Source organism: Arvicanthis niloticus, chromosome 1, assembly GCF_011762505.2.
Source record: "Arvicanthis niloticus isolate mArvNil1 chromosome 1, mArvNil1.pat.X, whole genome shotgun sequence".
Taxonomy (NCBI): Eukaryota; Metazoa; Chordata; class Mammalia; order Rodentia; family Muridae; genus Arvicanthis; species Arvicanthis niloticus.
In genome coordinates this window covers 57,010,717-57,082,805 of record NC_047658.1, presented here as the reverse complement: position 1 = coordinate 57,082,805, position 72,089 = coordinate 57,010,717, and the positions used below count along the sequence as shown (strand labels likewise).

Below are 72,089 nucleotides of genomic sequence, written 5' to 3'. Positions count from 1 at the left end.
ACAGCTGCTTATGCCTTTAAGGATCAAGTAATCTCTTTTGATACATCATCTGTATCAGCTCAATTGGTTGAATTACATGCTGTTTTTGCGGTGTTTCAAGCATTTCCAAATCAAACTATTAATATTTATACAGATATCTCATATATAGCTCAGTCTATCCCTCTGCCAGAAACTGCTGCGCAAATAAAGCATTCCTCAGAAGCAGCTGATTTGTTTTTACAGTGCCAACAATTAATTTTGAAAAGAAAGTGTAAATTCTTTATAGGACACCTGAGAGCCCACACTGGGCTACCAGGTCCTCAACTCTGAAGGAAATACCAAGGCAGACCTAGCTACTCGAATAGCTGCAGTTACTTTATCAGATTCACAATCTAACTTGGATAAGGCCATAAAGGCTCATTAGTTACATCACCTTAATTCTAAAACTTTAAAAGGTATGTTTAAAATTACCAGAGAACAAGATAGACAAATTGTCAAACAATGTCAATCATGTGTTAAACTTTTACCAGTTCCTCATTTGGGTGTAAATCCAAAGGGACTGATACTAAACAGTATCTGGCAAATGGATGTTACTCGTTATAATGAATTTGGCAAGCAAAAATATATACATGTATGTGTAGACACATACAGTGGTTTCATTTATGCAACATTACAACCTGGAGAAGCAAGCAAGCATGTGATCGCTCATATGCTTGCTACAATCGCTGTATTGGGTGTGCCTAAACAGATAAAAACTGACAATGGCCCAGGTTATACAAGCTCCAGTTTCCACCAGTTTTGTGAAAGATTGGGAATACTACATAAAACGGGTATTCCATATAATCCACAGGGCCAAGGTATAGTAGAAAGGGCACATCAAACCATTAAATGTCAATTTGAAAAAATTAAAAAGTGGGAATGGTACCCTACCAAGGGATCCCCCAGAAATATCCTTCATCATGCACTCTTCATTTTAAATTTTTAAAATTTGGATTCTGAAGGAAAATCTGCTACAGATAGATTCTGGCATCCTGATACCAAAAAGAATTTTGCAACAGTCCTCTGGAAAGACGCATTAACTGGAACCTAGAATGGGCCAGATCCAGTGCTTATCTGGGGAAGAGGTTCTGTTTGCATATATTCCCAAACTGCAGATGCTGCACGTTGGCTGCCAGAGAGACTGATTAAACAAATAGACAACAATAACAAATCCAGGGAGGAGAAACCCCCTGAGAAGTGTATTTTTTCTTCACAGGAAACATGAAGATGCTTCACAATTGCCTTCAAACTGGAACAGATCAACGAGTAAACCTGACTTGGGAAGTTATCAGTGCTGAAGGAGACATCACCACCCATATCTCCAGGGTGGCTCTATTGGACTCTTGATTCCCTGACTTATGATTTAGTGGGGAACTAGATTGTTTTAGATTTAGTAAGAATTTAGATTGTTTAGACCCAAGAGAAAACCCACTACCACAGTTACTATAGTTGTTTTTTAGGTTTGAGATTGACTAGAGCAGGAACAGAGATTTCCTTAGTTTTCTTTAGATCAAAGCTATGATCAGTTTTGTATTTATATAGATTTAGATTCTGATATAAGACATTTATAAACAGAATAGAAGAGGCTTACACTTTTTACTCCTCTGATAGAGGGAGTTATATGTTGCCCTTTAAAAAGAGTGTTGCTGTCATACTAACTATTCAGGTGTGGTTAAGTCTCTTGTATTTTGGGTCCATGTGGTTCAACAAACTGATGGCCTTTGTATGAGATGCTATTCAAATGAAACCCACACAGGTCCATTATTACAGGCTGGAAGTAAGGGATTGTAAAACCTCTGTCATCAAGATTAATGAGGTATATCCCTTAACTTATGCGCTAAGCCGGGTAGTCAGTGACAGGTAAGAGAGCATACCTAGACCCTTGCCCCTAAAAGAAGGGAGGCCTCACCATCCTAAGACAGGAGCTCAACCAATGGCTGTTGAGTATCCAAGGACAGGAAAGGGAGGCTGGGGTCCTTTGCTCCAACCTAGGACAGGCACAGTTTCCATAAATTTTCCCAGCCTTCCCTTTAAAAAAAAAATTAAAAAGGGGGACCTGTTGGGGGCCAACTTTTAGCAGAAAGCAGCTAATCAGCTTTGCAGCCATCTTGAGCCATATACCCTGACATGAGACTTGGATTACAATAGCCTACAACAGCTGAGCACACTTCGATAATCTTGGTTTAGATACCTTGAGATTAAAGGTGTGTGAGATTAAAGGTGTGTGAGATTAAAGGTGTGTAACTTAAGAGTACAACTTAGAAGTATAGAGATCAGAGTTAGAGACAAGACTTAAGGGCATGATTAAAGGTGTAACTTAGAGGCGTGGCTTAGAAGTGAGACATATAAAAGGCAGAGACAGAACAGATCAGAATTCAGACTATAGAGAGAGAATCAGACACATCAGACATTAGGTAGAAGACACTTGGCTCCAGACAGAATCAGCAGACAGAGGAGACAGAGAAGGAGACACTTAGAGGAAGAGAGACTGAAGAATAAGCGGGATTGAATCACACCCTGTCTGATCTCCATTGTTCAAGTCTGCCCTCACCCTCGCTCTTGCTGAACCCTGACCTGTGGACCAGAGCAGCACCTTGGGCCGGGATACAGTGGCTGCCCAAACGTGGGTCTGTCCGGGCCTCAACATTTTGCCTGGTCTGTGACGTTTTTTGGCTGCCCCAACGTGGGGCTAGTGTGGACCCCAACATTATTTTGGCTGCCCCAACATGGGGCTAGTGTGGACCCCCCAAAAATGGCAGACTAGGCTACAATTCCTGATGTGTTTATAAAAAGAAAAAGAGATAAAGAGTATGTTTTGTGGGTGTGTGGTAAGGTATGGGAGAAGTGGATGTATCAGTGGGCCCATGCCTAGGCATCTCTCCCCCTGAGGGACCAGACACACACCAATATAGTATAGAATAGAGTTTATTCAGGGCATGGGAAGGGGAGCCAGGAGGATAGTAGAGTCAGAGAAAGAGAGAGAGAGAGAGAGAGAGAGAGAGAGAGAGAGAGAGAGAGAGAGAGAGAGAGGAGAGGAGAAGAGAAGAGAAGAGAAGAGAAGCAGAATGGTAGAGGGCGCCATGAGCACATGGAGAGAGGGGGAAGGGAAGGGGGAATAGGTGAGGGGACAGGGAGAAGACAGAGGCAAGAGAGGAGCAAGACAGCAAGAGATAAAGAGAGTGGAGGTGGCAAGCAACCCCTTTTACAGTGGGCCAGGCCTACCTGTCTATTGCCAAGAAACCGTGGGAAGAAATATACCTGGCTGTTGTCAGGTACCTGTGTGGGTGGAGTTTAGACAAAATGCTAACAATACCCAGCAAATCTTTCAATCACCATAGATGGAGAAACCAAGATGTTCCAAGACAAAACCAAATTTATACAATATCTTTCCACAAATTCAGCCCTACAGAGGATAATAGATGGAAAACTCCAACACAAGGAGGGAAACTACACCCAAGAGAAAGCAAGAAAGTAATGTTTCAATAAACTCAAAAAAATATAGCCATACAAACATAAAAATAACAAGCAAATTGGAGACAGCAATAATCACTACTCCTTAATATCTCTTAATATCACTTGACTCAGTTCTCCAATAAAAAGACTTAGTCTAACACACTAGATACATAAAAAGGAACCAGCATTTTGCTTCATACAGGAAAATAACTTCAGTGTCAAAGACAGACACTACCCCAGAGTAAAGGGGTGTAAAAACAATTTTACAAGCAAATGCTCCTAAGAAACAAGCTGGAGTAGCCATTCTAATGTTTAATAAAATCAACTTTCAACCAAAAGTTATCAAGAAGGATAATCATACTCATCAAAGAAAAATTCTACCAAGAAGAACTCTCAAATCTGAAAAGCTATGCTCCAAATACCAGGGCACATACATTCATAAAAGAACTTTACTAAAGCTGAAAGCACAACTTCAAAGACGACCTAATACCAATATTCTACAAAGTGTTCCATGAAATAGAAACAGAAGGAACACTACACAATTCATTCAAGGCTTAGTTTTATTAAAGGGATCAAAGCTTTCTGATTACAAATGTGGGTTTCATTCATTTAGCATTTAAAGTGTAGAAGCTTTTCCTTTCTATATGCAATAAAGATTGGAGACCATTTCTCATAGAAAAATGGAGAGTTTTTTTTTCTGCACACTTGCTTGGTCTTTTGCTATAAATGCGTGTGTAAATATGGATGTTTGTGCAAGTATGTTATTGTGAGAATATATGGAAAGTAGACCAGACTTGTTTGAATGGAAAAGTGTAAATGTTGTATGTGTGAATATGTATATGAATGTATGTGAATTCTTACATATTTGCTTATGTAAATTTTTTTCTTTCTGCCAAGGTTATTTTCTTCTCCTTGCTCAATAGAAGTTTATTGATACAAACTTCTTCCTAGCCTGACACACAAGAGCCATCTGGACAAAGAAAATAGGCTACAGCAATTAAGCCTTTACTTAGTCTCTTGTTTCAGGATGAGGTGATAAATGCCAGAGCCTGCTATAAGTCCTCAGAGGAATCTAGGAGGCAGTTCAGCCACAGTAGCAAAATTACTTAGATTTAAACACCAAGAAATAAACCCTGAACCCACCTGAGCTCTATCCCAGCAAACCATATGCTTAAAGGCCCTGCAATTACATACGTTGACTGTAAAACATGAGGAAATTAAGCTGTGACTAGACTGAAAACAAGTATACTGGCTTACTTTGATATTAGGTATGGGAGGAACATGAATGCTGCTGGTGAACTGTCTCGAGCATTCTTGATTGCTTAGCCTACATGATAAACTGCAGATATAATAGACAGGTTATACCTGCTTGTGCAATAATAGTTGGCTAATTATCATGGATAAAATAAACACTATTCCCATAAAAATCAAAGCCCATTCACAAAACAGGATTTTAAAACCTTTTGCTCTAAGCCAGAGCAAAGGCCTGTGGCCATGGAAGCCATTTCTGCTGTTTTTCTAGGTTGATGTAATATGGCTGTGAAACTGATTGCACGTACACTTAAGTGTTAATGATTTTCAGCCTTAGTTCATATCCATTGGTGAAAAACCTGAAATCAAGGTTACTGGGTCATGGTAGCCTATTTTTTAACTATTCGTGGACATCTAAAAGTACCCTTTCTATGGCTCAGAGATTATTGAAGAAGTGGTGGAATAAAAAGTGTGAGAAGCTGAAGAAGAGGTAGAGTACTTACTGTATAACAGTTTAATTTGAGATTTCTAACTTCCCACTCAGACCAAAAGTAAAATGAAATACAATACAATACAATACAATACAATACAATACAATACAATACAATAAAATATCTTAGATGCAAGAAACGTCTTAGTGATGAAGATTTGCAATGAATACTCTGAAACTATGCCACCTTCCTGTGAGAAAGAGAAACATGAAAAGATTCCTAGAAGATCTTTACATCAGAGAGGTTTTAGAATGGGCACTTTGTCTCCAGCCTTTTCAACATCCTGAGGTTTGTGCAGTATACTCCAGGTTCCCAGCTTTCTAGTGTTTCACCCATGATGGGCTGGGCTTTAGTGAGTTATATCTGCTCCTGTAAATAACCTCTCAACAATATTCTGGTAAGTGATCACAGTATACTAATTGTTTCACCAAACTGCACTTAGATGATACCTGTACTTATTTTTTGTGAGTTCCATACCTCTGGATAATATATATATTATTTCTTTAAAGGGACTGGCTCTTTTAAATCATGAATATGAATATATGTATGTATATATATTCAATTTATATAAATATAGAATTGTTTATATATACTTATATATATTATTTATATATTATTTATATATACATATATATATACATATATATATATATATATATATATATATATATATATTTTAACTAAGAATGTATTGTAATACAATAAAACTCAAGTGTAAATGGAAGCATTTTGAAAGGCCAAATCTGTATTCTTCAATTTTTTTAAAGTACAGGAACTACTTTAATTTATGCAAATTAGAGGAACTAAACTTTTAAGACTTTCTTAGAATGTCTAATGTATTCATACATTTACCAACAAGTTCTCTTAAAGTCTTATTATCTCCAAATGGATATCACCATGTCTGTGATTTCACTAATAGTTATTTATGTCACAACTTTCTTTAAGGAACCAATGAGTTTCTTTAAACGGATTGGCGGTTATAAATCATGAATTAAGAAAAGATTCACCAGCTCTTCATAAACTGTAGATTATCAACTACTAAATCCATGGAACAATCATGATCAGTACATATCTTGTCCAGAAGAATGTCACAATAAGTTTATAGAATATATTTGTTCATGATACTACAGTTCTAGTCCACATTACAGTTTTTAACCTCATGATTGCTTTTAAAACATAACCTAAAGTACTACAGAGTTCAAAAACTGGTCTTTAATCATCATCCCTTTTGTTCCTTTTAACACTATTCTCAACTTCTATAAACAATCAAGTAACAGGATCTTTCCTTTCCCATATAGTTACTGATCATCTAGAATATCTGACCTTAGGAATGCCTATAAAACCCCACAATTTTAGCACAAAATGTCAAAAAAAAATCACACTACACCTTAAATTTATACGGAAAATAAACATGTTTGAAATACTGATGTCAGATGAATAATAGACTAGAAAATATTTTAAACTTTTTTCTTTTTGATTATTTCAAACATTATAAATATAAAACTATCAAATAATGTATTCCTAGTTTCCCCTTAAAACTTTTGCCATATACCAAACTTATAAAGCCTTTGATTAACATTTAAAAAAATTATGTAAAAGCAAAAAGGAACAGGAGGCATGGGATAGGGGTTTTCTAGGGAGGGGAAATGGGGAAAGGAGATGGCATCTGAAATGTAAATAAAATATAAAATAAAAATTAAAAAAAATACTTTTGCCACATTTCAACTCACACTTTTCCAAACTTATTGGCTTCCTTTCTGGAAACTCACTATGTTCAATTAGTTATGACAAACTTTGAATAGGTTTAAGGCTATTTACTAAAGAGGAAGATCTTACCATAAAAAAAATACTCAAAAAAGAATGAGTTGTTAGTGATTCTGACTTGTGTGAGTTGGACTCTCATTGTTGTTTTGATATGTATTTCCCTGATGACTAAGGCTGATGAGCATTTCTTTAGGTGCTTCTCAGCCATTTGGCATTCCTCAATGGAGAATTCTTTGTTTAGATCTGTACCTCATTTTTCATAGGATTATTTGGTTCTCTGGATTATAACTTCTTGAGTTTTTGTACATATTTGATATTAACCCTCATCAGATGCAGGAGTAGGAAAGATATTTTCCCAATCTGTTGATTGCCATTTTGTGCTATTGACAGTGTCCTTTGCCTTACAGAAGTTTTGCAATTTTATGATGTCTTATTTGCCTATTATTGATCTTAGAGCATAAACCATTGGTGTTCTGTTCAGGAAATTTTCTTCTGTGCCCTTGTGTTCTCTACTTTCTCTTCTATTGGTTTCAATGTATCCAGTTTTATGTAGCGGTCCTTTATCAACTTGGACTTGAGCTTTGTACAAGGAGACAAGAATGAATTGATATGCATTCTTCTACATGCTGATCTGTAGTTGAACCAGCTCTGTTGGTTGAAAATGCTGTCTTTTTTTCCAATGGATGGTTTTAACTCCTTTTTCAAGGATCAAATGACAATAGGTGTGTGGGTTAATCTCTGGGTCTTCAATTCTATTCCATTGATCTACCTGCCTGTCATGGTACCAATACCGTGAATTTTTTTTTTTTATCTCTATTACTCTGTAATACAGCTTGTGGTCAGGGATGGCAATTCTCTCAGAAGTTCTTTTGTTGAGAATAGTTTTTGCTATTCTGGTCTGTTGATTATACATAAATTTGCAATTTGCTCTTTCTAACTCTATGAAGTATTGAGTTGGAATTTTGATGTGGATGTCATATTCAATGTGGATTTCAGATTCACTGTAGGTTGCTTTTGGCCAGATGATCATTTTTACTGTATTAATAATGCCAATTCATGAGCATTTGAGATCATTTCATCTTCTGAGATCTTCTTTGGTTACTTTCTTCAGAGTCTTGAAGTTCTTGTCATACAGATTTTTCACTTGCTTACTTAAAGACAAACAAAGGTACATTATATTATTCATTACTGTTATAAAGGATGTCAACAGATACTGGGGAGAATGTGGAGAAAGAGGAACACTCTTTCATTGTTTTGGCATTGAAAGCTGGTACAAGCACTCTGGAAATCAATCTGGTGCTTCCTCAGAAAATTGTACATAGTGATACCTGAAGACCCAGCTATATTATTCCTAGGCATACACCCAAAAGATGCTCCAACATATAACAAGGTTATATGCTCCACTAGGCTCATAGCAGCCTTATTTATAATAGCCAGAAGCTAAAAAGAACCCAGATGTCCTTCAATAGAGAAATGGATACAGAAAATGTGATACATTTACATAATGGAGTACTACTTAGCTATTAAAAACAAAGACCTCATGAAGTTCTTAAATGGATTGAAGTACAAAATATCATCCTGAGTGAGGTAACCCAGGCAGAAAAGAGCACTCATGGTTTAGACTAGGGATAAGTGATTATTAGCCCCAAAGCTCAGAATACCCAAGGTAAAATACACAGACCACATGAAGCTCAAGTAGAAGAAAGACCAAAGTGTGGATGCTTCAATCATCCTTTAACGAGGAACAAAATACTTGCAGGAAGAAATATGGAGATAAAGTCTGAAGCAGAGACTAAAGGAAAGGCCATCTGGAGACTATTCCAAATGAGGATCCATCTCATATACATACACCAAACCCAGGCACTATCGGGGATGCCAAGAAATGATTGCTGAAAGGAGCCTGATATAGCTCTCTCCTGAAAGGCTCTACCAGAGCCTGACAAATACATGTGCAAGTACTGACAGCCATCTAGTGAACTTTACACAGTGTCCCCAATGGAGAAGTTAAAGAAGGACTTAAAGATCTGAAGGGATTTGCAACCCCATAGGAAGAACAACAATAAGAAGCAATCACACACCCTAGAGATTCTAGGGAATAAACCACCAACCAAAGAGTATATATATTGAGACCTATGACATGTGCTCTATATGTAGCAAAGAACGGCCCTGTCAGATATCAGTGGGAGAAGAGGCCCATGGTCCTGTGAAGGGTCAATGTCCCATTGTAGGGGAATGCCAGAGCAAGAATTCCAAAGTGGTTAGGTAGGTGAGGGAGCACCTTCATAGAAGCAGCAGGAAAGGGGAGTTCCAGAAGGCAAACCAGGAAAAGGGATAACATTTGTAATGTAAATCAATAAAATATACAATAAAAAAATAAATAAAAGAAGTAGCATATATTAAGACATTAAATACAACATCTGTATGTCAAAAGACCTCAAATCTTTTTTTGCTTTATATTAACATGATGTATTAAGGAATTAATTTATCATAAATTAGTTTACATTTTAGAGTGTAATACTGAATGAAGTGGTCTTTTTACTTAAGTACATACATATCAATATAAGGGAATGAATTAAAGCTTGATATTTATTTCTCACCAAAATTAAATTATTAAAAAGTTAGTATCCTAAATAATTGTTATTTTTAAAATAAGAAAAACTGAATGAGTTTTTCTCCCATAGGCATTCTTTACTGTGCATACCTTAAAGAGTGCTTGAGAATCCCAAGGACTATCTCCAGAGTATATGCTAAGATTTTCACTCTTTAGTCTTTTATAAATTTTGGTTAGTATTCAGAACATCAAGGGCAAAATCATATTATAAAAGTAGCATTTCACAGCTCTGCTTAGTCACTGGCTCTTTATTTCTTAGCCTTCTATTTGAATAATTTACCTAAATCTTGACGGTGTGTGGATTTTATTAGCTCTTCTATTTAAGTTGGATCACCTAGTCTGTTACTCTCAGTACAATAAACTATTTTTAATTTCTCAGTTGACTTCTGTTTATCACATTAAATGAGTTTGTGTGATCAAGTTTGATAGAAACCTGAGTCTCAGATACCAACGTAATTATGTCGAAAGACATATCGTACTAAGACCACATAGCAAATAGCAAAACACTGTTATAAGACCATTTGCATCCTCAGTCATGATGTTTTTAACAGCATAACAATATGAGTCATATAGTCACTTCAAGTTAGGAATTCTTCATATTAATAAAGGTTATAGTAATTATGACACAACAGCATTATTCTGTTTTCAAGAACTTTTAATTAAGAGATTTATTAGATTATTATTATATAAGAAGATTTTAAATAACATAAGGACACAAAGTTATGATATCTGTTTTTAAGTCCAGAAATATTCTTTATTGGGTTTTGCTTCTTTGCTTGAATTTTAATTTTCATAATGCTTTCTTCCTGGGAATAAAAGTTTACATAAATCATTCATTTTTCCATTAATATATTCATTGTATTTAAATCCTCCTTAGCCTCTGATAAATCACTTAATATGGCTCCTCACAATTTTGTCCCCTCCTCTCCATTCCTGATAATGGGAGAACTCCCCCTGCCCAACTCTTTGGGTAACAGCTCACAGTGAGACATCAAGTCACTGCAGGACTATGCACATGTTCTCTTACTGAGGCAAGATATAAGAATATTCAATGATAAAAGTCTGATTACATGGTATGATCCAATAGACTGATGTTCAGGTCATATTTCAGATTGTTATTACTGAGCTTGTTTTCTACATTTTCTAAAAGGAGAACCTCACATAATGACATAATACAAAGAAAGCAGTGTAGTCATCATGTGGATATGTTTGGTATACTATGTAAGGAGTTAAATTCAATTGATATTTTTAGATTTAGCTTGCATTTTCCTAAACTCATAAAAAGAATTGATTTGTGGTCTCAACAAAATAATGTAGCATTTTGGGACAAAAATGCAAAGAAGCATCCCTGCACTGGAGGCCAAGATACAGAAGACCTCCACAGCAACCGTATCCTTGCCCTTAGTGCTGTGGTAGACAGGGAGGAAGGTGATCCAGACACTGCAGAACACCAGCATGCTGAATGTCAGGAGCTTGGCCTCATTGAATGTGTCAGGCAGATTCCTGGCCAGGAAAGCTACAGTGAAACTGGCTAGAGCCAGAGAGCCCATGTATCCCAGGACACAATAGAAAGTAATCACAAAACCTTTGTTGCAAACAATGATGATGTGTCCATGTATCATGTGAGGATAAACATCAACAAATGGTGGAGAAGTTCCCAGCCAGATTCCACAGAGAATCATTTGGATCATGGTGCATATGGGGATGATGTAATTAGGTGCCTTTGAAAGCAGCAGCCACCTCAGTCTTCTTCCTGGAACAGTGATCTTAAATGCCAGCACTACAGTAATTGTCTTGGCTAAGACACTAGAGGCAGCCACAGTGAACACAATGGCAAACGTAGTCTGCTGAAGCATACAGCTAGCTGTACTCGGATGACCAATATAGAGCAATGAACAGAGAAAACAAAATATGAGGGAGATGAGTAGGACATAGCTGAGAGTTTCATTATTGGCCTTCACTATGGGAGTTTCTCGGTGTTTCAAGAAGACACAGAGTACAATAGCTGTAAGAGCAGAAAAGCTTAGAGCCAAGCCAGCCAGAGCCATTCCCAAGGGTTCTTTATAATCCAGAAAGGTCACAATTTTCTTGAGGCAGTTAGTTTGATCTGTGTTGGCATACTCATCCTCTGGACACATCACACATTGATCCGTGTCTAGTAAAGGAAGGGAAGTATTACCAGATTTAATTTTTCTAGAATAATCACAAGGTAACAAAACTTCATTAAGCTTACACCATGTGTTTGATGAAAACTTAAATATGGGATCTTTATATGATGTTATCATAATTTCCAATGTTTCTATTCTTTATCCAAGCGTTGCTCACATTATATATTTAAAAAATAAAACTGTATTGTTGCATAATTTTTGTTTCAACAGTAACATGCCTTAGGTTGACCACTTATAGAATCATACAATTTTACCCTATAATTGTGTTTACTTTGCAAAAGAAGAACATAGAAGGATATATGTCAGCAAAATGAGTGATCATACTTTTTGTCTCAAGCAGTTATTTGGACATATATACTCTACCATTCCATGTCTCCAAAAAGCATTTACAGCCAACATTTGATTAAACCATTATAATCCCAAACTCTCTTCTATACATATGTTCTTACAGGTACAGATAGTTAGAGTCTTTATTATTCACTATGTAAACTTATTTTTGAAAAAGACATTGTTTTGTTTTGTTTTTTTAATTGGATATTTTATTTACATTTCAGATGCCATCCACCTTTTCCATTTCCCCTCCCTAAAAACCCCTATCCCATGCCCCCTTTTCCTTTTTGCTTTTATACATTTTTTTAAATGTTAATCAAAGGCTTTATCAGTTTGGTAATGCTCAATCAGAAAATCATAGACAATAAAAATTTAGAGTTTTAGAGTTCAGTCCAACAGATACATCATAGACCCATATGCCGAAAATACTTGATGTTTGACAAAGAAGCCAGAAAATAGAGTAGAAAAAAGAAATCATCTTCAAGAAGTGGTGCTCGTTTAATTTAACTGTTGTTCTTTATACAGGAGAATGAAAATAGATCCATATGTATGAACTGGAACAAAGTTCAATCCAAATGAATCAAGGACCTCAACCTAACACCAGATACACTGAATTTAATAGAATAGAAAGTGGGAAATAGCTTTAAACTCACTGCCATAGAGGAAAATTTCCTGAACAATACACCAGTGGCTCAGACACTAAGATCATGAGTTGATAAATGGACCCTCATGAAACTTAAAAGCTTCTGTAAGGTGAAAGACACCATCAATAGGAATAACTGACAACCTACTGATTGGAAAAAAATCTCTAACCCTACTTCATACATAGAACTAATGTCCAAAATATATAAAGAACTCAAGAAGCTAACCTCCAAAAAACCAAATAACTCAATTAGAAAATGAGGTAGAGAGCTGAACAAAGATCTCATAACAGAGGAATCTTGAATGGCCTAGAAGCACTTAAAGACCTGTTCAAAGTCCTTAGTCATCAGGGCAATGGAAATCAAAATGACCCTGAGATTTGACATCACAACAATCAGAATGGCTAACATAAAAACTCAAATGACAGCAATTTCTGGTGAGTATGAGGAGAAAGAGGAACACTCTTCCAATGCTGGTTGGGATTGCAAACTGGTACAACCACTCTGGAACTCAGTCTTGTGGTTCCTCAGAAAATTGGGAATAATTCTACTTGAAGACCCAGCTAAGCCACTCTTGAGCATATACCCAAAATATGCCACACCCATACCTCAGGAACATGTGTTCCACAATATTCATAGCTGCCTTATTTTTTAATATCCATAAGTTGGAAACAACCAGATGTCTTCAAATGAAGAATGGATACATAAAATGTGGTTCATTTACATAATGGCATACTATTCATCTATTAAAAATGAAGGCATCATTAGATTTTGCTGACAAATGATGGCAAGTACAAAATATCCTCCCTAGTATGGTAATTCAGACACAAAAGGAAGAACATGGTATGTACTCACTGATAAGTGGATATTACCCAAAAAGTAAATAATACCTTGAAAACAGCCTAAGAACATTAGAAGTGCAACAAGCAAAAAGGACCAAATAAGGATGTTTCAATTTCACTTAGAAGAGGGAAGGAAATAATCACAGTTGACAGAGGGAAAGGGGAGTATGTGAAAGTGTGGGGGAGGAAAAAACTGGAACAGGATCAGATATGAGGTGGGAGAAAAGAAGCCCACAGTGCCAATAGAATTAACAGAAATAAGCAGCCTCTGAGGTTGAAAGGTGGAGAACCATCTAGAAAGTACCAGAGACCTGAAAGGTTACCTACTTCCAGTACTCACTGATGGTAACCTTAGCAAAAATGCCCAACATTGGAGAGAGGGAACTCAGTGAGCCCACCTTCAGTAGACAGTCAGGTCCTCTAGTGGAGCGACATGGTTACTAACCCACAATTAGAATTACTGACCCAGAATTGTTCCTGTCTCAAAGAACTCAAAGAAAAAATTGAGAAAAGACTGAAGGAAAGATAGTCCAATGACCAGCCCAACTGACGATCCATCTCATTGGAGAGAGGGGCACTACTGTCTGACACTATTACTGATGCTATGATGTACTTATAGACTGGAGTCTGACATGGCTGTCCTCTGAGAGGAACTTTCAGAAGCTGATGGAGACAAAGGCAGACACTTTCACCCAACCCGTGGACTGAAGTCAGTGACTCTTATGTTTGAATTATGGGAAGGACTTAGGAAGCTAAAAGGGAGAGTGACCCCATAGGAAGACCAACAGTTTAAACTATCCCATATTCCAAGGAGTTGTCAGAGACTGAGCCACCAACCAGCAGCATACATAGGGCAGTCTGAGACCCTGGTGAAAGGGAGCATCATTTAGGAGGCAAGGGAGAGGACTAATGGATTGATGATTGATCAGTGGCAGGGTGACTGAGATGGGAGAGGCAGTAACAACAAAAACAAAATAACCAAGTATTATAAAAATGTTATACTTTCAAGAATGTATAGGATTCTTGGATAAAACACACGCATAAGCTTTCTCCAGTTTATAAGACTTAATTATCACAAGATCTGGGCAGCTGCCTAGATCATAATGATAGAATTAATTTTCCTTTCTAAAACCCTGATTTATTACCTACCACTATGTTTCATCTGGGATGCTCAATGTATATTGAGGCATTACAAAGAATCCTTAAGACTTACTTCAAAACCTGAACTACACAAAATTGGAAAATATATATGAAATTGATGATTTTTTGACATAGATAAACTTTGCTAAAGTTAAATGAAGACCAGCAAAGAATTTAAATATTCCTATAATACCTAAGGAAATACAAGTGGTCATTAAATGTTTCCCAATAAAGTTAAGCCAAGGGACAGATGGTTTCAGCACAAAAATCTAGTAGACTTTCAATGTAAAGTAAATACCAATGCTTATCAATGTATTTCACAAACTTAAAACAAAAGAAACACTGCCAAACTATTTTTATGAGGTCTTACTAATATGGATATCTATACGACATAAAAAGTCAACAAGCAAAGGGAATTGCAGGCCAATTTCCTTTATGATCACTGATGACAAAATTCTTAACTCAAAATAGTTGTGAGTTTTGGTTTTGAAAATCAAAATAACACATTAAAACCATCATCCAATATGATTACGTGGGCTTCAGGTCAGAAAGGAAAAGATGTTTCATATTAAAAAATATTCATCAATATAATACACCATATAAAAAACTGAAAAAAGATTTACAGGATTAACTCATTATATACTGAAGATTTTTTGGCAAAATTCAACACAACTTCATGATAAAAGTCTTGGAGAGATGAGGAACAAGTTGTAAACACAAACATAATAAAAATCAAAATACACCAAGCCAAAGTCATCACCATATTATGTAGATAGAAACTTAAAGCAATTCCACTAAATCCGTGATGAGAAAAGTCTTCTAAATCGCTTCCTGTCTCCTCAACTTAGTAAGTGAAATTTTAGCTAGAACAATATAACAACATGAGGAGATGAAGATGATACAAATTGGAACACAATAAGTATTTGGAAAAAGTATGTCTATTCACACATGAGATGATAGTATACATAAGTGACCACCATAGAAGTGCTGCAGGTGAAAATAACCTTCAGCAAAGTAGAGGATACAAAAATACCTCAAAAAAGATGGTAGTCCAATGTTAAATAAACCATAAATTGGACGAGAAAAAATTTATGGCAACAATACAATTTATGATATCCACAAAAAATGTAAAATAAAACACTAACCAAGCAAAATAAAGACGTATCTGACAAGAAATTAAAGTCTCAAAAGAAAGAAACTGAATAAAATATCAGAAAATGTGAAACTCTTCCATGCTCATGGATTGGTAGGATTGATAGTAAAATAGGCCATGTGGACAAAACCAATGTATAGACTCAATGCAATTATGCACTTCTCATCAAAATATTAACATAATTCTTTACAGAGACCTTAAAAACAATTCTTAATCTCACACAGAAAAGATAAACAAAGAAAACATAAACGAACAAGATAGTTAAAAAAATTTGAACATGAAAGAATTTCTGGAAGAAAAAGCATCCCTCAAGCTGTTTTAAAGAGTAATAGTGACTTAAAAATGCATGATTATGGTATAGAAAAAGACAGATTATTCAAATCGTTTAGTCCAGATAAAAAAACCAAAGCCCTATGGACACTGGATTTTTGACAAAGAATCCAAAACCATGTACTGGAAACATGAAGGTGTCTTTAACAAATGGTGCTAGTCTAATGATATCTATATTTATCACCCTGAAAAAACACAAGGCCAAATGGATCAAGCACCTCAACAAAAAAACTGTATATACTAAAGCTAATGGAAGAGAAGGTGGGAAATATACTGAACTCATTGGAACAAATAACAAAAATTTTCTAAACTGAACATAAATGTCCCAGGTACAAAGATTAGCAATTGGTAAATAGGACCACGTGAAACTGAAAGGCTCTGTAAGGCAGAGGACATGGTCAATAGGACAGCGTACAGATTGTAAAAGTGTCTTCCCCAACCCTGCATATGACAGCGGAATGAACTCAGGAATGTAGACATCAACAAACCAAGCATGTCAATTAGAAAATCGGGTACAGAGCTAAATAGAGAATTTTCAACAGAGGAATCTAGAATAGTGACAAAGATTTAAAACAAAATTTCAACATCCTTAGTCATCAAGGAAATACAAATGAAAATGACCCTGAGATTGCATCTTATACACATCAAAATGGCTAATATCAAAAAATTCATATGACAGCACATTCTGCTGAGGATGTGAACAAAGGGTATCAGTCCTGCATTGCTCCCTCTGCAAGCATTTAGAAACTGAACCATAAATTAAAGAGCATACATGAGGTGAGCCAAGGCCCACTTTAAATCTATAGCAGACATGCAGCTCAAACTCCATGACTGTCTTATCAGATCTCAGTGGGAGCAGATGAGTCTAGCCTTGCAGAACTTATGCCAGAGTAGAGGGCTACACACAGGGACTACACCACTCAAAGCTGAAGTAGTAGGGTAGATGTAGTGATTCTTTAACATGGGGACCAAGTAGGGTGAAGCATTAGGATTAAACAAATAAATAAGTTAATTAATTAAAATCAGGATGAAGTCAGATCCACTATTTTCTTATCTGTTTATTACAGCACTTGTTGTTTTAGCTAGAGAAAAAAAGATAATACAATATAGAGAAAATGAAGTCAAAGAATCATTTATAGATGATTTGATTTTAAACACATGTAACTCTAAATATTTAAATAGAGAATTCCTACAGCTGATATAAATTATCAACAGAATGTCTGGATACAACATTAACATGTGCACACACACACAAACTCACAGACACACACCCCCAAACACACACACACACACACACACACACACACACACAAGTTCCATATATACAAATGACAAATTGACTGAAGATGACTTTAGAGAAACAATACCTTTCATAATAAACTGAAACAATGTAAATTATTTTATGGAAACTATAAATAACAAATGAAAGTTGTATGAAAAACTTAAACCTCAAATCTTTGACAAGAGAGAAAGATCTACAATGTCTTGAATCAATTGAGTAACACAGTAAAATATTAATTCTTTCAACTTCAACATATTGAACCACCCAATCCCATCAAAAAAACCAACATCAGTTTTTACATACCTTGAAAGAACATTTCCTAATGTCATGTGAAATGCAAGATATCCTTGAATAGTAACAGATCTTCTGGATGAATCACCATTTCTGATTTCAAGTTATACTACATAACTATAGTAATAAAACTTCCATTATACTGGAATAAAACTTGCCTCATTGATCATTTAATGGAATTGAAGATGAAAACTAAAATCACACATATATGGACCCTTAATATTGCATAAAAATCCAGAAAAAAATACTGGGGAGAAAAGGCTATTTTAAGAAATGCTGTGGCTTAAGCTAGATGTCTGAATGTAAAATATTAATAGATCCATATTTATCCCATACACAGATCTCCAGTTTCATTGAATTAAAGACCTCAATATAAAACTAGACCTTTTGTACCTGAGTGCAAGAGAATCAACAAAATAATTCATTGACACAAGATATGACTGTCTAAACAAACCACTGATAGGTCAGGCAAAACCACAAGCAATTCATAAGAGAGCTTTATATAACTGAACATCTTCTTTAAAGTAAAAGATATCAAAAAGTAGGCAACACAACAGCCTAAGGATTGGTAAATCTTTTTAACATTTTCACATTCAAAGAAGGGTTAATATCCAAAATATGGAAAGACCTCAAGGAATTAGGTAACAAAAGAAAAATCCAATTTAAAAGAGAGGAGTTTCACATGGCTGTGAAACATTTAAAGTGAGTTTCATCATCCTTAGCTATTAGGGAATTAGAAATCAAAATCATTTTAGGATTCAATCATTACCTGTCAAAATGTCTAAGTTCAATAACACAGGTAAGTAAGAATGTGGAACATGGGGATGATATCTCCATTGCTGATAGGAATACAAACTTATAGAACAACTATGAAAACCAATATGGCAATTTCTCAGAAAACAGGGAATAGATCTATTGTCAAACACAGCTACACCTGTCTTGCGCATTTGCCTAGTACTCTCTTATACCACAAGGACACTTGCTCAACTACGATTTTGTGGCTATAATCAAAAGAGTTGGAAACTGCAAACAAGGATATGTAATCCAACTGAAGAGCCCATAAAGAAATTAGCATACATTTATATAATATCATATTACTCAATTGTTTAAATAAATGACACCAGGAATTCTTTTGACAAATGGATGAATCTAGAAAAAGTCATCTTGAGTCAGATAACCCATACCTAGAAAACAGATGGAGTATTATTCATCCAGCAGTTGATATTTACTGTTAAGTAAATGAAAAATACAAACAATGCACTGAACCAGGAAGGCTAGATAATGAAGAAGTCTTGGGCAGAGGAACATGAGTCTTCCTGGGATGAGGAAAGAGAATAGGTCTTTTCGATGTTGAGGGCAGAAGAAGACAGAAGAGCAACTGGTCTGTTGTGGGTTATGGAAGGAGAGTGGGGAGTGAACAGCTAGAATTTGAAGGTTTTTGGTTGACTATGTGAAAACATAATACAGTAGAAACATTTTGTAATCTATGAGGATGGTGGTAGTGAAGACTTCTAATAACAGAGAATACAGAGGCTAAACTTGTGATCTTTGGCAACAGGGAAAGTGCTTGGATAAGTTAAAATTGGTTGAGCTATTGGTTGAACAGGTGACAAGAAAATCTGTAAACAACCCGTGTTGATGCTTGGTCAGAAGATAACCATATGAAACCTGAAAGTGTCACTACATTTCTGATGGCAACTTTGACTCTGGTTATGAACATGGAAATGTGTAGCTGGTATGGGCAAGAAGCCTTATTCTAAAACCTATGCAAACATAAATATAGACATTACAGCATCCACTAAACACTTCATCTAAAATCTGTCCAGGTTGCAAGATGTGTTGGGGCAATAGTAGCTCATAACTTGTTGAAATGACCATGAAATGACTGAATTAAGTTGATACCCATTTAACAAGAATGAGTACATGCCCAACCCTACTTGGATGGTCAGGGAGAATGAATATTCTAAGTACCTGAAAATCACAAATAGTACTTAACTTTTCTTTTAAAAAGTTAAGGAATGATTATTAATTGATATTATGTTATATATATATATATATATATATATATATATATATATATATATATATATATATAATCAGTTAGGAACAGGTATATAGACTAATAGCCAGACATGCAGTTAGAAACTAAATTAGACATCTTCAGCATGTCTCTTCCTTCAGAAGAATAGGCTGAGAAAAAGTGAAAAATAAAGTGGGAATGCAGAACATCACACACGAAAATTACTCATATTCAATGATTTAACATAGGCAGGACTCTCACATGAGAGTCAGAAAAAATAAAGAATCTAACAAGAAGCATTTTTATGTCTCTGCATATATGGTATGACAGATTGAGTTTCAGTGGGACTCCTAACAGTGGGAGCAGGTATATCTCTGACTGTGTGCAGACCCTTGAAACCCATTTCCGCCTATTGGGTTACCTTGTCCATCCTTCATATGATTACTCTTGGCTTGTCTTATTCTATCTTATTTTGTACTGTATCTTCTTTTGGAGGCCCACACTTTTCTGGAAATAAAATGTAGGGGGAATGGTGCTTGGAGAGAGGGATTGTGGACAGTAGCCAATACTAGAAGGATTGGAACCATGGCTGGAATACTGTATGAGAAAAGTCTCTACTTACCACAAAAAAAGAAAAACACATAGGAGCAAGGCAAATTTAATGATACATATTTTAGTGTCCTGTATTCAACTAATGCAAAAGTCAATAAATTTAATTATTGATTTGATTTTGAAACATTTCTACAATTTCATTTTAATCAATAAATTTTATTATTTTCTTTCTTATGTATTACTCTACCGAAGTGGTTTCACTTCTTACTGTAGTTTCTGGGTTGTATCATGAAATTTGGATAATATTTTTGTGTAATTTTTCAAAATGTACTTCATGTTCATAATCCTCACATGTAAACTGTATGCAACCATGTATATACTGGCCTGGTTCTTAAACTCTCAGTTATTGCTAGGCTATTTCTAACCACTGCAATTTATTCTACTCTTCATCTTCCTACTGCAACACTACTTTGAAAAATGTTTTCCAAAGTTTTTATTAACCTCAATGTAGATACTAGTACTACCTATTTAATTATGACATCTCTGTTCATACTATATATAAATAATAGAATAAAAGCTGTTATTCAGATTTCCATTTGTTGGACTCCAATCTTGACTGTGAATGAGATGACAATAGAAAAAATGCAAACTTCTAATTATATTATTAATCTACCATAGAAAAACTCAAAAATGCATACTTCTAAAACATGATATAAAAATCAAGTAACATCTAGTGATGTTAAAAACTCAGTGGATTCTGGAATGCAAGGATTCATAGCATCTATGTCTTTAATAAATTTAAAGTATAAAACTGTAAAAATACATTAACATCTTATATTCTGAAGAAATATTGTTTCATTGGTTCTAGAATGATGAGATAAATACATAGTCCATTAGAGAAAGTTATTATTTCAGATCACAGAGTTACTGATTTTTTTTACTGTTATTTATCATTTCTTTTCCACAAAGGACATTTGAAAACTATGTGCATATGGGAGATATAAGCAATTTCATTACTCTGAGAAAAAAATATGCTCACCTGTCCTGTTGGAAACTTCATTTTCTGGGCAAGGGTAACAATCAAAACAACAGGGAGCCTTTCCTTCCTTAAAGTATTTTCTGAGTCCTGGTCTGCAAGGCACACTACATATGGAAGGTAGCATCTGAGGAAAGATCAGATATATTATAGAAATAAATAGTTTGACATATGTGGTAAAAGCTGTGATGATACACAAAAGAAATTCATTGAAACACCTCCTTTTACACACATGTATCCTATTCTAAAGCAAAATTACATTGCTTTGTTTTTGGTAGATAAAACTTATATAAACACATTGTGATTTGTATATTGTGAAACATTTATGAGAGTGTGAGACAGAGAAAGGAACTAAGAGAGATATAAGAGAGAAAGAGACAGAGAGACAGATAGAAAGGCAGACAGACAGACAGAGGGGGAGACAGAAAGATTAGGACAATGTAATTCAATAAATAAAAAAAAATTAAAATTTTTATACCATGACAAAACGAAAGTAGACAAGATTGTATGTAATTTTGCTTCACATAAACAATAATTATTAAAACTAAATTACCTTCTTGATATCTGTAGCCGAATCTATCATTTTACCAGACATAAAAAGTTGTTGTCCAATTGGAAAATGACCAGAAAACCTTCCTATTTTCATTTTAAGTCCATATTGTTTTAGAATATCAACGATATAGAAAATGTCATACTCTGTATCCAGTTTTTTATTCTGGTTCATGTTTACTTGGTGTCCAGAAGGATTTGAAAATTGTATAGTCTTCAGAAAAGAGAACATCTAAAACACATTTGTCATTTTAATTTCAGCACTTCAGACATATTAGTACAGAAATTATAAAGCTTGTAATATCACTAATATCCATATATACTCCTAAAATCCACCTTTTTCAGAAGTAGTCACTACTGAAAAAATAAAGTACATTTCACCCACATGCAAAGTTCCCCTATGGGATACAAATATCATTTTCTCAAAGGCTTTTATACCATAATACACATCCACATGAATTTTACGATTTGAGATCAGTAAAAAATTATCTGTTTTTTTCTGACAACAGTATTATTTGCTCATAAGATAAACTAAATACTCAATATTTCAAAATATGGCAAAAGAACTTGAAGTTATTTCAGATTTATTCATTACATTAATAAAAAATTGGTCAAATAAAAGACAATTTATTTTTATAATTTTATTTATTAATTTATAAGAAAAAATTTCAAATGATAAAGGGATGAGATGTGTTATGATTGAAATATTGGTCAAAAATGTCATGACTAAAATTATGAAATGTTGACTTGGGTACCAATGCTGGTTGTCTCATAAATTATGACAGTAATATGATATGCCTCTTATGCAGTGGTAGGGTAAAGAAAGACATGCATTTACAATAAGTCTTACTTATTTACATAGATTTTGATTTAATGATTCCCTTTATAAATGCCATCTCTATGATATAGATGCCATTCAGTATAAGAATTATTACCTTCCAGGAATTAAATTCCAGTAACTTTCCATCATTCTCTGACAAGTTATCTACATGTTGCAGAAGCATCTCATGAAGTGAGTGGGCCACAGCATACACAGCATTGTATAAGCTGAAACATGATTCACTCATAGACATTCCAAGGGGTGGCACTAAAAACCATTTTAATAGGGTTTGGGTTGGACAGTTCTTCAGTGTTATACAATTAGGTGGTGGCAAAGAACACTTAAAGTAAGTCCACCACAGTTTAGCAAAAGAAATGTCGTTACTGTAGTTTGAAGGGTGCACTGTTTGCATAAATTGTTTAAAACCAGACATCTCAGACTGCTGATGTGAAAAAATAAGAGTCCCATACAAGGAGTTAAGCATAAAATCACTTATCATTGTTATCATATCAAATTGTGACACACTGACCCAGAGCCTCTGAATGTTTTTGAATTTCCATATCATGAAGTTCAATTGTACAGGAGATTCTTTATCACCATAGACAATCACAACTTTTGCTGATGACATTATTATTTGGTGATAATATGTACTCATCATTTTAAAGTATAATGTATGATTATATGTGATCATTGTGACAAATGCTAAGCAGACAGTGTTTCTTTCCATGACTGCTCTCAATTCAGAAAGAAATTGAATTCCATGGTCATCATCTGTTATGATCACTCCTACCCAGTTCCAACTGAAGTGAACTACTAGGGACACGATGGCTAGGGGTAGAGATGTGTCCTTTGGAGTCATCTGGTAGAGATGAGGAAACTGTTCCTGGTCACTTATGAAATTAGAATAACCACAGTAAATCTGAAAGATATTGACCATAAGTATCATTATGAAGAAGATGGAATGCACAGGGATCAGTCTAAGATCTAAGTGTGCTAGAGAATTAGCTAGAAGTGTGAGAAAGTGTGGATTCTTCATCTTAACATGAATATTATATCCAACTTTTTGTGAATAGCTGTAAAGTAAAGGCAAACCATATCTTACGGTAAGTCATTTAATACTATGATGTTTCTCCCACCAGTTTGCCATAAAGTTGTGTTCACCAAATAATGTATCTACTATTTATGTTTGATCAATCAGAATAGATATAAATGAATTCTCTTCCTTTTAGTCAGCTTTAGTACTCATAAACTCAGACTAATGTAAGATAGTGTTTCATTAAATGTAACCTTTCATGACCTACCTCTGGAGTTCTGGAGAAGTACAGGATTGGTCCAAGTTTGTATGATGTTATCCATAGAGGTCCTGTAAGTATAATTAAATATCTTCTCTGATTTGTACAGTAGTAATTAGGAGTAATTTCCTTTCTTTTCAAAGACAAACCTCCTTTCACATGATCCAGCATTAAGTTACATTGAATGTTAACTAATAGAGAAATATTAGGTAAAATATGAATGTTCCTATTGATTTCTTCAATGGCAAAATAAACAGAGGAAATCAAGTGGATGGTCTTAGGTGTCACCCTGAAAACAGAGCACACCAAAGAAGGAAGATATAATTATGGTAATATTAAATAAAGCTTAATGTGGTTTAACCATAGAATTCTTGGAGTTTTGTGACACACTGATATGGTCATCCAGTAACTTATTGTGATTTATTAGGATGTGAGAACTGCAAAAATAATTTAACAGTTTTAAAGTTGGTTTATTTAATTAGATGAATTGAACTTTATTATTTCTCTTCTAAGCTCTTGTATTTAATATGTACAAATGTATTAAGCATTTACAGAGTTTTCTATTATCTTATTCTTTTGACTTCATTAGCTGTGTTCTGAAATTAGACACCATGTGCATTTTTCTTTTGATATTTAATACATTTTTAAATACAAATTTTATATTAAGAGGATTCTGTCACTTTTGAACTTTTTCGCAGTTCCTATATTTTTTTTTTGGAACAAGATAAAACAGCTATGTGTCCTCCATTAATAAGGAAAGATTTGAGCCAACTTTGAATCTGCCAATGCCTTCATGTTATAATTCTAATACTTAACATGTAGAAAAGATGTGAAAATTATTTGCTATCTAAAATGTCATGAGCCTTCATAAATATATGAAGAATAGCCAACCATATTTGTCTTTGTCTCCAATTTCAAAAGTCTAATGAATTCATAGGTAATGAAATTCTCATACTGTTTTATGCATTATACATAGTTCAACTATTTTCATTTTCTTTTTGAGGTTTTATAAAATTGAGTGATAAAAGATTAGCTATAACTATATTTCCGGTTAGAATTGAATTTCTTTTGCTTCATGAATAACCTTACATTGGTACTGTAATTCATCCTTTCTCTACAATCACTGGCTATCACATAACTGGCCTTGGTTTCTATTTGGTTCAGACTTATCCATATATGTCAAGTTTCTTTACAAACTACAGTTTAGAATTGAAAGAAAGAACAGCTAAAACAACTTTAAATAATGAAATAACTAGTAGGACTGTCACCATTTCTGATCTTATTTTGTACTTCACACCTCTATTAATAAAATTGGCAAAAAGCAGGGTAGGTGTTGATCAACAGGATGCAACTGAAGACCTAGAAATAAAAACACATCTTTGGATACATTATTTGTTTTTTTATAATGAAGCCCAGAAAACCATAGTAGAATAAAGAAACTGTCTTCAATAATGGTACTGGCCTAATATTATGGCTTAATGGAGAAGAATAAAAATACACCCATGCCTGTAACAGTTGAAAAATCCCAACTCTATGTTTTATATTCATACTTGTGATACAAAAACAGTAAAAATCCACTTTCTGGTAGACTTTATGAAATAAACCAAACCAGTGTTTTTATTACTTTTCTTAGGAGAATCACATGAAACCCTAAGATGAAAATTGTCATATTAAGGGGGAGTATGGTCAATATTGTGATTCATTCATTCATCATTTACTAGAATTGAGATTCAAAAATGAGAAAAAGTGTGCTATACCATAAAACTGACATAATTAAGAAAATGGCCAGCAATGAAACATAAAATAAATTTTAGTTATGGTGTAGAGTAGGACATCCAGAAGGCACATAGGCTCTTATCTATCACTCAGCATCCTTGGAATGCTTTATGTGCATTTGTGTATAAATGACACACTCACTTACTGCTTGTCTAGATTCCCACTGAAGTAATCATTCTTCACATAACCACTCCTTGTATAAATGGAAAAGAAACAGTCAGTCTCTTTATCTCCTAGATAATTTTCTTTATCTTTGATTCTCCAAAAGCACCTGGGGTCACTCAAATGGCAAAAAAGAAAGTAAAGCTTCAGACCCAAGAATATACCAATCAAAGAGAACATCTTTGCCATGTTGTCAAGTCAGATGCCTGAGCAAAATGCAGTATGAAGCTTCATGCAGGCAGACTCTCACATATCAAATTTTGATGTAACATACATCCAAGTGTCACTTTTTATTGCTGTAGTTACTATTAAAGAACACACGTACATCTCAGAGCATTTACTGTTCAGTTCACTGTTTGCCTCTGGAGGATTGTGAAGCACTCTCTGGCCTGGGGCTCTGCATCTGAGATCCTATGGCCAGGTGAAAAATAGGTGTAATAATTTTGGTCATGATTATTCTTCAATGTATCCCATATGTTTATATTCATGTAAGGAGACATAAAGGTTCCAGACATGATTCCTTTTGGGAATATTTTCTCACAAGCCTAACTCATCAGACCTGTTTTGTGAAATCCTTTGCAATAGTTCCCTTTGATTATGTAGGTTATATCAATGAGTTTTACAAAAATTCATGTCAATGAATCTAGCTGAACCCATTTGACCTCAGTAATAAAAAGATTAATAAAAGTAAGCAATACCTTTAAACATATTGAATGCTTGTAGACATTAATTTTATATGCTTGCTTTCTACCAGATTCTTGTCTCTTGCACTTATAATTATGAATTCGATAATTTTAGGTCAGGGTCTTGCAAGAATACATAATTTGAAATTAATGTTCTTCATAAAATGTTAACAAAAGATGATTAAATGGGAAATCCAAGGCAAGCATGTTTTTTAAATTCACTGTTCATTAAAGGGCATGTTAAATAACAAGCTAAGTGCACAGAGTACACTATGCTCTGTCTTAAGTGAGCTCAAAGTGCATTAACAGTGGTGATGTTGAATAAGAATTCATTCTATTAATATGAAAGAGTGATTTCCATAATGATGTGTCATTACAAATGCACAAATGTCTTGGATTATTTTGTTTGACTTAGAATTTTGTCAGTTCTAAACATTCTTTTTATTTGTCTTCTCTTGTGATTTTCTTTATGATAGGTTATCTGATGGATATACATAGATATTACTCAGCACAAATTATTTCTGCCAAGGAAAATCTTCAAAATTCATCATACAAGACAGAAAATAACCTCATAGTACTTGGCTTGCAATGTAACTCAGTGATCGTTCTTATGATTAATACCTTTTATATGAATGTATTTTGAAAAATATATTCTTGTTGCCATTCAGTTGCTTTATATTTTTTTTATAACTCTTGTATTACATTGTATGGGCAGGTATGTCATATGTTAAAACTTTTATATTCTTCAGTTTAGTTCTTTGCGAGTATTCAGTTTTACAAGTCATTTTGATCATAATCACACTATTCACTAATTCTTATATTCCTATATTAACTGTCCATCCGAATGTGTCTTTTATTTTTTAAGCCATTCAAGACTACTTTTTGCTGTCTAAATAATTTTGGAACAATTGAATCTTCCAAAGAAGTATGATCAACTTGTCATGGTAATCGGCTCTCATTTAGAAAAAAATAAATAAAGAAAAAAAATTTTGTTTCCATGAACTAAAATTTCCATATTTCCACCAATACCAAAGGGGGAATTGTGTATACATTTCTCACCTTCAGGTTCAGATGTAATACCTCTTGAGTTTGCAATGTGCTGGGTTTGCAGCCTCAGTCTCTGGGAGTTAGTACCCCCTCTGCTATGTTCAGTACATCTTATTTTCTTCCAGTCCTCTAAAACTTCTGGTACTTATATTCAGTCTGTTCAAATTACTGCAATAAATCCTTGTGCCTAGAAGAACATATATTAAATATGATCCCCTCAGTCTCACAAGACCTTTTCAAGAAGAAACCATACAAAACAGAGATTGTAGGTTGAATAATACACAAATCTACATATGGCTGAGAATCTTCTTGTAATAACTACTGGATAAAGAGTCAGTTTCCGTAACTATATTTTTGCCTCAGTTTATTAGAATAAATTATATGGAATAATATCAATACAACTTGACTGTTTAAAAGAAATGTTGATACAAAGATCTATGGACATGTAAAAACAGGAGAAATTGAAGGAATTGAGAAATATATGAATCTGACAAAAACTAATGTTTGAGTTTTCAAGACTTAATGTACATGGTAAAATAATTGTTGGTTTTAGATTGCATATGAATTTCATTCTTTTCCCATTCCATTTCCTTCTTCCAATGACTTACCCTCATATTACTGTGCTGTCTTTCACATTAAAAATACCTTCCATTTTGGTAAATTTTTTCCAAAATTATTGGTTATTTTATTTATTTACATGTCAAATGTTATCTCCCTTCCCTGTTTCCCTTCCACAAGCTCCCTATGACCCCCTCCCTCCACACCTGCCTACCCACTTCTGCCTCAGTACCCTAGTGTTCTTCTATCCTGGGTCATCGAGCCTCTACATGACCAAGGGGCTCCCTTCACAGTGATGCTAGATAAGGAAATCCTATACTACTTATTCAGGTAGAGCCATGGGTCCCACTGTGTGCTCTTTGGTTGGTGGTTTAGTCCTTTGGAGCTTTGGCGGCGACAGGGGGGTCCGTTTGTTTGATACTCTTGTTCTTCCTATTTGGTTTCAAAACCCTTCAACTCCTACACTCCTTGCCCTCACTTCCCATTGAGTCTCTGCAAACAATCCAATGCTGGGCTGTGTACATTCACATCTGTATTGATCTGGCTCTGGCAAAGCCTCTCAGGTTACAGGTATACGAGGCTCCTGTCCGCATGCACTTTTTGGTATCCACAATAATGTTTGGTGTCTGCAGATGTCATAGATCCCTTTTTGGGAAAGTCCTGGATGACTTTTCCTTTAAATTCTGCTCTACTTTTTGTCCCTGCATTTCCTTTTTACAGGAAGAATTCTGGATTAATATTTTTGTGGTGGATGCATGGTCCTATCCATCAGCTGTAGGCTGTCCTTAACCACTGGGTATCTACAAGTTCTCTCTCCTCTTGGTTGGGTATTTCATCGAATGTCCTCTCTGTTGGGTTCTGAGAACCACTTGAGTCCCTTGCATCTGTGACTATCTAGTTGATTCCACCAATTTCCCCTCCCCCACTGCTACATTACAACTTTCAAATTCTTGACCCTTTGTACATCTCCCTCATCTCCTCTCATCTGAACTTCCTCCTTTTTACCTTCCCCCTTTTTCTCTCATTCCTCTGTCTCTTTCTCATCCATCTCTCTCCCTCATCCCTCACTTTGGTGTGATCTTCTGTTTCTTGGGTTTCATATGATCTGTGAGTTGTAATGTGGATATTCTGAGCTTACATGTGAGTTTTTGATCTTAGCCATTCTGACTGGTGTGAACTGGAATCTAAGTGTTGTTTTGATTTACATTTCTCTGATGATTAAGAATGTTGAACATTTCTTTAAGTGCTTCTCAGCCAATGTGATTTCATCTTTAGGCCCTTGGTCTACCTGGGACTTGAGCTTTGTACAAGGAGATAAGAATGGATCAATTTGTATACTTTAATGCTGACCACCAGTTGAACCAGCACTATTTTTTGAAAATGCTGGGTTTTTTCCACTGAATGGTTTTGGCTCCTTTGTCGAAGATCACGTTACAATAGGTGTATCTATTTATTTCTGGGTCTTCAATTCTATTCCATTTATCTACCCATCTGTCTCTGCACCAATAACATGCAGTTTTTATCACTGTTGTTCTGTACTGTAGCTTGATGTCAGGGATACTGATTTCCCTAAAAATTATGCTATTGTAGAGAATGGTTTTTGATATCCTGAGTTCTTTGTTATTGCAGATATATTTTAAAATTGCTCTTTCAGTCTCTCTGAAAAATTGAGCTCCTAATTTAATGAGGATTATATTTGCTTTTGGTAAGATGGCCATTTTTACAATGTTATTCCTACCAACCTATGAGCATGGGAGAACTTTCTTTCTTCTGAGGTCTTCTTGAATTTCTTTCCTCAGAGACTTGAAGTCCTTGTCATAAAAATCTTTCACTTGCTTGGTTAGTATCTCAAAAAGATATTTTATAGCATTTGTGAATATTAGAAAGGGTTTCAAGTCCTAAATTTTTTCTTATTTCTTTTACCATTTGAGTTGAAGAAAGCTATGAATTTGTTTAAATTTTTTATCCAGTCACTTTTCTGAAGTTTTTTTTAAATCAGTTCCAGGAATTCTTTAGTTGAATTTTTGGAGTCACTTAATTATACTATCATATCATATGCAAACAGTGGTATTTTGAGTTCTTCTTTTCTGATTTATATCCCTTTGATTTCCTTTTGTTGCCTAATTGCTCTGGCTAGAACTTCATGTCCTATAATGAATAGATAAGGAGAGAGTGAAAAAGCTTTGTCTTGTTCCCAATTTTAATGGTATTCCTTCAGTTTCTCTTCATTTAGTTTGATGTTGGCTATTGGATTGCTCTATATTGCTTTTATTATATTTAAATATGGACCTTGAATTCCTATTCTCTCAAATGCTTTTAGCATCAAGTGTGTTGTATTTTGTCAGTGCCTTATTCAGTATCAAATGAGATGTTTATTTGTTTGTTTGTTTGTTTGTTTCTGTTTTTGAAGACCAGTCTAATCTGTGGTGATATGATAGGATGCATGGGATTATTTCACTCTTCTTGTATTGACTGAGGCTTGTTTTGTGTCTGTTTATATGGTCAATTTTAGAGACAGTAGCATGAAGTGTTGAGAAGAAGATATATTCTTTTGTTTGGGGATGAAATGTTTTTCCATGTATCTGTTAAGTCCATTTGGTTCATAACTTCTGTTAATTTAACTGTGTCTCTTTTCAGTTTCTGTTTCCATGATTGGTGAGAGTCAGGTGTTAAAGTCTCTTACAATTATTGTGTGAAGTCCAATGTATGCTTTGAGCTTCAGTAATGTTTATTTTACATATGAGAGTACCTTTGAATTTGGGGCATAGATTTTCAGAATTGAGAGTTTCTCTTAGTAGATTTTTCCTTTGATGAGAATGTAGTGGCTTTCCCCATCCTATTTTATAATTTTTGGTTGAAAATATTTCTTATTGGTTACTAAAATTGCTACTCCAGCTTGTTTCTTGAGACCATTTTATTTTGTAAAGTTTTTTTTCCAGCCTTTTACTATGAGGTAGTACTTATACATGCATATATACATATATTGCTAAATATAACGATGTAACTTTCTCAATCTGTATAAGGTAGTTACATGTATATATATTTGTAGAACTGTCCATTTGTTATTGGATAGATAAATTTAATTACGGCCTTTGGACAGAATTATTTCTCCTGCTCTCAGCATTCTTAGAAGACTGTAGATATTTATGAAGCATTGAAGCCTTGTTGACCCTATTTTTTAGCCCATGTTTAAGAATTCATATTGGTAAGACTTCCTGAGTATAGCTTCTGACAATACCAAAGGACAATATCAAGACCAACTGTACCATGCTCTGATTATTGCAATCTTTCTCATCCTTCTACAAAGATATTGTGTGTACAAAACTACACGTAAAAACTTTTCTTTTGGTGAAATAGAAACAATCACAACTCTGGAACTCATTAGTGACTCATCTTAAAATAATGAATAATCTTTAACTTCTGTGAAAGAAAATGTGTCAGTAGTATAGTGAAGAATCTTTGAGGAACTCACTGAACATTGGTCTTTGGTCTCTATAGTTATATGTACATATGTGCATAGGCAAAAATACATGTAATATACATACAAGCACAAGTCTATTTTATTACATATTAAATTGACTATTCCAGCCTACTTCTTCAGTCCATTTGCTTGAAAAACTTTTTTCCAGTCCTTAACTGTTAGCCTGTGTGTTTTTATTGGGGAATTAATTTCATTAATGTTGAGAAATATTCATGACCAGTGATTGGCATGTATATATATTTTTGTGTGGTTTCCTTATTTCGGCTGGTGTGGGATTACATATTTTGTGTGTTTTCTTGGATGTTGTTAATGTCAGTGGGTTGGAGTTTTTGTTTTAATATTTTGTGTAGGGCTAGATTTGTGGATAGATATTGCTTGGTTTTGGATCTTCCTTAAAATGTCTTGTTTTCTCCACCTTGGGTGATTTAGAATGTTGCTTAGGTTATTAATCTAGGTTAGCATCTGTGTTTTTTTTTTTTTTTATACGTTGCAAGAAATCCAACTAGCTGTTTCTAGCTTGTAGAGTCTCTCTTGAAAAATCAGGTGAAATTTTGATGAGGCTGCATTTTATGTTAACTGGCCTTTATTCAAAGCTACATTTTTTAGTTATAATTTTGTTCATTTACATTTTAAATAATATCCATTTTCCTGGTTGTACCTCTAAAACCCATCATCCCACCCCCCTTTTCTACCTCCACTTTGGCTCTATGAAGGTGCTCCTTCACCCACTCATCCACTTCTGCCTCACTGCTCTAGCACCCCACTATGCTGGAGCATCTAGCCTCCACAGAACCAAGGGCCTCCTCTCCTATTGATGTTAGATAAGGCCATGCTCTGCTGCATATATATCTGTATCCATAGCTCTCTCTATGTTTACTCCTTGTTTGGTACGTTAGTTCCTGGGAGCTCTGGGTTGTCCAGTTAGTTCATATTATTCTTTCTTTGGGGTTACAACCACCTTCATCTCCTGCAGTCCATTCTTTATCTCTTCAATTGGAGTCCCAAGGCTAAGTATGGTGGTTGGCTGTGAGTATCTGCGTTTGTATTGGCCAGGTGCTGGTAGAACCTCTCAGGGAACATCCATTCCAGGCTCCTATCAAAAAGTTCTTCTTGGAAACAGCAATCCTGTGGGTGTTTGGGTCTAAGATTGGGTTGATGCAGTCTCTTGGTGGCCATTTCTTCAGTCTCCGTTTTATTTTTTGTTCCTTAACATTCTTCCATTTTTTTTTAAAAAAAAATGTTATTTTATTTATTTACATTTTAAATGTTTCCCTTCACAGTTTATTCTCCACAAATCCCCTATCTCTTCCCCTCTTCCAACTGCCTGTATAAGAGTGCTTCTCGCCTTTCTACCCACTTCTGCTTCACCACCCTAATATTCCCCTAGGCTGGTGCACAAAGCCTCCACAGGACCAAGGGCCCCCCTCCCACAGATCCCAGATAAGGCCATCCTCTGCTACTTATCCAGTTGAAGCCATGGGTCATCCCCTTCTGTACTCTTTGGTTGGTGGCTTGGTCTCTGGGAACTTTTGGGGCTCTGGTTGATTGATATTGTTGTTCTTCCTATTGGGTTGCAAACCATCAGCACCTTCAGTCCTTGTCAGAACTTCTCAATAGTGCTCCCTACATTCTGTCTGATGTTTGGCTGTTTGTACCTGCATATGTATTGGCAAGACTCTGGCAGAGCCTACAGAACACCAAACAGATGGGACCAGAAAAGAAATTCTTACTAATACGTAACCAAAACACCAATTTCATAGAATAAAGAAAGATTATCGAAAGAATTAAAGGAAATATGGTCAAGAAAAATATGAAGGGAGACCGATAAGAATTACACCACAATTCTCAACAGAGATTTTAAAAGTCAGAATATTTGGAGAATTCATACAGACTCTAAGAGAACAAAAATGTCAGCCCTGACTACTACACCCAGCAAAACTCTCAATTAGCATACAGGGAGAAACAAGATATTCCATAACAAAACCAAATTCAAATAAGATCTTTCTACAGATCCAGCCATACAGAGGATAGTAGAAAAAAAAAATCTCTAACAAGAGGAAGGAAACTACTAACAATCCCAAAAGAAGAGACTGAAACAGATATGATTTCACATATAACAAAAAAATGACAGAAAGCAACTATCATTGGTCCTTAATATCTCAACATCAAGGGACTCAATTCACCAGTAAAAACACATAGACTAACAGACTGGATACTTAAACAGGACCCAACAGTTTGCTGCATATCAGAAAAGCACCTCAGTGCTAAAGACTGACACTATCTCAAAGGAAAAGCCTAGATAAAAATTTCTAAACAAATGGTTTCAAGAAACAAGCTATATTAGTAATTGTAATATCTAATGACAAAGACTTTCAACCAAAAGTTATGAAGTTATAAGATGGAGAAGGACACTACATACTCATCAATAGAAAAATCTTCCAACAGGATCTCTCATTTCTGGGCATCAATGTCCCAAATGCAAAGGCCCCCACATTAGTAAAAGAAACATTACTGAAACTCAAATCACACATTGAACCTCACACAATAAGTAAATAGCAGATTTTAACATGGCCCCCTCACCAATGGACAGATCTTGGAAACAGAAACTAACAGAGAAGCAGTGAAACTAACAGTAGTTATGAACCCAATAGATTTAGCAGATAACTACAGAACCCTAAAACAAAAGAACATACCTTCTTCTCAGCACTGCACAGTACCTTCTCCAAAGCTGTCCATGTAATAGGTCACAAAACAAGCCTCAACCAGTATAAGATGACTGAAATAATCCCATACATCCTATCAGATCATCACAGATTAACACTGGTCATCAACAATAAGAAAAACAATAAAAAGTCCACATATACATGGAAGTTGAACAGATATCTACTCAATGATAACTTGGTAAAGGAAAAATAAAGAAAGAACTTTCTAGAATTTAATGAAAATGAAGGCACAAAATACCCCAAATTACAGGACACAATGAAAGCAGTCATAAGAAGAAAACTCATAGCTCTGATATTCTTCATAAAGAAAATGATGAAAGGATACACTAGCAGCTTAACAGTACATTTGAAAGCTCTAAGAAAAAAAGAAGCAAATACACCCAAGAGAAGCAGACTGCAAGAAATAATCAAACTGACTACTGAAATCAACCAAGTAGAAACAAAGAGAACTATACAAAGAATCAACAAAATCAGGACCTGATTCTTTGAGAAAATTAAGACACATATCAGATCCTACTACAAAAACATATACTCAACAAAACTGAAAAATCTAGATGAAATGGGTGGTTTTCTAGACAGATACCAGGTATGAAATTTAAATGAGGGTCAGATTAAGTACCTAAATATTCCTATAAGCCCTAAGGAAGTAGAAGCAGTCATTAAGAATCTCCCAACCAAAGAAATCCCCAGGACCAGGTGGTCATAGTACAGAATTCTATTAAATAGTCAATGAAGACTAATATCAATTCTTCTCTTTCTTTGTTTTGTATATTATATGGTTTGACTATTATATGGAGGGAGTATTTTCTTTTCTAGTTCAGTCTGATATGTGTTCTATCAGCTTCTTGCATGTTTATAAGCATCTTTTCTTCAGGTTGGGAATGTCTTCTTACAGGACTGTGCTTAAAGTATTTTCTGAGACTTCTAGTTGGGACATTCATATTCTTCTATTTCTACTATTCTTAGGTTAGACCTTTTCATGGTATCCCAGATTTCCTGGATATTTTTTGTTAATTTTTTTTTTTTTTTTAGATTTAACATTTTTTAACTGATGTGTCAATTTCTTCTATTGTACCTTCTATGTTTGAGATTCTCACGTCTACTTCCTGTATTATTTTAGTAATGCTTGCATTGTTTTTTCTAGGTTTTCCATCTCCAGGTTCCCTCAGTTTGTGTTTTCTTTATTTTTTCTATTTCTATTTTCAGATTTTACACATTTATATTTAAGTCCCTCTGTGGGGCAGAAATCTCGCGGGCGGGGGGAAGTGGAGGGAGTCCAGCGACAGAATCTCAGGGCGGTCCGGCATCAGGGCTTCCCGCGCCACCAGCAGAGGATGTCACATTCACGCAGCTGGCCAGCAGAGAATGTCACATTCACGCAGCTGTCGGTGGGCGGGCCAGCGGCTGCATCGGCAATGTTCCAGGGTTCCAAAAGCTGGGAATCAGGCGGAGAGACCATGGACAAGTGGAGTCCGGTTTTCCAAAGCTTTTATTATTCATGGCATGGTGAATGGGCGCAACTGGTACGTTTCCCCCCCCACCCCACCAAAAGCCAGGGGAGATCAGTCTTATAGGGAAGGGAGAAAGGGGAGGGAATAACTTAATTAGCTACGCCCCTGGCCTTTTGATAATTCATTAATATTTAAATCTCTGGAGGTGGAGACTTGTTAGTCACACACTCTACCTGTCCTACGTGACTGAAGGTAGCAGGTTAAATGGAGTTACCTCGTCCAAGGCCCAACATCCCTCACCTGTTTAATTGTATGTTTTTTGTATATCTTTAAGTGATATATATCTTTACTTTTTAAAATATTCTGTCATATTTTAGGATTGGATTTAAGGATTTGTCTTTTTCATGTGCTTCAGTTGTGTTACAGTAGCCAGGGCTTGGGGAACTAGGATAATTGTGCTGTAAAGGTGCCATATTGCCCTTGCTTTACTTGACCTTGCTTTTTGAGGGCCTTTAGCCATCTTGATGACTTTTGTCCCTTAATGTTCCTGTTTAGTAGTTATTGAAATGGAAAATAGCATCAATTGTCTTAGCTTAGTAGATTTGTGATGGGTATCCTTGAGCTGTATGGTCCAAGAGTAGCAGGTCCAAATGGTTCAGAATCCAAAAATATGGCTCACAATCTCCAGGTATGATCAAAGTCTGTAGAGAGGTAGCAGGATAACACAGGTTTGTCTGTGTAAGGAGGCTAGTCAGAGCTGTTTGACATTCTGCAAAGGACTCAGCAAACAGGGGATATCTGTTGGGTAAGGGAATTTAACCTGCATGTTTCAGGATCCACAAGACTTGAGAAGATAGGCAAAGAATTTGAGGTAGAGTGGAACTTCAGCAGGTATAGCAGACTGCTCAGGGACAAAATCTTCAATTATTAATGCACATAATTTGATGTATGAGATTTAAAGACTTTTTAACAGCTTTATTAATTTCTTGTGAGTTTAACGTCATAAAGCTCAGTCACAATCATGTCTCCATTCCCTCATTTCTTTACAATTGCATCCTTCCTCCAAACAAATAAACAATGAACTTCAACAACAATAATACCAATAAATGCATAAGATACATCTTATCATTAAAGCTGTAGTATATCACAGTGTGTCCCAACGAATATCCTTCTGTCCACACATCTTCCCTTGTAAATGTTTACTACAATAAGTCATCAATCAGGCCCCATAAGATAGCTACACAAACATAATTCCAACTCTAGTAACAAAAATAACAAGAAGCAACAATCATTTTTCCTTAATATTTCTTGACATCAATGGACTCAATTCATTAATAAAAACACATAGACTAACCGACTGGATACATAAACAGGACCCAAAATTTTGCTCACACAGGAAATGACCACTGTGAAAATACAGAGACTACCTCAAAGAAAAAGGCTAGAGAACAATTTTCCAAGCATATGGTCTCAAGAAACAGGCTGGACTATCTATTCTAATATCGAATATAATAGAATTTCAACCAAAAGTTATCAAAAACGATAAGGAAGAACACTTCATATTTGTCAAAGGAAAAATCTACCTAGATAAACTCTCAATTTTGCTACAAACGCAAGGGCACCCACATTTATAAAAGAAACTTTATTAAAGCTCAAAGCACACCTTGCTCCTCACACAATAATAGAGGGGACTTCAATACCCCACTCTGTGCAATAGACAGATCATGGAAATGGAAACTAAAGAGAGACACAGTAAATTAGCGGAAGTTGTGAAACAAATGGATTTAACAAATATCTATAGAACATTTTATCCTAAAACAGAAGAATATACCTTTTTCTCAGGACCTTATGGTACCTTCTCAAACACGCCATATAACTGGTCACCAAACTTGCCTCACAGATACAAATCAATTGAAATAATCCCTTGCATTCTACCAGATCACCATGGAATAAGCCTAATCTACAATAATAACAAAAACAATGGAAAGCTCACATAAACGTGGAAACTGAACAACACATCATTCAATGATGACTTGCTCAAAGAAGAAATAAAGAAAGACAATAAAGACTTTATAGAATTTAATGAAACTGAAGGCTTGTCATACCACAACTTATAGGAATAACAGCAGAAATTAAAATTTTCCCTACCAAAAAAAGCCCAATTCTCTTCAAACTATTCCACAAAATAAAAACAGAAGGAACACTACCCTTTTTTTCCCATGAAGCCACAATTATGTTCATACCTAAACCATACAAAGACCCAACAAAGAAAGAGAACTTCTGACCAATCTCCCTTGTGAATATTGATACAACAATACTTAGTAAAATTCTTGCAAACCGAATCCAAGAACACATAAAAACAACCATCCATCATGATCAAATAGGCTTTATCCTAGGAATGCAGGGATGGTTCAATATATGGAAATCCATCAAAGTAATCTACTATATAAACAAACACTCAAAGGAAAAAAATGCATGAAAAAGACCTCATGAGATGCTGAGAAAGCATTTGACAAAATTCAGTATCCCTTCATGGTAAACGTCTTGGAAAAGTTAGGAATTCAATGTCCATAACTAAACATAGTAAAAGCAAGCCAGTAGCCAACATCAAAGTAAATGGAGAGGAACTTAAAGCAATCCCAGTAAAATTAAGGGACTAGACAAGGCTGCCCACTCTCACCCTACCTATTCAATATAGTACTGAAAGTCCTTGCCAGAGCAATTACACAGAAAAGAGGTCAAAGGGATACAAATTAAAAAGGAGGAAGTCAAGATATTACTACTTGCAGATGACATAATAGTATACTTAAGTGACTACAAAAATAAATCCACCAGAGAACTCCTAACCCTGATAAACAACTACAAAAAAAATAGTTGGATATTAAATTATCTCAAACAAAACAGTAGCCTTCTTCTACTCAAATGATATGCATGCTGAAAAAGAAATTAGGGAACCAACACACTTCACAATAGTCACAAATAATATAAAATCCCTTGGTGTGACTCTAACCAAGCAAATGAAAGTTCTGAATGACAAGAACTTCAAGTCTCTGAAGAAAGAAATTGAAGAAGATCTCAGACGATGAAAATATTTCCCATGCTCATGGATTGGCAGGATTACTATAGTAAAAATGGCCATCTTGCCAAAAGCAATCTACAGATTCAATGCAATCCTCCTTAAAATCCAACTCAATTCTTCACAGAGATAGAAAGAGCAATTTTCAAATTCATTTGGAATAAGTAAACATCCATAAGCAAAACTATTCTCAACAATAAAAGAACTTCTGAGGAATCACCATGCCTGACCTTAAGCTGTATTACAGGCCAGTAGTGATAAAAGCTATATGGTATTGGTACTGAGACAAGCAAGAAGATCAATGGAATAGAATTGAAGCCCCAGAAATGAACCTACACACCTATGAGCACTTGAACTTTGATGAAAAAGCTAATACCATCTGGTGGAAAAATTATAGCATTTTTAACAAATGGTGCTGGTTCAACTGAAGGTCACCATGTAGAAGAATGTAAATCAATCCATCCTTATCTTCTTGTACAAACCTTAAATCCAAGTGAATCAAAGACCTCCACATAAAACCAGATACACTGAAACTAATAAAAGAGAAAATGTGAAAGAACTTCGAAAACATAGGCACAAGGGAAAACTTCCTGAACAGAAGACCAATGGCTTAAACTCTAAGATCAACAATAGACAAATGGGACTTCATAAAATTGTAAAGCTTCTGTAAGGCAAAGAAAACTGTCAAGAGGACAAAACAGCAACCAACAGATTGGTAAAAGATCCTTACCAATCCTACATTTGATAGTAGGTTAATATCCAATATATACAAAGAACTCAAGAAGTTAGACTCCAGAGATATACCAGATATATCTGTCACCTTAGAGGTCTGCCAGAGTCCGACATATTCAGAGGTCAATACTCACGGCTAACTACTGACCTAATCAAGAGGCTCCTAATGGAAGAGTTAGAGAGAAGACTGAAGTAGCTGAAAGGGTTTGTGGCCCCATGGGGATTCAATACCAGCTAACTAGAGTGCCCATGTTCAAAACCACCAGCCTTGGATCACATAGGGAGGGACCCATGGCTTCATTGTCAGGCATAGGTGGGTGAGGAAGTCCTTAGTACAGTGAAGTCTGGACGCACTAGTGTGGGGGAAATTGTGGGTGGGGAAGTAGGAGTGAGAGGGTGGGTGAGGACATATTCTCATAGAAAAAAAAGACGAGAAGGATGGGATACGGGGTTCCTGGGGGAGAAAATGGGGAAAGGAAATTACATTTGAAATGTAAATAAAATATCCAAAAAAAAATTAAAAAAAAGTTATTACTCCTGGACTTCTCATTGTAAGGATCCATCAAAGGACAAGCTTATAATTACAGGTGATCTTCCTGACATGGTCTGCCTCAGACTCTAACAATGCAAATCAAATTTTTTCCTATAAGCAAGGTCCATGTGAAATCATTTTAGAAAAATTTACAACAGCTGGGCAGTGGTGGCGCACGCCTTTAATCCCAGCACTTGGGAGGCAGAGGCAGGCGAATTTCTGAGTTCGAGGCCAGCCTGGTCTACAGAGTAAGTTCCAGGACAGCCAAGGCTACACAGAGAAACCCTGTCTCGAAAAACCAAAGGAAAAAAAGAGAAAACTTTACAACAATTAATATGGTTTTACATGTTATTATTAAACATATATTACAACCACCATATATTTGCCAACCCTTCAGGACAGATCTCTGCAGGTCTATGAATATATAGTCTTGTATTGATGCTATGTAGACAAATAGATGACTTCTCAATTCTTTATGATTATCCTTTAAGAATCCCTAAAATTGTTGGTATTTATTAAGCTCTTTTATATTGAGAATGCTTTTAGGCTTTTTTTCTGAGAGTTAAAATGGCTATGATAACTCTGTCAGTCTCCCAAGCATCACCAGCTAATAGCTTCTAGAGAGTAACCAGTGTAGCACATTACAACAGTTTGTAATCCCAATAACCAAAGGTCATAAAAAGGAATCTAATGATTTATTATATTTGCTAGTACAGAAGATAAAATATTGACTGTGTTAATCTATGAAAACTTCAGTAATATCTTAGTTATGTTTTTATACTACATAAGCCTGTGGAGTTGTGACAGGTGATGAATGTTTAGTCAGATAAATACTTCTAATGGGTATGCATGTAAAATTTTTGTTGTAAACTTCTATTTCAATTTATGATTTGGATTTTTCTATGAACTTGTGATGAAGCTTCTACCATGTGATCATGTATTATGAAAGATGTACAACTGCTGAAGACAAGGAGAAGTGTCAGAACTGAGCTGAGAACATTTGAAACGGAACATATTTTAGTCAGATCTGAACAGGACATGCTATACCAGAATTGAACAAAAATTTTTAGTCAGGACACAAGAGAACTTTTTCTCACGGAGCTGAGCTCAAGAAGATTTTAGAAGCAAAGGCAACATAGGATAAGAAAAGAAAAGGTGTTGAGAGTCAGAGCATTATTGTGACATCAGAGCAGGAGAAGAAAGCAAGATTACAAGGAGAATGCAGAGTGGAATAACTTAGGAACTATAAGGTAACATAGAGACCTAAGAAAGCAATATGCAGCATGTAGAGGGGAAAGAAAAAAGAAGCTGCAGAGAGAGCAGAAGGAACAGGTAGGTTTCTCCTTGCAATTGAAAGAACAGGTCTTTTCTAAATATCAAAGCGGGTTTCATCTTATTCAAAGAATCAAAGATTTCTTATTACAAATTTGGGTTTAATTTATTTAGCGTTAAAATGGTAGAAACCTTTTCTTTCTCTATGCAATGATAATTTGAGCTCATTTTTCATCCAGAAAGAGTGTAATCTGTCTGCAAAGGTGCTTCATCTTTTCCTAATATGTGTGTGTGTGTGTGTGTGTGTGTGTGTTCCTGTGTGCATGCTTGTTTGTATGTAAGTGGTTTGAATGGAAATGTATAAATATGCTTGTGTGAATCTGTATATAAATTTATGTGAATTTATGCATATTTGCTTAAATAAAGTTTTTTTGGGGGGGGGAATGTTATTCTCTTATCCTGGCTCAGTAGAAGTTTATTGTTCCCAAGTTCGCCCTACTTTGAAAAACAAAAGGCATCTGGACAAATGGGAAAAGACTCTATCAATTAATCTTCTACTTAATCTCCTGCTGTTTTAGTATGACATGCTAAATGCCATGAGTGGAGTTCTGTCCTTAGAGGAAGACAGAAGGCAGATCAGCTATAGTAGCAAAGTGATGTAGACTTACATAAGTGAGCCTTTAATTATTATTCAGCATCCCTAAACATCTCCTAACACAATAGTCTTAACCTCCACTGATGCTCTTCCCCCTCCCTTGCCTCAAGGAGAACCAAAAAGAAAGCAGCCCTAACCCTACCTGGGATTTTCTTTAGCAAACCATATTCCAAAGACTGTACAATTACATATGTTGTCTGTAAGACATGAAGAAATTAAATTGTAACAAGACTAAAAAACTGTCATGTTTAGTTTCAAATTAGGAAGGGGCCAGAGGGAACATGAATGCTGCAGGTGAACTATCTCCCACTTTCTTACCTGACTGAGCTTACATGCTAAAATGCAAATGTAAGAGGCAGGTTATGTTTACCTGTGCAACATTTGATCAGTTATGAAAAAGACCAACATTCTTCCAATAGAATAATTCAAGGCACATCCCCCAAAAGGGAGATTAAGCCATATGCCATAAGACAGAGGAAAAGTCTGTGGCTATGGAAGCTACTCCTATGGTTTATCTAGGTTGATGAGATATGACTGTGAGATTGCTTACACCTTTACTTCAGTGTTGTTATTTTCAGGCTCAATTCATAACCACTGGAGAAGATCCTGAGATTAAGTGTTTGTTACTGTGTCATAATAGCCTATTTCTTAATTATTTATGAAAATCTAAAATTACTTCCTCCAAGGCTAAAGGAGAGTTTTAAAAGAGGAGGAAGAAGGAATATCAGAGAAAAGGAAAGGAGTGGAGTACTGTATAATAATTTAATTTTAGATTGAAACTTCCTACTCAAACAAAACATAATAAAACAAAAATTTTAGATGTAGGGAAGAGTTGCAATGAAGAATCTGAAACTATGCCACCTTCCTGGGAGAAAGAGATACAAAGAGATCTGCCTATAAGATCTTTACATCAGAGAGTTTTTGGAATGTCTACTCCGTCTCTAACCTTTTGAACATCCTGAAGTCTGTGCAGTATACTCCAGACTTCCAGCTTTGTGCTGTTTCTCCCATGATGGGCTGCGATTTAGTGAGTTATTTCTTTCCCTGTAAGTAAGTAACCTCTCAATAATATTCTTGTAAGAAATGCCAAAATCGTAATCCAAAATACTGATAGTTTCACCAAACTACATTTAGATGATACTTGTATTTAGGTTTTTAATTTTTTATTTTGGGTGTGTTCCCTATTTCTAGAGAATATATATTTATGTTGAATTTATCTAAGGATAGTTTGTAATATAACAAAACTCAAGAGTATATGGGAGAAGTTTGAAAGGCCAAATTCCTATTCTCAAATTTATACAATATAATTTGCCATGTAGCAGAAGTAAGTATTTAGGTTTTTTATGTCTGATGTATTCATACATTGCCCAATGAGATCTCTTAAAGTATTATTATGTCCAAAGGGATATAACCATGTCTGTAATTTAACTGATAGTTATTCCTGAAACAACATTCTTTAAGAAAACTAATGAGTTTCTTTAAACGGAGACACTCCTTTAAATCATGAATTTAGAAAAGAATTGCCAGCTCTTCATAAATTCTAGATTATTCATTACTACACCCATGGAACAATTCATGATCAACTCATATCATGTCCAGGAGAATGTCACAGTAAGCTTATGGAATATTTGAGGACTAGAAATTAGTTAATGATACTGTAGTTACTATATAAACTATAGTTTTAACATTATAATTTTTTGAAAACATGACCTAAAATAGTACCAAGTTTAAAAAGTTCTTCTTTTAATCAGCATTTCTCTTCAACCCTTCTAACAATATTCTCAGGTTTTATGGACATTAAAGTAGCAGGATCTCTCCTTTCCCTTATCATAATTGAACATGTAGATTTCTGACCTTAAGAATTACTGTCATATGCTACCATTATAACACAAAATGTAATATAAGTCCCACAGTTCCTTAAATTTATTTCTGAAAATAACCATCTTCAAAATGTTGATGACAGACAAAATAGCCTAGAAAATATTTTAAATTTGATTCTCTTTGATTATTTTGAACATGATGAATGTAACACTATCACATAATCCTTTCATAGTTTCCTCATAAAATATTTGCCAAACTTTTCCAGACTTCTTGGCTTTGGTTTTTGGTAACTCAGTATGTTCAATTATTGATGTCAAAATGTGCATAGGTTTAGGGACATTCACTAGAGAGGAGGATCTTACCATTAAAAAATGTACTCAAAAAAGAATGAGTTTTCCTTCCATTGGCATTTTTAATGCCTATAGCATATAGTATGCTTGGAGGGAGTGGTCCTAAAGAAGATTTTCTTCATGTATGAAAGGACTTTCACTTTTCAATCTTCTGTAGATTTTTTTTAATAATGAGAACTTAATTGCAACAGCATATTATTATGGAGGTAGCATTTCACAGCTCTCTTTAGTCAGTTAGTCATTTAATTTCTTCTGCTTCCTATGCCAAGATGTTTCCTAAGCCTTGATGGTGGGGGGATTGTGTTAGCCATTCTATGTAAGTAGAATCAACTAGTTATTCTCGGTACAACAAACCATAATTGACTTCTGTATACCATATAAATAACTTTTATGAATAAGTTTTATAGAAACTTATGTCTTAGATAGGAACATAATTATTTTAGAAAGTCATATGTTACTATGATCACTTAGCAAAATAACAAAACACTGTTACATTATAGGCCATTTTTACATCTTCAGTCATGACGTTTTCTTCATGTTAAAAATCCTTCTATTATAAAGAGAAACTGTAATGTCAAAATATCATTAATTTTTTAATGTAAGTAAGTGATATATTAGATTTATATTACATAAGGAGATATTAAGGAACATAAGCACACAATGATATGGTGTCTATTTTTAGGTGCAGGAATGTTCTTTTTGGGCTTCTTTCTTTGTGTAAATTTTAATTTTCATGTTTTCTTCCTGGGAATAAAAGTTCAAGTGAATCATTTGTTTTTTTTTTCATTAATGTATTCATTGAATATACATCCAGATGACAGCCTCCCCTCTGATTACTCACATCACATGGCTCCTCCCCATTTTCTCCTTTCCCCTTAGTTCCTCACAAGGGAGAACTACCCCCTGCCAAGAGTAGCAACAAAAGTTAAGACATCAAATGACTGCAGGACTAGGCACAACTTCTCTCATTGAGGCCAGAAAAGGCACCCAGTCATTAGAACAGGTTGCACAGGCAGGTAACAAAGTCAGGGATAGTCACTGCTCCAAGTGTTTGCAGACCCGAATTCCAAGCTACATTTGTGCACATAACTTAGGTACAGTCCATCTATGATCATTAGTTGATAGCTCATCTCTAGGAGCTCTCACAGATCCAGGTTGATTGTGCCTATTAAACTTCTTCTGCAGGCCATGATCTATTTGGGTCTTTCAATCCTTCCCACAATTCTCTCAGAGGACTCCTGAGCTGTGTCCAATGTTTCCCTATAGTTCTCTGCATCTGTTTCTATCAGTCACTGAGTGTAACATCTAAGAGGATAATTATGCTAGGCTCCTGAGTGAAAACTTAATAGAATACCTTAACAGTTTCAGGGATTGGTGTTTGCCCATTGGATGAGTCTTAAGGAAGCCCAGTCATAGGATAGCTACTGCCTCAGTCTGCTTAATCGTTGTCCCTGCACTTCAGTGTGGTCTGCAACACAAATTATGGGTTGAAGGTTTTTTACTTGCTGTCCTCTTGTAGTCCTGCTTGTCTCCAGGAATTGGTCATTTCAGGCTCCAAATCCCACACTGCCAAGAGTCTCAGTTAGAATCCCCTGCCTAGACTCCTTGGAGCCTCCTACACCCAAGGTTTTTGACACATAATTGAGATGCCTCCTCCTAATCCTACTGCAATTTTTTGTTTACAGACCTGGCCCTCTCTCCCTATCTGTCCCTATACCTGATCCCCCTGATCCCCTACATGCTCCTGATTCCCAACCATTACCTCTCCCACCGAATTCCCTCCCTCCATCCTCATCTAATGATTATTCTATTTCTTAGTCTAAGATACAAGCGTCCTCATTTGAGCCTTCCTCTTTGTTCTTACAATCTCACATAGTCAATTCACATAGAAAAATTTTAATTATGTTTTTAGATTTCATTGCAGTTCTAGATCAAAAGAAAAGTTTTCCTTATCAAATATGTATGACAATATACACATTTGGATGTAACAATCTACATGGCAATTATTTTCTGGGATCTAAAAATAACCTAAAATTTGTACTAAAAAATAGGTGTCAAATGAAATAATTTTTATAGCCAGTAAGAATTTTCAGATATTATATGTTTTAATGATAGAAACATACCAGCATTAAAAGTACAAAAGTGCCTGATTACATGTTTTGAGCCTATAGACTGATATCCTCATCATATATTAAAAATTTATTGTCTAGGTTGTTTTCTATATTTTTTAATGGTCAAAAAGCATATAATATCATAATGCATAGAAACAACATGCTAATTATGTGGATATGTTCGGAGTACTATGTAAGCAGTTAAATTCAACTGATACTTTTAGCTTTAGCATGTGTTTTCCTAAACTCATGAATGGAATTGATTTGTGGTCTCAACAAAATCATGTAGCACTTTGGCATAAATATGCAAACAAGCATCCCTGCGCTGGAGGCCAAGACACAGAAGACCTCCACAGCAACCATAGCCTTGCCCTTAGTGCTGTGGTAGACAGGGAGGAAGGTGACCCAGACGCTGCAGAACACCAGCATGCTGAATGTCAGGAGCTTGGCCTCATTGAATGTGTCAGGCAGATTCCTGGCCAGGAAAGCTACAGTGAAACTGGCTAGAGCCAGAGAGCCCATGTATCCCAGGACACAGTAAAAAGCAATCACTGAACCTTTGTTGCAAACAATGATGATGTGTCCATATACCATGTGTAGATCAGCATCAACAAATGGAGGAGAAGTTCCCAGCCAGATTCCACAGAGAATCATTTGGATGATGGTGCACATGGGAATAATGTAATTAGGTGCCCCTGAAAGCAGCAGCCACCTCAGTCTTCTACCTGGAACAGTGATCTTAAATGCTAGTACTACAGTAATTGTCTTGGCTAAGATACTAGAGACAGACACAGTGAATACAATGGCAAATGTGGTCTGCTGCAGGATGCACCTGAACATACTGGGATAACCAATATAGAGCAATGAACAGAGAAAACAAAATATGAGAGAGATTAGTAGGACATAACTGAGAGTTTCATTATTGGCCTTGACAATGGGAGTGTCTCGGTGTTTCAAGAAGATGTAGAGGACAACAGCTGAAAGAGCAGAGAAGCACAGAGCCAAGCCAGCCAGAGCCATTCCCAAGGGGTCTCCATAATCCAAAAAGGTCACAACCTTTTTGAGGCAGTTAGTTCGATCTGAGTTGGCATACTCATCCTCTGGACACTTCACACATTGATCCATGCCTAGTATAGGAAGGGAAGTATTTTCAGATTTAGATTTTCTAGAATAATCACAAGATATAGTAATCTTACACTTTAGAAATTCATAACTAATGTAGACTAACTTCTAGTGTTAGAAGCAAAGTTAAATGTGGGAGCTTCATAAGATGTGATCCTAATTTTCATTGCTTCTGATCTTTATGCAAGCATCTCTTCATATTTATCTAATATGTTCAACATGTTTATTGTATTTTTCAAAAACAAAACTATTCTGTTGCATAATTTTTGTTTCCACAATAGTATGTTTAGATCAATCACTCATAGCATCACACTTTTTTCAATTATAATTGTATATTTTGTAAAAGAAGAACTTTGAAGGAGATGTGTCAGTGTATCTATGTATCAGAAAAAAGTATGGTCCTACATGTGGTCTCAAGCAGATATTTAGGCATATAAACTGTACTACTGCATGTCTTAGAAAAGAATTTACAGTCAAATTTTCTAAACCATGAGAATACAAATTCTCTTTGAAATATTTTTTCTTACACACACAAATATTTATGTCCCTTATCATTGATTGTGGAAACTTACCTTTTAAAGAGACACACAGATAAAACCATAGTCAAAAAAAATTTAGAGTTTTGGAGTTAAGTATAATGTATACCTTTATAAAATCAGTTCTTCAGTTAAGGGTCAAATTTCCAATAAAAGGATTTAAAGAGCTTAAGAGCTCAAGGACAAGAGAGTTTTATATAAGTGTGTATTTTCTAGAAAGGTCACAAGAATACACCCATAAGCATCTCACCATAAAGGGCTTCTTAATTCTGAGCTGACTGAAAATAAAAACAAAAAACCTGACCCATTGGAGTAGGGAAGAAACATCATGCATAATTGTATCTTTGAGATATATAGATATCTTAGAGATAGAATTATAGATAAAAAGAAATATAGAGAGTGAGTTAAATGTTTTCACTGAGAAGTATATACTAATTAATTATAATTGGATAAGAAATTTATCTTCCCTTTGTATATACAATTAATATATAGAGTGATGTATATATATATATATATATATATATATATATATATATATAGAGAGAGAGAGAGAGAGAGAGAGAGAAATACATATGTATATGAGTGTTTGTGTGTGTGTTATAGAGATGGGGAGAAACAAATAGAGACAGAGACAGAGATAGAGAGACAGAGAGACAGAGAGAGACAGACCAGTTAATAAAATGCCATAAATTTGAAAAAGTGTAAGGAGGGGAGTTTGGGGGGGGGGGGGGTACATATAAAACATAGGGCAATAAACAATGCAATCAGATTGTAATCTCCAAAAAAAGTATTATAAACAGCACCAATAACATCAAGGGAAAAAGAGACAACATGAAAAATCATAACCTAAATTCTTTATACATCAAAAATATCACCTTCAGGTTTATGATTCAGTGTGTGAATTGTGGAAGAGCACAGTATATGCCAGTTTTACTTATTTATGAAAGATTTGACTATCCAGCACTCCCTAGGTTGTAGTACTTATTTAAAAAATACCATGCTCTAAATAATAGTAAATGCTTCAAAATTAATTTTGACAGATTTTAGAAGTTAGATGTTTTTTAGATTCCTTCCATTTGCATAGTGGTAGTTTACACAAGAATATATTCAGTTTATTCAATGAAGTTAAGCAAATAGATCAAAGTGAAAAGTGGTGGTCTTTTCTTACTGAGTTTCTTCATTCAATGATATATATTTGGGTTCATTTTCTATCTCCTTCTTGATTTTGCTGAACAGTGTTATCTAAATGGTTGAGTAGAAGTATTCAAGCACTCCAACATTTTACTCACCTAAAAATGATCAAGTAGTTTTTCTACTTTCCTCATATTTCTTAAATATAGTACTTAAAATCCTAGCAAGGGCAATACAACCACAATACAGAATCAGGGATACAAATTGTGAAGGAAGTACCCAAGGGAGTTTCAGATGATATGATAGTATACATAACTGACCCCCAAAATTCGACCAGAAATGTCATACAGCAGATGAACAATTTCAACAAGGTGGTATGGTATAAAATTAACTCAAACAAATCAGTAGCCTTTCTTTATACAAATGATAAACAGTCTGAGAAAGAAATTAGGGAAACATCACCCTTCATAATAGCCATAAATTCTACAAATATTTTGGTTTAACTATTGCCAAGGAAGTGAAAGATCTCTCTGACAAGAACTTCAAACACCTGGAAGAAGAAATTGAGGAAGACCTCAAAGGATGTAAAGATCTCCTTTGCTCATGCAGCAGTAGGATTAACATAGTAAAAATGGACTCCTTACCAAGAGAAATCTACAGATTCAATGCAACCTCCATTGAAATTACAACACAATTTTTCAGAGATATGGAAAGAGCAATTTTCCACTGCATAAGAAAAAAACAAAAAACCCAGGACAGCAAAAACAATTCTCAACAATAAAACAACATCTAGGGAAAATCGCCATCTCTGACCTCAGACTGTACAACAGAGCAATAGTAATTAAAACAGTGTGGTACTAGTACAGAGACAGACATATTGATCAGTGGAATAAAATGAAAAACCCAGAAATAAACCCATAAGCGAACAGACACTTGGTCTTTGACAAAGAAGCCAAAATACACTGGAAAAAAGAAAGCATCTTCAATAAATGGTACTGGTTTAACTGGTGGTCTTTAAACAGAAGAATGAAAGTAGGTCATTATTAATTCCCTTGTACAAAGTTCAAGTTAAAGTAGATCAAAGAACTTAACCAAAAACCAGATACACTGATCTAATAGAAAAGAAAGTTGTAAAGAGCCTTGAGCTCACTGGCACAGAGGAACATTTCCTGAATAGAATACCAATGTCTCAGGCTCTATATTTAAGTATTTATAAAGGGGAATGCATGAAAGCTTCTATAAGGCAAAATGTACCATCAATAGCAAAAATTGCCAACCTACTTATCAGAAAAAAATTCTTCACTAACTCTCCATCTGGCCAGAGGCTAATATCCAAAATATATAAAGAAATGAAGAAGGTAACCTCCAAAGTACCAAATAACCCAATTATAAAATGGGGTACAGAACTAAACAAAGATTTCACAACAGAGGAATGTTGAATGGCCTAAAATCAATAAAAGAAATGTTCAAAGTACTTAGTCATCAGAGAAATGCAAATCAATCAACACTGACACTGAGATTCTACTTCAACCAATCAGAATGGCTAAGAACAAAAACTTGAATGACAACACATGCTGGCAAAAATGTGGAGAAAGAGGAACACTTTCTTTTCTGATAGGATTACAAATTGGTAGAATCACTTGGATATCAATCCGGTAGTTCCTCAGAGAATTGGAAATAGTTCTAACTGAAGACCTAGATAAACTACTCTTGGGCATATACCCAAAATATACCACACCATATCACAGGGACATGTGCTCCATGAGGTTCATAGCAGCCTTATTTGTAATAGCCAAATGCTGGAAACAACCCAGATAACCCTCAAACAAAGAATGGATACAGAAATGTGGTTTATTTACACAGTGTAATACACTTTAACTATTAAAAATGAGGATATCATGAATTTTGCAGTCAAATGGATGGAACTAGAAATATTATCCTGAGTGAGATAACTCAGACACAAAGGAACACATATGGAATATACTCACTGTTAAGTGGATATTAGTCAAAAAGTACAGCATACCTAGGAAACAACCCACAGACTATAAGAAATACAACAGAAATGACCAAGTAGGGATATTTTAATTTCACTTAGAAGGGGGAACTAAATAATCACAGGAGAGGCAGAATTCTGGAGGGAACTGGATAGGAAAGGGGGGGAAAGGTAGAAACAAAAAGAGGATCAGATATGGGAGCCAGGAGAGAAGCCCACCATCCAAATACTATGAAAAGAAATAAGCAGCCTGGAAGGCAGCAGTGGGGGACCCTCTAAAAAGTACCAGACACTTAGGAGGTGAGAGACTATCAGGTCTCATTGGGGGTAACCTTAGCAAAAATAGCCAGCATTGGGGAGATGGAATTCAAAGAGTCTACCTTCAGTAGATAGACAGGGTCTCAGGTGGAGAGACAATGCTACTAACCCACAGTCAATATTTCTGTCTCAGAATTTTTCCTGTGTAATAGAACTGCAGGGACAAAAATGGAGAAGAGACTGTTGGAAAAACAGTCCAATGACAAGCTCAAATTGGGATCCATTTCATGGAGTGAGAGGAACCAAGACCTCACACTATTACTGGTGCTATGATGTGCTTATACATGGGAGCCTAGCATGACTGCCCTCTGAGAGAACCAAGAAGCAGATAACGGAGACAGAGGCATTCGCTTATACACAACCATCCTACTGAAATCAAGAACTCTTATGTTTGAATTAGGGGAAAAATTGAGGAATCTGTTAGGGAGAGCAATCTTGCTGGGAACACCATACAGTGACAGAGACTGCCTGCAGTATGAAAGGATGGAGACATCTCAGAAAGCCATGGAAGTACCTTGTAAAAAAAGGATGGTGTCTGGGACCATGAAAAGCAGGAGATACATCCCTCCGGGGAACCCTCCATCTGAAATAAGGGACTGCCTGCAGTAGGCTGGGATGGAGATGTCTCAGTAGCCTGTGGCAGCTCCTTTTAAGAAACCAGTTGTTCCCATTTCTTTTAACCTTAGCCCTGGACAAGAGCTGTATAGATTTCATTTGTGTGTGACTGTTTTTCAGTTGGCCTTGATGTGCACATGAAGAGTGAGTGAAGAGAGAATATGAGGTGTCTATGAATGAAAGGAGAGGACATGTGGTATATGTGACATGTGTGTAAAGAGTTTGTGTGAGAGTGAAAGGAGAATGCACAGAAGTGTGTAAGAATGTGGGAATTCAAGGAAAGAAAAGCTACAGTGTATCTGGTTTTATGTGAAGGTCCTTTATCCACTTGGACTTGAGTTTTGTACAAGGAGATAAGAATGGATCAATTTGCGTTCTTCTACATGTTGTCCTCCAGTTGAACCAGCACCAGTTGTTGAAAATGCTGACCTCTTTCCACTGGACAGTTTTAGCTCCTTTGTCAAAATTCAAGTGATCATAGGTCTGTGGGTTCATTTCTGGGTCTTCAATTCTATTCCATTGATCTTTCTGCCTGTCTCTGTACCAATACCATGCAGATTTTATCACTATTGCTCTGTAGTACAGCTTGAGGTTAGAAGTTCTTTTATTGTTGAGAATACATTTCACCATTCTGATTTTTGGTATTCCCAATGAATTTGAGAGTTTCTCTTTCTAACTTTATGAAGAATTGCTTTTAATGGGGATTGCACTGAATCTGTAGATTGCTTTAGGCAAGATGGCAATTTTTACTATATTAATCCTGCCAATCCATGACCATGGGAGATCTTTCCATCTTCTTAGATCTTCTTCGATTTCTTTATTCAGAGACTTGAAGTTCTTGTCTTACAGAACTTTCACTTGTTTGGTTAGATTCACACCAAGTTATTTTATACTATTTGTGACTATTGTGAACAATGTAATTTTCCTAATTTCTTTCTCAGCCTCTTTATCTTTTGAGTACATGAAAGCTACTAATTTCTTTGAGTTCATTTTATATCCAGCCACTTTGCTGAAGTTCTTTATCAGGTTTAGGAGTTCTCTAGTAGAAGTTTTGGGGTCACTTAAGTATGCTATCATATCATCTGCAAATAGTGATATTTTGACTTCTTCCTTTCCTATTTGTATCCCTTTGACTTCTTTTTGTTGTTGTCTAATTGCTCTGACTAGGACTTCCATTACTATATTAAATAGGTAGGGAGATAAAGAGTAGCCTTGTCTAGTCCCTTATTTTAGTGGGATTGTTTCATGTTTCTCTCCATTTAGTTTGATGTTGGCTGCTGGTTTGTTGTATTTTGCTTTTACTATGTTTAGGTATGGGCCTTGAATTTCTGATCTTTCCAAGACTTACCATGAAGGGATGTTGAATTTTATCAAATGATTTCTCAGCCTCTAGTGTGATGATCATGTAGAGTTTTTTTCTTTGAGTTGGTTTTTATAGTGGATTACATTGATGGATTTCTGAATACGAAACCATCCTTGCATTCCTGGGATAAAAACTACATGATCCTGATGAATGATTGTTTTGATGTGTTCTTGCATTTGGTTTGCGAGAATTTTGTTTTGGAGAAGGTGGGGAAGAACCTTGAATACCTATGCACAGGGGAAAGGTTCCTGAACATAACTCCAATGGCTTATGCTCTAAGAGCAAGCATTGACAAATGGGACCTCATAAAATTGCAAAGTTTCTGTAAGGCAAAGGACACTGTCAATGGGACAAAATGGAAACCAACATTGGGAAAAGATCTTTACCAATCCCACGCCCAATCAAGGGCTAACAACCAATATATACAAGGAACTCAAGAATTTAGACTCCAGACAACCAAATAACCCTATTAAAAGTGGAGTACAGAGCTAAACAAAGAATTCTCAATTGAGGAAACTTGAATGGTTGAGAAGCACCTACAAAAAAAAAATGTTCAGCATCCTTAGTCATCAGGGAAATGCAAATCAAAACAACCCTTAGATTCCACCTCACACCAGTCAGAATGGCTAAGTTCAAAAACTCAAGTAATTGCAGAGGCTGGCAGGGATGTTGAGAAATACACTTCTCCATTTTTTGTGGGATTGCAAGCTGATGCACCCACTCTGGAAATTAGTCTGGCTGTTCTTCAGAAAATTGAGCATAGCAGTACCTGAGGACACCACTATTCCACTCTTGGGCATATAACTAGAAGATTCTCCATCATATAACAAGGACATATGCTCCACTATATTAATAGCAGCCTTATTTATAATAGCCAAAAACTGGAAAGAACCCAGATGTCATTTAATAGAGGAATGGATACAGAAAATGTGGAACATTTACACAATGGAGTATTACTCAGCTATTAAAAACAATGGCTTTGAGAAATTCTTAGGTAAATGGAATGAACTAGAAAATATCATCCTGAGTGAGGTAACCCAATCACAAAAGAATACACATGGTATTCAATCACTGATAATTGGATATTGGCCCAGAAGTTCGTAATACCCAACATGCAACTCACAGACCACATGAAGCTCATGAAGAAGGAAGACCAAAGTGGGTACTTCGGTCCTTCTTAAAAGGAGTAACAAAATACTCATGAGAGCAAATATGGAGACAAAGTGTAGGACAGAAACTGAAGGAGGGTGTGGTCTGGAGACTGAATATAATAATTGGGGAATGCAAACAGGAATTACAGAGACAAGTATTAAAAAATAAAATACACGGGCGGTAGTGGCGCACGCCTTTAATCCCAGCACTTGGAAGGCAGAGGCAGACGGATTTCTGAGTTCGAGGCCAGCCTGGTCTACAGAGTGAGTTCCAGGACAGCCAGGGCTACACAGAGAAACCCTGTCTTGAAAAACCAAAAATAAATAAATAAATAAATAAATAAAATACAAAAGGTAGAAAGGTGGTTCTCACACATTGAAGGCATAATAGGAAAATGCATAAATTGGTTAATTAATTGTTACATATACAAAAAATCCACAGCAGAAAATTTTCAGCAAATCTGTGATTCAATAAAAAGAGAAGACCTAGGAATATCAGGAAAATAGAACATAGGAAGGAGCATGACAGTTGTAAGTTCCATAAAATATTTTTAACAAAATAATTAAAGAAAATATTTCTACCCTAAAAAGATGAATATAAAGGCACAAGAAGAATGCAAAACACTAAATAGATTTATCAGAAATGTAAGTCCCATTGCTACATAATAACCAAAACACCAAATATATAGAAGACAAAAATGTTAAAAGCTGTAAAGCCAGTAGATTTAATAACATATGAAATCAAAATTCTTAGAAATACACCTGAGTTCTTAGATTCTAAAAGCCAGAAGGGTTTGGAAAGATGATTTTCAGACTCTAAAAGACTACAGCCAGCCCAGATTACAATACTCAGCAAAGCATTCAATTACATTTAAGGGAGATTAAAAGATGCCAGCCCAGATTACAATACTCAGCAAAGCATTCAATTACATTTAAGGGAGAAATTAAGATATTGCATCATAAGTTTAAATTTAAACAATATCTACCAACAAATATAGCCATACATAAGCACTAGAAGGAAAAAATCAAATGAAGGAGGTTAACTACCTCATGAAAATTTAGGAAATAAATAATCTCATATCAGCAAAGCAAATGATTGAAAGCATGTGCAACAATAAACCCACCCCCCACATGCCTGCACACTCACAAATATCTCCTCTACCATCACCATAAGTACCACTTCCAACCCTAAGCCCCACAACCACACACATGCACACTCACACACACACAAACTGCAACTACCAACCATTGGCCTTTTATATAACTCAATATTAATTGTCTTAATTTGCCCATGTTAAGACACAAATAAAGAAAATGAATACAAACATGACTTATCCTTTTGATCCATGCAAGAAATACACCTCGACATCGAAAATACATAGTATCTTTGCTTCAGCGTAAAGGCTTGAAGAAAACATTCCAAGAAAATTGACCTGAAAGACAACCTGTTATACAGATGTTAATATCTAACGAAATTGACATCAAGCCAATATTAATCAAAAGAGATGGAGAATGACAATACATATTGAACAAAGGAAAATAATCAAGATATCATGCCAAATACTGATATCTATGCTACAAAGAGAAGGACAGCATCTTTTGTAAAGAAAACACAAATACTGTTTAAATCATACAATGACTACCACATACTGATGGTAGGATTCTTCAACTCCCTACTCTCCACAGTGGACAGGTCATTGAGACTAAAACAAAAGCAGTGAATTATTGGTGCTAACTGGCGTTATGAATCAAATTAATTAAAAAAATATTTACAGAATATTCCACCCCAAACTTTAACAATATATACTTGTTTTTTCAGCATCTCCCAGAATTTCCTCCAAAATTAAACTACTCAGAAAAAAAGCAAATCTGAAAAGATACAAGAAAATTGAAATAACTCATGTATTCTATAAGATACATTGGATTAAAAGCGGACATCATCAACAACAGCATAAACACAGAAACCTTTCAATCTTTTGGGAAGCAACAAGATTTAGTTTAATGAAATAATTGATCACAACTAAAATTAATAAATTTAAAACCTTCAACAAGCATGCTACATGAGGAGCATCCAGGTTAAAACTCATCTCTGAAATTCTCCTGCCTGCTGAATCCCACTAGTCATGCTAACTTGTTCCTGTTTTGCCTGTTCAGGAATCACACCAGGGTCTTTATTCAAGCTGGAGCTTGCACTCACTACTATCACTAACACAGGAGGATAGGAGGGTGGGGTTCCTGAACCCAAAATTGGATAAGGGTTTAAAGGATATGGGGAGCAAGTGAGGGGCTTTCTACCTTGGCAAGCATCTTTTTGAATGTAAGCTTACAGGTGGGGGTTCTGAAGCAAAACTTTGAATAGTCACAAACAGTCTGAAAGTACATCTGGAAATACCAGACAAATATTTATTGGCTGTTGCTAGGGAGTAGTTAGCAAGTAACTGGGGAATGGGCCAAAGACAAGCTATGTAGTTCTTTCAGGTTGAAGCTTGGTTTCAGCTGCAGATAAAGTTCTCAGACCCTTTTTCTGTTAAAATGGAGGCTGATCACAGGATGGAGTAGATTTGGCCTCTCACTATGAGCTAGCTACTTTTTCTACCCTGAGTTTCATTGTCTGACCAGTATTAAGCTGGACTCTACCATGCCCCCTCTACATGCAACATCCAGGTCTGAATACCAAGAACATTCAATATAAGGCTGCACAAATGAAGTCTTCTCTACTGGGGACATCAAGATTAGGTTCATCTTCTTAATCACTGCTACACCAGGAATATCTATGGACAGCTAGATTGATAAAGGCAAGCTAAAGAACACAATCAACAAGGGCTAGTACAATATGGCACCTTTCCAGTGAACCTATCCAATTACAGCAAGCCCTCTATATTCTAAAACAACACTAACAGGAGACAACCAACTAAATCCAACCTTATTAATATGATAAATGCCTGTAAGGAGGAAATCAATATATCCCTCAAATAAATACAGGAAAATACAATTAAAGTGGTGAAGAAAATGAATAAAACTTTTCAAGATCTGAAAATAGAAATAGAAGCAACACTAAAGAAAACACAATCTCATGGAATCCTGGTAATCAAATAACTTAGAAAAGAAAACAGGATATATAGATGCAATTGTTATTAACAGAATATATTAGAGGGAAGAGAAAATCCCAGTCATACAAGATATGATAGAATAAATTGATATATTATTCATAGACAATGTTTAATCTAAAATATTCCTATCATGTACTATCCAGGAAATCTTGGATACTATGAAAACTCCTAATCAAAGAATAATATAAATTAAGAATTTAAAGAGTCTCAGGATAAGGACCTAAGTATATTTTCAACAAAATCATATAAGAAAATTTTCCTACCTAAATAAACAGATGAATAGAAGTGTAAAAATATGATTAAAGAACTTCAACTAAATTAGAACAGATTAGAAAATTCTCTTGCCACACAATAATCAGTACACTAAATATACAGAACAGAGAAGACATTTTAAAGCTACAAGAATACAAATATATATATATATATATAATGCAGACCTAACAGAATTATACCAGAATTCTCAACAGAGACTCTAAACTAGAAAAACCTGGACAGATGTCCTACAACCTCCAAGGAACCACAGATGGAAAACAAAATTACTGTACCCAGCAAGACTTTCAATCTACAAAGACAGAGAAAATTAGATATTTCAAGGAAAAAAAGTTAAATGAAAACTGTCCACAAATCCAGTTCTATAGAAAATCCTTTAAGAAAACCTCCAACCCAAGAAGGTTAAATACACACATAAAAACACAGGAAAAGTAATTCCATACTAGTAAAAAAAAAACTACAGAAAATGTCCCACCATCACCAGCACCAACAATAATATCAAAATAACAGGAATTAACAATTGATGATTAATATCTCTAATCATCAATGGACACTATTCTCTCAAAAAAAGATAGAGGTTAAAAATGATTATGTAAACAGATTGATCTTTCTGCTGCATACAAGTAACACATACAAGCAAAAAAGATAGATATTAGCTTAAACAGCTACTAAAACCTTTTCCAAGCAAAGGGAGATAAGTAACAAAATGGAGTAGCAATTCTAATATCCAATAATATATTTAATCAAAAATAATCAAAAGTGATGGAAAAATACACTTCACACTCATCAAAAGAGAAATCCACTAAGATGGCACCTCAATTCTGAATATCAGTGCCCCAAATGCAAGAGCAACCACATTTGGAAAAGAATATTACCAAAGTTAAACTACACATAGTACCTTACACATTAATAGTGGAAAACTCTACTCCCTCCACTCAATGATGGACAAGTCATGTATTGTGGCCTGAACTGGGCATCAGGTGTGGTTCCATATTCAGATTTGCTGCAGGGGAATGTGAACTCCTCTCAGGCAGACTAAACATGGGAAGCTAATATGCATTTCAAAAAACACCTCTATCTGTTTCTGGGCTTTAGAGAAGTGCTGAAGCACTGTTCAGGGGTGCAAAAATGCAGTCTAAGGTGGAAACCTCAGCCTGAGTATGGAACTACTGAGGCTGATGCCAAAGCTAGGGTCCTCAAACTCCCAGGTGTCCAGTCACTCCTGGAAACCATGTAGAGTCAGGAATGAAGGGGGTCAGGCAGGCCTGTGAGGGAAAGCCTGGGGCTGCAGAGAATAAGCAACTCTAGCTTAGCTCAGGATGATAAATGTTTGTAAGTGAAGAAGGGCCTTCTGTGGGGGACTTAGGCAGCAGTTCTGTACAAGGAAAGCTACCTCCACACTCCCTACAGAATTCTTGATGAGAATAGCCTACAGATTGTAAAAGTTTCTTCCTCAAACCTACTTATGAAGAAGTTGTTAATATCTAAATATGCAAAGAACTAGAAAATTAGACATCAAGAAACCACATAGCACAATGAGAAAATGGGTACAGAGCTAAACAGAATTCTCAACAGAATTCTTGAATGATAGAGGAACACTGAAAAAAAATTTCAACATCCTTAGTCATCATGGAAATGCATACTAAAATGACCTTGAGATTCCATCTTATATGAACCAATATGTCTGAGATCAAAAACTCACATGACAGCACAAACTAGGGAGGACATGGAAAAAGGGCAACAGTCCTCCATTGCTGACTCTGCCAGTATTTAGAGACTGAGCCATCAACAAAAGAGTACACATGAGCTGGGCCAAAGACCACATCACAGATAAAGGATATATGTTGCTCAATCTCCATGACTGCATTGTCTGTTCTCAGTAGGAGAAGATATGCCTAACCCTGAAGAAACTGGTTGTGCCAGGGTAGCGGGATAACAAGAGGGACCCACCTCTCAAAAATGAAAGGGAAGTGGATAGAGGTAGGGATTCTTTGACAGGGAGGGTAGAAATGGTACAGCATTAAGATGCAAATTAATAAAAAACAAAAAATCAAATACATAATTATATAAATAATATATTTAAATCAGGACCAAGTCAGATACACTATTGCACTATCTATTCAATATAGTATTGCTGTTTTAGTTAGAGCAGTAAGAAACTGAAGAATATCAACCTATACAATTTGGAGAGAATAAAGTCAAAGCATCATTATTTACTGATGATATGGTCGTAAACATGTGTTTCTAAATATTCATGTAAAGAACACAGGAAGTTGATCAAAATTATTAGCAAAGTGGCTAGATATGAGATTAACACACACACACACACACACACACACACACACAATCAGAAGATTCCCTATATATAAATGACAAATTGACTATAGAAGAAATTAGAAAAAAACACTTCATAATAAACTCAAAGTAAAATATCTTATGGAATTTATGACTAAACAAATGAAAGTATTGTAGTAAAAACATAAACCACAAAACTTTGAAGGAAGTTAGTTAAATAGTATAAGAAGATAGGAAGATCTTACAATGACTTAAATCAGTTGAGTAACATACTAAAATAGCCATCCTTCAAACTTCAACATATGTATTCAACCAATGCCAACAAATATTTTTATAGATCTTAATAGATCATTTCCTAATCTTGAAAAATAACAAAATTGCAGAGTAAATCACTATTTTTGATTTCAAGTTGTACTGTAGAACTATAATACTAAAAGTTGCATGACATTGGTGTAAACTATGAACATTAATCATTGGAATGAAACTAAAGATGGGAGATAAATTCACATACCTATGGACCCTTGGTATTTCATAAAGAATCCAGAAATACACACTTAGATGGGAGTTGGGGAAAAGGCGTCTTTAAGAAATGGTTTCAGTTAAACTAGATGTCTATATGTAGACTATAAGTAGATCCATATTTATCTCCATACACAATTCTCCTGTCTAATTGCATCAAAGACCTCAATAAAAAATTAAACCAATGTACCTAAGTGTAAGAGAATGGTCAAAAGAATACATTGACACAAGACATTGTGTGCTGAACAAAAGACCAGTTGGCCATGCACAAAAAACAAAAATTAATAATGGGTCATTATATAATTGAACATCTTCTTTAAAGCAAAGGACACCAAAAATTTTAAAAAAAACACCACAGCCTAAGGATTGGTAAATCATTTCCCCCTTTGCATTAAAAGGAAACCTAATATCCAAAATATAGAATGACTTCAGGAAGTAGGTAACAAATATAATATTTAAAATTTAGATATATAATTAAATGAAGAATTGTAAAGAGAAGAGTCTCAAATGGCTATGAAACACTTTTAAGTTTCATCATCCTCAACCATTATGGAAATGCAATTCAAATCAATTTAGGGATTCCATCTTTAGCTGACAAATAGCAAAGTTCAATAACAGAAGTGATAGCTCATGTAAGCAAGCATGTGGGACAAGATGAACATGTCTCCATTGCTAATAGGAATAAAAACTTATTAAACAACTATGAAATAAATATGGCAATTTCTCAGAAAACTGGAAATAGATCTATTGCCAAACCCAACTATATCGTTCTTATATATTTGCCTTGTACTCTCATGAACCACAAGGACAATTGTTCAACTATGTTTTGGTGTCTACAGTCAAAATAGCCAGAAAGTGAAAACAAGTAGATGTACAAATGAAGCCATCATAATAAAATAGCATACATTTATACAATATAGTATTACTAAGTTGTAAAAAACAAAATGGCACCATGAATTTTCTGACAAATGGATGGAGTTAGAAAATGTCATCCTGAGTCAGATAACCAACATCTAGAAAACAGATGTAGTATCATTCACTTAAAAGTTGATATTAGCTGTTAATAAATGATTAATATGAAGAATGGACAGAATCAGAGAAGCTAGATAATAAAGAGGTCTCGGGTAGAGGAGCATGAGTCTTACTGGGAGCAAGAAAGTGAATTAGTCCATTTTGTTGTTGAGGGCAGAAGAAGAGAGCAAGGGGTCTGTTGTGAGTTATGGAAGGAGAGCAAAGAGGGAACACCTGGAATTTGAAGTTATTTGCTTGACTATGTAGAAATATAGTACAGTAAAAACATTTTGGAATTTATGAGGATGGCCCTAGTGAACACGTCTACTAATGGAGATCACAGAGGTTAATGTTGGCCTCTTTGGCAATCAGAAAAGTGGTGTGCTGGGTTAAAATTGGTTGAGTTATTGACTTAGAAGGTGATAAGAAAATCTGTAAACAACCCATGTTGATGCTTGGTCAGAATATAACCATCTCAAACCTGATAGCATGGCCCCATTGCTAATGACAACTTCAACACTGTTTATTGAATATGGAAAGGTGTAGTTGGTATGGGCTAGAAGTCTTTTACTACAGGCTATGTAAAGATAAATACAGATGTTACAATATTCTCTATACCCTTCACTTACAATACAACCATGTTACAAGGTGTGCTTGCACAATGGTAGCACATAACTTGTTGAAATGACCAACCAATGACACATTGAACCTGTTACCACTCTACAAGGTGTTCATGCCTAACCCTACTTGGATGGTCATAACCTGGACAATGGATATTCCAGAGAATTAGCAAATCACAAATAGTACTGTTCTATAAAAAAATTAAAGACTGATTCCATATATATATATATATATATATATATATATATATATATATATATATATATATATGTGTGTGTGTGTGTGTGTGTAATAATATTAATAATATATATTAGTAATATATATTATTAATTATATTGTTAGATCAATGCCCTATCCTGGCCCTGGCATCAGCAGAGAAGCTTCTTTTTTTTTTTTTTTTTTTTTTTTTTGGTTGGTTTTTTTTGAGACAGGGTTTCTCTGTGTAGCTCTGGCTGTCCTGGAACAAATTCAGTAGACCAGGCTGGCCTCGAACTCAGAAATCCATCTGCCTCTGCCTCGCAAGTGCTGGGATTAAAGGCGTGCACCACCACTGCCCAGTCAGAGAAGCTTTTCGAAGTAGCAGATAAGAGCAGGTATATAGACCCTTAGCCAGGAATGCAGAACAAGACTAAATTAGATATCTTCATCTTATTCTTCCATTTCAATTAGGCAGGACTCTCACATGAGAGTCACAAAATTAAAGCCTTAGCAAGAAGCCTGTGTTGGTCTGCACCAGATCCTCTGTATATATGGTATGGCAGTTAGCTTGAGTACTGTGGGACTCCTAACAGTGGGAGCAGGTATATTTCTGACTGTTTGCTGGCCTCTGAAACTCATTTCCTCCTATTGGTTTGCCTTGTCCATCGTTGATGTGGTGACTCTTGGCTTGTCTTATTGTATCTTATGTTGTTCTGTTTGACCATCTTCTTTTGCATTTCCTCACTTTTCTATACATAAAATAAAAAGAGAATGATTCTGAAGAGAGGGATGTGGGAGGAAGCCAAGAATAGAGGAATTGGAAACATGGCTGGATGCATTGTATGAGAGAAGACTCTATATACAATACAGAAAAAATGTATATGAGCAAGGCAAATTTAATAAAATTTATTTTAGTGTCCTGTATTCAACCAACATAAAGATCAGTAAATTATACTGTTTATTTGATTTTGATACATATCCTATAATATCATTAGTATCAATAAAAGTTTTATTAATTTATATAGCATTATAAGTATTTTTAATAATACTATAGTCTCTGGGTTGTATAGTGATTTGGTTAATATTTTAGTGAAAATTTTCAGATATGTATTTAATCTTCATAATCCTCACATGCAAATTATATGAAACCATTTACATACCTAAAATGCATAATCTTTAATATTCTGAAGAAATATTGTTTCCATTGCTTCTAGAATTATGAATCAAAAATATATGCCAATACACAGAGTTTATTATTTCAAATAAGTGTTACTAATTTTTTTTCTTTTATTTATCTTTCCCTTACCACAAAGGACTTTTGAGGACTATGTGCATATTGGAGATACAAGCAATTTTATTACTTTGAGAAAATATACTCTTACCTGTAATGTTGGAAATTTCATTTTCTGGGCAGCGGTAACAATCAAAACAGCAGACAGCCTTTCCCTCCTGAAAGTATTTTCTGAATCCTGGTCTGCAAGGCACAGTACATATGGAGACAAGTATCTGAAGAAAATTAGATAATTTTTTGAAATAAACAGTTTAACATATGTGACAAGCACTGCAGTGAGTCACAAGAGAAAGTCAAAGAAAGCTATTCCTTTCCATACCCTATCATTTTATAAAGTAAAGTTACATTTTTTAAATGATAAAAATTTAATGAACATATGGTGATTTTTCTGTCCTAAAACACTATAACACTCTCTTATAAAGAGAATGAGTAAGAGAGAGATCAAATTGATGGAGAGAGAGAGAAAGACAGAGAAACAGAGAGAATCTAGGATAATGGAAGTCAATAAATGAAGAAATGTTAAAATTTAATTCCATAACAAAACAAAAGTAGACCAGATTATAGGTAGTTTTGCTTCCTGTAAAGCATTAAAATTAAAACTAAATTACCTGCTTGATATTTGTAGCCCACTCTATCATTTCATCAGATACAAACAGTTGTTCACCATTTGGAAAATGACCAGAAAATCTTCCTATTTTCATTTTAAGTCCATATTGTTTTAGGAAATCCATGATATAGAAAATGTCATACTCTGTATCCAGTTTTCTATTCTGGTTCATGTTTATTAGGTCTCCAGCAGGGTTTACAAATTGTATTGTCTTCAGAAAAGAGAACATCTAAAACAAATTTGTCATTTAATTTCAACTTTTCATACATATTACTACAGAAATTAAAAAGTTTATAATGTCACTCATATCCATTATCCACTCCTAAAAGCCACATTTATCAGAAGTGTTCAGTGCTGAAAATGTAAAATATATTTCATATACATTTAAAGTTTCACTATGCTTTATAAATAGTATTTTTCACTGTATTTTATGCTGTAATATATGCACAAATGAATTTATGTTTGGAGAGTAGTGATAAATTATCCATTGTTTTCTGCCACAGTGTTATTTGGTCATAAGATAGAAAAAAATTAATGCTTAATTGTTCAAAATATGGAAAAATACTTGAAATTATTTGAGGTCTATTCAATATATTAATTAGAAATGATTTGTTCAAATAAATGATAAGTCATTTTCATAACTTCAATTACTAATTTGATAAGAAAGAATTTCAAATGACACAATCATGAGATACATGAATGATTGAAATATCAGAGAATCTTTTATGACATAGTTTGTAAAATCCTAACCTGGTGCTATTGTTAACTGTCACATAAATTATGAAACTAACATGATATACCTCTTATGCAGTGGTAGAGTATAGAAATACTTGTATTTAGGATAAAAGTTACTTATTTACAGGGATTTTGACTTCATAATTCCCTTTATGTATGCTATCTCTGTTATATATTTGCCATTCCGTGTAAGAATTATTACCTTCCAGGAGTTAAATTCCGATACCTCTCCATCATTATCTGAGGATGTGTCTACTTGTTGCAGAAGCATTTCATGAAGTGAGTGAGCCACAGCATACACAGAATTGTACATGTTGTAGCATGTTTCACTCATAGACATTCCAAGGGGTGGCACAAAAAACCACTTCAATAGGATTTTGGTTGGACAATCCTTCAGTGTTTTACAATTAGGTGGTGGCAAAGAACACTTAAAGTAAGTCCACCAGAGTTTAGCAAAAGAAATGTCATTACTATAGTTAGAAGGGTGCACTGTCTGTATAAATTGTTTAAAACCAGACATCTCAGACTGCTGATGTGAAAAAATAAGAGTCCCATGAATGGAGTTAAGCATGAAATCTCCTATCATTGTGATCATATCAAATTGTGACACACTGACCCAGAGTCTCTGAATATTTTTATATTTCCATAGTATGAAGTTAAATTGTACAGGAGATTCTTTATCCCCATAGACAATCACAACTTTTGCTGAAGACATTATGATTTGTTCATAATATTTATGAATCATTTTAAGGTATAACATATTATTGTATGTGATAATTGTGACAAACGCTAAGCAGACAGTGTTTCTTTCCATTCTTGTTCTCAATTCAGAAAGGAATTGAATTCCATGGTCATCATCTGAAATGATCACTCCTACCCAGTTCCATTTGAAGTAAACTGCTAGGGACACCATGGCTAGTGGTAGAGCTGTTTCTTTGGGAGACATCTGGTACAGATGAGGAAACTGTTCCTGGTCACTTAGATGAAGATGAAAATAACCACAGTAAATCTGAAAGATATTGACCATAAGCATCTCTATGGAGAATATGGAATGCATAGGGCTCACCGTAAGGTCTAAGTGTGCTAGAGCACATGCTAGAAGTGTGAGAAAGTGTCAATTCTTCATCTTAATACGAAAATCATATCAAACGTCTTGTGAATTGCTATACAGGTACAGATAAACTAAATCTTCTGGTAAAATTTTTCACATCATGTTGTGTCTCCTGCCTTTTTGTCATTAAGCTGTATTGTTTGCCAAAAACCGTATCTAACTTTTATGTTTAATAGATCAGAATAGATATAATTGAATTCTCTGTCTTTTAGTCAGCATTGGTACTCAAAAAATTATACTGTGGTAATATAGTATTTCAATAAATGTAACACTCTGTGACTTACCTCTGGAGTCCTGGAGAAGTACAGCATTGGTCCAAGTGTATAAGATGTTATCCATATAGGTCCCGTGAGTACAATTAAATATCTCCTCTGATTTTTGCAGTGGTAATTAGGAATAATTTCTTTTTTTTTCATGGACCAATCTCTTTCTATACTATCCGCAATTAGGTTACATTTAATCTTAACTAGTAGAGAAATGTTAGGTAAAATATAAATGTTCCTATTGATTTCTTCAATGGCAAAATAAATAGAGGAAATCAAGTGGATGGTCTTAGGTGTCACCCTGTAAACAGAGCACACCATTTATGGTGGATATAGGTTTTAATTATGGTATTCTTAAGTAAAACCCATTGTGTGTTAAGCAAAGAATTCTTGAATTTTTGTGACCCATTTATATGTTGATACAGTTCCTTATTGTGGTATATTTGGATATGAGAGTTCAAAATAATTTAAAAATCTGATTTTTAAAAATTTTATGAATTGAACTTTGTTTATTATTTCTGTTTTTAAATCTTGATATATATATATACATATATATGTATGTATATATATATATCATTTACAATGTTTTCCATTATCTTCTTCTTTTGAACTCTTATTTAATTGTGTTTTGAAATTAATCACCATGTGCTTTTTTCTTTTGATTTTTTAAATTATTTTTTAAAATATGAATTTTATACTAACAAGATTTCTTGAACACAGTGAAATATCTATGTTTCAGCCATGACTATGAAAAGATTTCTGAGCCATTGAATCTGCCCATGCCTTCATTTTATAACTCTAATACCTAACATGTGGGGGAAAAGTAATGAGAATCATCTGCTATCTATAATATTACACTTATTTACCGTATCAGCACTAAAAAAATCTCATGACCCTCCAATTGAATGAAGAATAGGTGGCCTAATTTTTCTGGGTCAACAATTGGCAAAGTCTAAAGAATTCATAGGTAATGCAAATACCACAATCATACTTACACACTTTTCTTCATTCCACACAGTTCATCTCTTTTCATTTTCTATTTGAAGCTGTACAAAATTAAGTAATACTAAATTGGTTTTAACTACATTTCCCTGTTTTGATTGAGCTCCTCTTGCCTCACATATTCCCTTAGGCTGTACTAATTCCTTCTTTCTCTACAATCACTGGCTATTACATAACTGGCCTTGGGTTCTATTGGTTCAGATATGTTCTGTTACTAATATGTTCACTTTAGTTTTTCTCTTTTGTTAAGCATATTTAACGGGATAGATCCGCTTTGATATATTTTATACAGTTTGATAATCTTATTTAACATTTACGTATCATTTCAGTGTATTGTACATGAGCTTTTTTGCTTTTGCCTCCTCTGTATTTTCTGCAATGCTTTGTGACTACAGTAAATATTTATCCAACTGGACATAACTCTTAGCTCTGAATCTGGTATTTGATGGACTAAACACTTATTTTCTTCATTATTTACTACTTCTTATTTTTTAATAAATTTTTTTCTATTCAGTCCCTTATATATTGGATATTCTCTTTCATTCAGAAATACCTGAAATAGTGCCATACTTTTTAAGGTGAAAGCCATTCTGTATTGGAGACAGACATGCATTTTGAAAATTGACTTCTCTAAATAATCCTATTCAATTGCTGAAGTATGAAGGTTTAACGTGTTAAGTAATATAAACTTTTCATTACAAACTAGTTTACAAGCAATATTAAATAATAAAATGACTAGTAGGAGTATCACCACTTCTGAGCTCACTTTGTACTACACAGCTCTTTATTAATAACATTTGCCAAAAGGCAGTGGTGACTGATCAATAGTATGTAACTGAAGACCTAAAAACAAACACATGCCTTTGAACATGTGATTTTTTTTCTATAATAAATCTGCACTAAAATAAAAAAACTGCCTTGAATAATGGTACTAGCCCAACTGCATGGCTTAATCTTGCAGAATAAAAATATATCTATGTCTATAATTGTGAAGAAATCTCTACTCTAAGTTTTGTATCCCAACTGTGCAAATAAAAAATCACTGGTAATACAGTTTCAAAGGTATACTGAATGCCATGTACATAAAAAATATAAGATAAACTCAGTGACATTTTTGAAATTCTATATATTGTATTTTGTCAGGAGATTAACTTTTGAATATTATAGGTTTTTTGTTTATGTTATAACTTCTTAACTATTTTTATTGTCTTCTTGTTTGTAAAGATGTATATTTCTAATCTTCTATTTGTATGTGTGATTATCTTGATATTTTTGTTTTTGCAGGAGCTTCTTTTCTGATTGATTGAATGATTTTTATAATCTGAAATATTTGGTTTATCCTATTTTATTACTTTTCTTTATATGTCAAGTTTTTAATGAGTCAAGTGAATGATGTGGGTCCATATGAGAGGTAATTAATAAATGATCATTCAGGAGTTTAGGGGGATAAATTTACACTTTGAGTATATTATGCTAAAATCATATTTTATATAAATAATGATGGGAAACTAAATGTGATTTTTGTTGTAAATTTAGATGGACTTGGAAAATAGTATGCTTAGTAAGAACTATAATAGGGCACAGGGCATATAATCTCAATTATATTAAAAATGAAAATGTACAAGTATGGAACAGAAAGGGGATGTTGGAATAGGGTAGGTATGAATTGATAAAAAGATAAGAGTTGAGGATACAGCAATCAGGATTGCCAATGAAAACTTCTATGTATTTTAAGCTTCATTGTGCTGTTGGACACACACATACACACACACACACACACACACACACACACACACACATATATGTTCTATTCACACTTGGAACACATGGATAATAAATTACGCATCTACAAAACCTAAATAGAAAAAAATCAATTTAAATCAGATTAGCTATATTAAAATTTGTGTTTAATTTTTTAAATCATATACTTTAATTTACATTAAATTTTATTATGCAATTATTTATAGAGAATGATTTCTATATAAAATATTAATGTTTTACATTTTAAAAATATTGTTGGTTTTATTCTGCCATCATCAGTGATGTCACATTGTATAATCTGCTTAGTGAGTGTCTATTTATCAGTTGTGGGATTTCTTTTAATCTGTGGAAAGCCTGAAGTTTATCTGATGAATATTTCCTGTTCAATGCAACACAATGACTTCTACTTCTAAGCATAAAAGTAAAGTGACATTTTGAATCTTCAAGCTTGAAAGCTCTAGTTATTTGCCTCTTATTATTTCTTATAAACCAACTATATATACATGTGAGAAATAATGGACTGCATATCTATCTGTGCATAGAATATGATTAAAACATGGACTGATATAAGCAATGGGCAGATGCTGAATGAGAGAAAATGCTGAATGAAAAAAAATAGTAATCTTTAAAATTGTATCCCCTTAGAAGTTAAATCTCATGTAATAGAAGGCAATAAATATAAGAGCATATCTTCAGTGCAATATAGACTTGATTGGTTTTTTAAAGTTTGCAAATAGTAGCATGGGGGAATGCATAAATCTGATGAATTATTTGAAGGGATTAAATATAATGATAATGCGCTCTATGCTATCCTCAAATAGGTAAAATACATTAAAAAATAAAAGGTAATATAAGGTAAGGTAATTGTGAGGGACAAAAAGAAAACATTTATGCATTATTCTCTGACTTATTGTAAATAACTCTGTAGATGTGCATAAAAAATAACTATCATATAATGCAGGTCTAACACTTATTGGTACTATAGGAGATTTAACCTAAAAAGTATCCCAGGATGTAAAGTGTCTTCACTATATAAAAATCTGTTAATGTAATCCACCATAAAAACAATCTCAAAAATTCACATAATCATCTCAGATGCTAAAAAGGCAATGGACAAAATGAAATACCTCATTATGTTAAAAGTATTGGCGAGATCATGTATTCAATGACCATATCTAATCATAATAAAAACAATATACAAGGTCCTTAGATGAAATGACCAACAGTGAGCAGAAGGAGATTGTAGAGTCCACCTTCCCTAGAAAGACAGGGCATACCATGAAGAGATGAGGTTGCAATTGCACATTCAAAATCTATGACCTCAAATGTCTCTGTCTAAAAAAACTGCAAAGACAAAAATTGAGAAAAGACTGAGAAAAAGGAGACCAAGTCACCTGCCCAAATTGGGCTCCATCTCAAAAGAGGCTCCAAGGCCTGACAATATTATAGATGCTATGGTGTGCTTATAGACAGGAGCCTAGCATGACTGCCCTCTGGGAGGCCCAACAAGCAGCTGACTAAGACACACACAGATAATTACAGCCAACTATTGGACTGAATACAGGGACCCCTGTGGTTGAATTAGTGAAAGGATGAAAGAAACTTAGGAGGAGGGCAACACCATAGGAAGACCATCAGTCTCAACTAACCTGGACTCCTAGATGTCTCAAACGTTTAGTCACAAACAAGGTAGCAAACGCTAGCATCACATGGAACCATAAGATGGAAATTGTCCTATAAAGGGAATCTCTCTAAGAACAAGGGCAATAGTGTGATTCATTCATTCAGCATCTAACTGGATTGTGATTCAAAAAAGACAACAAGAAGCTACACTATAAAAGCACCTTAATTAGCAAAATAACCAGCCATGAAACATAAAAAATTTTTAGTTATGTCCTAGAGAAGGACAGACAGAAGTCCTATAGGGTTTTTTCTATCTCTCACTATCCCTGGAATGCTTCGTGTACATTTATGCATAAATGAAAGATGCACTTACTGCTTGTCTAGATTCTCACCGAAGTAATCATTCTTCACATAACCATTCTCTGTATAAATGAAAAAGAAACAATCAATATCTTTATCTCCTAGATAATTTTCTGTGTCTTTGATTCTCCAAAAGCAACTGGGGTCACTCAAATAGCAAAAAAGAAAGGAAAGCTTCAGAATCAAGAAGAGAACAATCAAAGAGAACATCTTTGACATGTTATCAAGATAGGTGCTGGATCAAAATGCAGCATGAAACATCAGGAGAGCAGAAACTCACTTATTAAATTTTCATGAACACACCCAAGTGTCAGTTTTATTACTGTAGTTACTATTAAAGAACAAATGTACTTCTCACAGCATTTACTCTTAAGTTCACTATTTGACTCTGGAGGATTCTGAAGCACTCTCTAGCCTGAGGCTCTGCATCTGAGATCCTATGGCCAGGTGAAAAATGGAGAAAATAATTTTGGTCATGTTGTTCTTCTATGTATCCCTTATGATTACATTTATGTAAGTACATATGAAGGTTCCAGACATGATTCATTTTGGGAATATTATATCACAAGCCTAACTAATCAATCTAGTTTTCTGAAATCATTCATAATAGTTAACTTTG

General features: G+C 34.8%; 2 protein-coding genes across 2 annotated transcripts; both read right to left on the bottom strand.

The window, feature by feature from the left end:
• Positions 1–10,823: 10,823 nt before the first annotated feature.
• Positions 10,824–26,161, bottom strand: LOC117721381 (vomeronasal type-2 receptor 116-like). Its single transcript, XM_034519950.1, has 6 exons — positions 25,956–26,161; positions 24,044–24,323; positions 22,858–23,661; positions 21,927–22,154; positions 21,377–21,500; positions 10,824–11,743 (listed from the first exon to the last, which is right to left on the bottom strand). The coding sequence occupies exons 1-6, from the start codon at positions 26,159–26,161 to the stop codon at positions 10,824–10,826; spliced, it is 2,562 nt and encodes an 853-aa protein (XP_034375841.1).
• Positions 26,162–46,671: 20,510 nt separating this feature from the next.
• LOC117719498 (vomeronasal type-2 receptor 116-like) lies at positions 46,672–71,689 on the bottom strand. The gene is made up of 6 exons (XM_034517615.1): positions 71,484–71,689; positions 66,746–67,025; positions 65,553–66,359; positions 64,617–64,844; positions 64,100–64,223; positions 46,672–47,591 (listed from the first exon to the last, which is right to left on the bottom strand). The coding sequence occupies exons 1-6, from the start codon at positions 71,687–71,689 to the stop codon at positions 46,672–46,674; spliced, it is 2,565 nt and encodes an 854-aa protein (XP_034373506.1).
• Between the last annotated feature and the right edge of the window lie 400 nt (positions 71,690–72,089).

Bases quoted from the DNA above. Each gene is read 5' to 3' on its own strand.
- LOC117721381 (XM_034519950.1), bottom strand. From the start codon at position 26,161: ATGGCAAAGATGTTCTCTTTGATTGGTATATTCTTGGGTCTGAAGCTT. The intron at 24,324-25,955 runs GTAAGTGAGTGT...CTCTGTTTTCAG, and splicing joins AGTGGGAATCTAGACAAGCA to GGTGACACCTAAGACCATCC. The intron at 21,501-21,926 runs GTAATTTAGTTT...ATCTTTCCTCAG, and splicing joins CGGCTACAGATATCAAGAAG to ATGCTACCTTCCATATGTAG.
- LOC117719498 (XM_034517615.1), bottom strand. From the start codon at position 71,689: ATGTCAAAGATGTTCTCTTTGATTGTTCTCTTCTTGATTCTGAAGCTT. The intron at 67,026-71,483 runs GTAAGTGCATCT...CTCTGTTTACAG, and splicing joins GGTGAGAATCTAGACAAGCA to GGTGACACCTAAGACCATCC. The intron at 64,224-64,616 runs GTAATTTAGTTT...AATTTTCTTCAG, and splicing joins GGGCTACAAATATCAAGCAG to ATACTTGTCTCCATATGTAC.